Below are 72089 nucleotides of genomic sequence, written 5' to 3'. Positions count from 1 at the left end.
GTATTACTAGTCTTCATAATAACAGGAGGAGGTAATACTAGTCTTCATAATAACAGGAGGAGTTAATACTAGTCTTCATAATAACAGGAGGAGGTAATACTAGTCTTCATACTAACAGGAGGAGGTAATATTAGTTTTCATAATAACAGGAGGAGGTAATACTAGCCTTCATAATAACAGGAGGAGGTAATAGTAGTCTTCATAATAACAGGAGGTAATACTAGTCTTCATAATAACAGGAGGTAATACTAGTCTTCATGATAACAGGAGGAGGTAATACTGGTCTTCATAATAACAGGAGGAGGTAATACTAGTCTTCATAATAACAGGAGGAGGTAATACTAGTCTTCATAATAACAGGAGGTAATACTAGTCTTCTTAATAACAGGAGGAGGTAATACTAGTCTTCATAATAACAGGAGGAGGTTAGTCTTCATAATAACAGGAGGAGGTTAGTCTTCATAATAACAGGAGGTAATACTATTCTTCATAATAACAGGAGGTAATACTAGTCTTCATAATAACAGGAGGAGGTAATACTAGTCTTCATAATAACAGGAGGAGGTAAAACTAGCCTTCATAATAACAGGAGGAGGTAATAATAGTATTCATAATAACAGGAGGAGGTAATACTAGTCTTCATAATAACAGGAGGTTATACTAGTCTTCATAATAACAGGAGGTGGTAATACTAGTCTTCATAATAACAGGAGGAGGTAATACTAGTCTTCATAATAACAGGAGGAGTTAATACCAGTCTTCATAATAACAGGAGGAGGTAATACTAGTCTTCATAATAACAGGAGGTAATACTAGTCTTCATAATAACAGGAGGTATTACTAGTCTTCATAATAACAGGAGGAGGTAATACTAGTCTTCATAATAACAGGAGGAGTTAATACTAGTCTTCATAATAACAGGAGGAGGTAATACTAGTCTTCATAATAACAGGAGGAGGTAATATTAGTTTTCATAATAACAGGAGGAGGTAATACTAGCCTTCATAATAACAGGAGGAGGTAATAGTAGTCTTCATAATAACAGGAGGTAATACTAGTCTTCATAATAACAGGAGGTAATACTAGTCTTCATGATAACAGGAGGAGGTAATACTGGTCTTCATAATAACAGGAGGAGGTAATACTAGTCTTCATAATAACAGGAGGAGGTAATACTAGTCTTCATAATAACAGGAGGTAATACTAGTCTTCATAATAACAGGAGGAGGTAATACTAGTCTTCATAATAACAGGAGGAGGTTAGTCTTCATAATAACAGGAGGAGGTTAGTCTTCATAATAACAGGAGGTAATACTAGTCTTCATAATAACAGGAGGTAATACTAGTCTTCATAATAACAGGAGGTAATACTAGTCTTCATAATAACAGGAGGTATTACTAGTCTTCATAATAACAGGAGGAGGTAATACTAGTCTTCATAATAACACGAGGAGTTAATACTAGTCTTCATAATAACAGGAGGAGGTAATACTAGTCTTCATAATAACAGGAGGAGGTAATATTAGTTTTCATAATAACAGGAGGAGGTAATACTAGCCTTCATAATAACAGGAGGAGGTAATAGTAGTCTTCATAATAACAGGAGGTAATACTAGTCTTCATAATAACAGGAGGAGGTAATACTAGCCTTCATAATAACAGGAGGAGGTAATACTAGTCTTCATAATGACAGGAGGAGGTAATACTAGTCTTTATAATAACAGGAGGTAATACTAGTCTTCATAATAACAGGAGGAGGTAATACTAGTCTTCATAATAACAGGAGGAGGTAATACTAATCTTCATAATAACAGGAGGAGGTAATACTAGTCTTCATAATAACAGGAGGTAATACTAGTCTTCATAATAACATGAAGTAATACTAGTCTTCATAATAACAGAAGGTAATACTAGTCTTCACAATAACAGGAGGTAATACTAGTCTTCATAATAACAGGAGGTAATACTAGTCTTCATAATAACAGGAGGAGGTCATACTAGTCTTCATAATAACAGGAGGAGGTTAGTCTTCATAATAACAGGAGGTAATACTAGTCTTCATAATAACAGGAGGAGGTAATACTAGTCTTCATAATAACAGGAGGTAATACTAGTCTTCATAATAACAGGAGGAGGTAATACTAGTCTTCATAATAACAGGAGGGGGTAATATTAGTCTTCATAATAACAGGAGGAGGTAATACTAGTCTTCATAATAACAGGAGGAGGTAATACTAGTCTTCATAATAACAGGAGGTAATACTAGTCTTCATAATAACAGGAGGTAATACTAGTCTTCATAATAACAGGAGGTATTACTAGTCTTCATAATAACAGGAGGAGGTAATACTAGTCTTCATAATAACAGGAGGAGTTAATACTAGTCTTCATAATAACAGGAGGAGGTAATACTAGTCTTCATAATAACAGGAGGAGGTAATATTAGTTTTCATAATAACAGGAGGAGGTAATACTAGCCTTCATAATAACAGGAGGAGGTAATAGTAGTCTTCATAATAACAGGAGGTAATACTAGTCTTCATAATAACAGGAGGTAATACTAGTCTTCATGATAACAGGAGGAGGTAATACTGGTCTTCATAATAACAGGAGGAGGTAATACTAGTCTTCATAATAACAGGAGGAGGTAATACTAGTCTTCATAATAACAGGAGGTAATACTAGTCTTCTTAATAACAGGAGGAGGTAATACTAGTCTTCATAATAACAGGAGGAGGTTAGTCTTCATAATAACAGGAGGAGGTTAGTCTTCATAATAACAGGAGGTAATACTATTCTTCATAATAACAGGAGGTAATACTAGTCTTCATAATAACAGGAGGAGGTAATACTAGTCTTCATAATAACAGGAGGAGGTAAAACTAGCCTTCATAATAACAGGAGGAGGTAATAATAGTATTCATAATAACAGGAGGCGGTAATACTAGTCTTCATAATAACAGGAGGTTATACTAGTCTTCATAATAACAGGAGGTGGTAATACTAGTCTTCATAATAACAGGAGGAGGTAATACTAGTCTTCATAATAACAGGAGGAGTTAATACCAGTCTTCATAATAACAGGAGGAGGTAATACTAGTCTTCATAATAACAGGAGGTAATACTAGTCTTCATAATAATAGGAGGAGGTACTACTAGTCTTCATAATAACAGGATGAGGGAATACTAGTCTTCATAATGACAGGAGGTAATACTAGTCTTCAAAATAACAGGAGGTAATAATAGTCTTCATAATAACAGGAGGAGGTAATACTAGTCTTCATAATAACAGGAGGAGGTAATACTAGTCTTCATAATAACAGGAGGAGGTAATACTAGTCTTCATAATAACAGGAGGTAATACTAGTCTTCATCATAACAGGAGTTAATACTAGTCTTCATAATAACAGGAGGAGGTAATACTAGTCTTCATAAAAACAGGAGGAGGTAATACTAGTCTTCATAATAACAGGAGTAGGCAATACTAGTCTTTGTAATAACAGGAGGAGGTAATACTAGCCTTCATAATAACAGGAGGAGGTAATACTAGTCTTCATAATAACAGGAGTAGGTAATACTAGTCTTCATAATAACAGGAGGTAATACTAGTCTTCATAATAACATGAAGTAATACTAGTCTTCATAATAACAGGAGGTAATACTAGTCTTCACAATAACAGGAGGTAATACTAGTCTTCATAATAACAGGAGGAGGTAATACTAGTCTTCATAATAACAGGAGGAGGTACTACTAGTATTCATAATAACAGGAGGTAAAACTAGTCTTCATAATAACAGGAGGAGGTAATACTAGTCTTCATATTAACAGGAGGAGGTAATACTAGTCTTCATAATAACAGGAGGAGGTACTACTAGTCTTCATAATAACAGGAGGTAATACTAGTCTTCATAATAAAAGGAGTAGGTAATACTAGTCTTCATAATAACAGGAGGTAATACTAGTCTTCATAATAACATGAAGTAATACTAGTCTTCATAATAACAGGAGGTAATACTAGTCTTCACAATAACAGGAGGTAATACTAGTCTTCATAATAACAGGAGGAGGTAATACTAGTCTTCATAATAACAGGAGGAGGTACTACTAGTATTCATAATAACAGGAGGTAAAACTAGTCTTCATAATAACATGAAGTAATACTAGTCTTCATAATAACAGGAGGTAATACTATTCTTCACAATAACAGGAGGTAATACTAGTCTTCATAATAACAGGAGGAGGTAATACTAGTCTTCATAATAACAGGAGGTTATACTAGTCTTCATAATAACAGGAGGAGGTAATACTAGTCTTCATAATAACAGGAGGAGGTAATACTAGTCTTCATAATAACAGGAGGAGGTAATACTAGTCTTCATAATAACAGGAGGAGGTAATACTAGTCTTCATAATAACAGGAGGTAATACTAGTCTTCATAATAACAGGAGGTAATACTAGTCTTCATAATAACAGGAGGAGGTAATACTGGTCTTCATAATAACAGGACGAGGCAATACAAGTCTTCATAATAACAGGAGGAGGTAATACTAGTCTTCATAATAACAGGAGGAGGTAATACTAGTCTTCATAATAACAGGAGGAGGTAATACTAGTCTTCATAATAACAGGAGGAGGTAATACTAGTCTTCATAATAACAGGAGGAGGTAATACTAGTCTTCATAATAACAGGAGGAGGTAATACTAGTCTTCATAATAACAGGAGGTAATACTAGTCTTCATAATAACAGGAGGTATTACTAGTCTTCATAATAACAGGAGGAGGTAATACTAGTCTTCATAATAACAGGAGGAGTTAATACTAGTCTTCATAATAACAGGAGGAGGTAATACTAGTCTTCATAATAACAGGAGGAGGTAATATTAGTTTTCATAATAACAGGAGGAGGTAATACTAGCCTTCATAATAACAGGAGGAGGTAATAGTAGTCTTCATAATAACAGGAGGTAATACTAGTCTTCATAATAACAGGAGGAGGTTAGTCTTCATAATAACAGGAGGAGGTTAGTCTTCATAATAACAGGAGGTAATACTAGTCTTCATAATAACAGGAGGTAATACTAGTCTTCATAATAACAGGAGGAGGTAATACTAGTCTTCATAATAACAGGAGGAGGTAAAACTATCCTTCATAATAACAGGAGGAGGTAATAATAGTATTCATAATAACAGGAGGAGGTAATACTAGTCTTCATAATAACAGGAGGAGGTAATACTAGTCTTCATAATAACAGGAGGAGTTAATACCAGTCTTCATAATAACAGGAGGAGGTAATACTAGTCTTCATAATAACAGGAGGTAATACTAGTCTTCATAATAATAGGAGGAGGTACTACTAGTCTTCATAATAACAGGATGAGGGAATACTAGTCTTCATAATGACAGGAGGTAATACTAGTCTTCAAAATAACAGGAGGTAATAATAGTCTTCATAATAACAGGAGGAGGTAATACTAGTCTTCATAATAACAGGAGGAGGTAATACTAGTCTTCATAATAACAGGAGGAGGTAATACTAGTCTTCATAATAACAGGAGGTAATACTAGTCTTCATCATAACAGGAGTTAATACTAGTCTTCATAATAACAGGAGGAGGTAATACTAGCCTTCATAATAACAGGAGGAGGTAATACTAGTCTTCATAATAACAGGAGTAGGTAATACTAGTCTTCATAATAACAGGAGGTAATACTAGTTTTCATAATAACATGAAGTAATACTAGTCTTCATAATAACAGGAGGTAATACTAGTCTTCACAATAACAGGAGGTAATACTAGTCTTCATAATAACAGGAGGAGGTAATACTAGTCTTCATAATAACAGGAGGAGGTAATACTAGTCTTCATAATAACAGGAGGTAAAACTAGTCTTCATAATAACATGAAGTAATACTAGTCTTCATAATAACAGGAGGTAATACTATTCTTCACAATAACAGGAGGTAATACTAGTCTTCATAATAACAGGAGGAGGTAATACTAGTCTTCATAATAACAGGAGGTAATACTAGTCTTCATAATAACAGGAGGAGGTAATACTAGTCTTCATAATAACAGGAGGAGGTAATACTAGTCTTCATAATAACAGGAGGAGGTAATACTAGTCTTCATAATAACAGGAGGAGGTAATACTAGTCTTCATAATAACAGGAGGTAATACTAGTCTTCATAATAACAGGAGGTAATACTAGTCTTCATAATAACAGGAGGAGGTAATACTGGTCTTCATAATAACAGGACGAGGCAATACAAGTCTTCATAATAACAGGAGGAGGTAATACTAGTCTTCATAATAACAGGAGGAGGTAATACTAGTCTTCATAATAACAGGAGGAGGTAATACTAGCCTTCATAATAACAGGAGGAGGTAATACTAGTCTTCATAATAACAGGAGGAGGTAATACTAGTCTTCATAATAACAAGAGGAGGTAATACTAGTCTTCATAATAACAGGAGGAGGTAATACTAGTCTTCATAATAACAGGAGGAGGTAATACTAGTCTTCATAATAACAGGAGGAGGTAATACTAGTCTTCATAATAACAGGAGGAGGTAATACTAGTCTTCATAATAACAGGATGTAATACTAGTCTTCATAATAACATGAGGAGGTAATTCTAGTCTTCATAATAACAGGAGGAGGTAATACTAGTCTTCATAATAACAGGAGGAGGTAATACTAGTCTTCATAATAACAGGAGGAGGTAATACTAGTCTTCATAATAACAGGAGGTAATACTAGTCTTCATAATAACAGGAGGAGGTAATGCTAGTCTTCATAATAACAGGAGGAGGTAATACTAGTCTTCATAATAACAGGAGGAGGTAATACTAGTCTTCATAATAACAGGAGGTAATGCTAGTCTTCATAATAACAGGAGGTAATACTAGTCTTCATATTAACAGGAGGTAATTCTAGTCTTCATAATAACAGGAGGAGGTAATACTAGTCTTCATAATAACATGAGGAGGTAATACTAGTCTTCATAATAACAGGAGGAGGTAATACTAGTCTTCATAATAACAGGAGGTAATACTAGTCTTCATAATAACAGGAGGAGGTAATACTAGTCTTCATAATAACAGGAGGTAATACTAGTCTTCATAATAACAGGAGGATGTAATACTAGTCTTCATAATAACAGGAGGAGGTAATACTAGTCTTCATAATAACAGGAGGAGGTAATACTAGTCTTCATAATAACAGGAGGAGGTAATACTAGTCTTCATAATAACAGGAGGGGGTAATACTAGTATTCATAATAACAGGAGGAGGTAATACTATTCTTCATAATAACAGGAGGAGGTAATACTAGTCTTCATAATAACAGGAGGTAAAACTAGTCTTCATAATAACATGAAGTAATACTAGTCTTCATAATAACAGGAGGTAATACTATTCTTCACATTAACAGGAGGTAATACTAGTCTTCATAATAACAGGAGGAGGTAATACTAGTCTTCATAATAACAGGAGGTAATACTAGTCTTCATAATAACAGGAGGAGGTAATACTAGTCTTCATAATAACAGGAGGAGGTAATACTAGTCTTCATAATAACAGGAGGAGGTAATACTAGTCTTCATAATAACAGGAGGAGGTAATACTAGTCTTCATAATAACAGGAGGTAATACTAGTCTTCATAATAACAGGAGGAGGTAATACTGGTCTTCATAATAACAGGACGAGGCAATACAAGTCTTCATAATAACAGGAGGAGGTAATACTAGTCTTCATAATAACAGGAGGAGGTAATACTAGTCTTCATAATAACAGGAGGAGGTAATACTAGCCTTCATAATAACAGGAGGAGGTAATACTAGTCTTCATAATAACAGGAGGAGGTAATACTAGTCTTCATAATAACAGGAGGAGGTAATACTAGTCTTCATAATAACAGGAGGAGGTAATACTAGTCTTCATAATAACAGGAGGAGGTAATACTAGTCTTCATAATAACAGGATGTAATACTAGTCTTCATAATAACATGAGGAGGTAATTCTAGTCTTCATAATAACAGGAGGAGGTAATACTAGTCTTCATAATAACAGGAGGAGGTAATACTAGTCTTCATAATAACAGGATGTAATACTAGTCTTCATAATAACATGAGGAGGTAATTCTAGTCTTCATAATAACAGGAGGAGGTAATACTAGTCTTCATAATAACAGGAGGAGGTAATACTAGTCTTCATAATAACAGGAGGAGGTAATACTAGTCTTCATAATAACAGGAGGTAATACTAGTCTTCATAATAACAGGAGGAGGTAATGCTAGTCTTCATAATAACAGGAGGAGGTAATACTAGTCTTCATAATAACAGGAGGAGGTAATACTAGTCTTCATAATAACAGGAGGTAATGCTAGTCTTCATAATAACAGGAGGTAATACTAGTCTTCATATTAACAGGAGGTAATTCTAGTCTTCATAATAACAGGAGGAGGTAATACTAGTCTTCATAATAACAGGAGGTAATACTAGTCTTCATAATAACAGGAGGAGGTAATGCTAGTCTTCATAATAACAGGAGGAGGTAATACTAGTGTTCATAATAACAGGAGGAGGTAATACTAGTCTTCATAATAACAGGAGGTAATACTAGTCTTCATAATAACAGGAGGAGGTAATACTAGTCTTCATAATAACAGGAGGTAATACTAGTCTTCATAATAACAGGAGGAGGTAATGCTAGTCTTCATAATAACAGGAGGGGGTAATACTAGTCTTCATAATAACAGGAGGTAATACTAGTCTTCATAATAACAGGAGGTAATACTAGTCTTCATAATAACAGGAGGAGGTAATACTAGTCTTCATAATAACAGGAGGTAATACTAGTCTTCATAATAACAGGAGGTAATACTAGTCTTCATAATAACAGGAGGAGGTAATACTAGTCTTCATAATAACAGGAGGTATTACTAGTCTTCATAATAACAGGAGGAGGTAATACTAGTCTTCATAATAACAGGAGGTAATATTAGTCTTCATAATAACAGGAGGAGGTAATACTAGTCTTCATAATAACAGGAGGAGGTAATACTAGTCTTCATAATAACAGGAGGAGGTAATACTAGTCTTCATAATAACAGGAGGTAATACTAGTCTTCATAATAACAGGAGGAGGTAATACTAGTCTTCATAATAACAGGAGGTAATACTGGTCTTCATAATAACAGGAGGAGGTAATACTAGTCTTCATAATAACAGGAGGAGGTAATACTAGTCTTCATAATAACAGGAGGTAATACTAGTCTTCATAATAACAGGAGGAGGTAATACTAGTATTCATAATAACAGGAAGAGGTAATACTAGTCTTCATAATAACAGGAGGTAATACTAGTCTTCATAATAACAGGAGGTAATACTAGTCTTCATAATAACAGGAGGTAATACTAGTCTTCATAATAACAGGAGGTAATACTAGTCTTCATAATAACAGGAGGTAATACTAGTCTTCATAATAACAGGAGGAGGTAATACTAGTCTTCATAATAACAGGAGGAGGTAATACTAGTCTTCATAATAACAGGAGGAGGTAATACTAGTCTTCATAATAACAGGAGGAGGTAATACTAGTCTTCATAATAACAGGAGGAGGTAATACTAGTCTTCATAATAACAGGAGGAGGTAATACTAGTCTTCATAATAACAGGAGGTAATACTAGTCTTCATAATAACAGGAGGTAATACTAGTCTTCATATTAACAGGAGGTAATTCTAGTCTTCATAATAACAGGAGGAGGTAATACTAGTCTTCATAATAACAGGAGGTATTACTAGTCTTCACAATAACAGGAGGAGGTAATACTAGTCTTCATAATAACAGGAGGAGGTAATACTAGTCTTCATAATAACAGGAGGTAATACTAGTCTTCATAATAACATGAGGAGGTAATACTAGTCTTCATAATAACATGAGGAGGTAATACTAGTCTTCATAATAACAGGAGGAGGTAATACTAGTCTTCATAATAACAGGAGGTAATACTAGTCTTCATAATAACAGGAGGAGGTAATACTAGTCTTCATAATAACAGGAGGAGGTAATACTAGTCTTCATAATAACAGGAGGTAATACTAGTCTTCATAATAACAGGAGGAGGTAATACTAGTCTTCATAATAACAGGAGGAGGTAATACTAGTCTTCATAATAACAGGAGGTAATACTAGTCTTCATAATAACAGGAGGAGGTAATGCTAGTCTTCATAATAACAGGAGGGGGTAATACTAGTCTTCATAATAACAGGAGGTAATACTAGTCTTCATAATAACAGGAGGTAATACTAGTCTTCATAATAACAGGAGGAGGTAATACTAGTCTTCATAATAACAGGAGGTAATACTAGTCTTCATAATAACAGGAGGTAATACTAGTCTTCATAATAACAGGAGGAGGTAATACTAGTCTTCATAATAACAGGAGGTATTACTAGTCTTCATAATAACAGGAGGAGGTAATACTAGTCTTCATAATAACAGGAGGTAATATTAGTCTTCATAATAACAGGAGGAGGTAATACTAGTCTTCATAATAACAGGAGGAGGTAATACTAGTCTTCATAATAACAGGAGGAGGTAATACTAGTCTTCATAATAACAGGAGGTAATACTAGTCTTCATAATAACAGGAGGAGGTAATACTAGTCTTCATAATAACAGGAGGTAATACTGGTCTTCATAATAACAGGAGGAGGTAATACTAGTCTTCATAATAACAGGAGGAGGTAATACTAGTCTTCATAATAACAGGAGGTAATACTAGTCTTCATAATAACAGGAGGAGGTAATACTAGTATTCATAATAACAGGAGGAGGTAATACTAGTCTTCATAATAACAGGAGGTAATACTAGTCTTCATAATAACAGGAGGTAATACTAGTCTTCATAATAACAGGAGGTAATACTAGTCTTCATAATAACAGGAGGTAATACTAGTCTTCATAATAACAGGAGGTAATACTAGTCTTCATAATAACAGGAGGAGGTAATACTAGTCTTCATAATAACAGGAGGAGGTAATACTAGTCTTCATAATAACAGGAGGAGGTAATACTAGTCTTCATAATAACAGGAGGAGGTAATACTAGTCTTCATAATAACAGGAGGAGGTAATACTAGTGTTCATAATAACAGGAGGAGGTAATACTAGTCTTCATAATAACAGGAGGTAATACTAGTCTTCATAATAACAGGAGGTAATACTAGTCTTCATATTAACAGGAGGTAATTCTAGTCTTCATAATAACAGGAGGAGGTAATACTAGTCTTCATAATAACAGGAGGAGGTAATACTAGTCTTCATAATAACAGGAGGTAATACTAGTCTTCATAATAACATGAGGAGGTAATACTAGTCTTCATAATAACATGAGGAGGTAATACTAGTCTTCATAATAACAGGAGGAGGTAATACTAGTCTTCATAATAACAGGAGGTAATACTAGTCTTCATAATAACAGGAGGAGGTAATACTAGTCTTCATAATAACAGGAGGTAATACTAGTCTTCATAATAACAGGAGGAGGTAATACTAGCCTTCATAATAACAGGAGGAGGTAATACTAGTCTTCATAATAACAGGAGGAGGTAATGCTAGTCTTCATATTAACAGGAGGAGGTAATACTAGTCTTCATAATAACAGGAGGAGGTAATACTAGTCTTTATAATAACAGGAGGAGGTAATACTAGTCTTCATAATAACAGGAGGTAATACTAGTCTTCATAATAACAGGAGGAGGTAATACTAGTCTTCATAATAACAGGTGGTAATACTAGTCTTCATAATAACAGGAGGTAATACTAGTCTTCATAATAACAGGAGGAGGTAATACTAGTCTTCATAATAACAGGAGGAGGTAATACTAGTCTTCATATTAACAGGAGGTAATACTAGTCTTCATAATAACAGGAGGTAATACTAGTCTTCATAATAACAGGAGGAGGTAATTCTAGTCTTCATAATAACAGGAGGAGGTAATACTAGTCTTCATAATAACAGGAGGTAATGCTAGTCTTCATAATAACAGGAGGTAATACTAGTCTTCATATTAACAGGAGGTAATTCTAGTCTTCATAATAACAGGAGGAGGTAATACTAGTCTTCATAATAACAGGAGGAGGTAATACTAGTCTTCATAATAACAGGAGGTAATACTAGTCTTCATAATAACAGGAGGAGGTAATACTAGTCTTCATAATAACAGGAGGTAATACTAGTCTTCATAATAACAGGAGGAGGTAATACTAGTCTTCATAATAACAGGAGGAGGTAATACTAGTCTTCATAATAACAGGAGGAGGTAATACTAGTCTTCATAATAACAGGAGGAGGAAATACTAGTCTTCATAATAACAGGAGGAGGTAATACTAGTCTTCATAATAACAGGAGGAGGTAATACTAGTCTTCATAATAACAGGAGGAGGTAATACTAGTCTTCATAATAACAGGAGGAGGTAATACTAGTCTTCATAATAACAGGAGGTAATACTAGTCTTTATAATAACAGGAGGAGGTAATACTAGTCTTCATATTAACAGGAGGTAATACTAGTCTTCATAATAACAGGAGGTAATACTAGTCTTCATAATAACAGGAGGAGGTAATGCTAGTCTTCATAATAACAGGAGGAGGTAATACTAGTGTTCATAATAACAGGAGGAGGTAATACTAGTCTTCATAATAACAGGAGGTAATACTAGTCTTCATAATAACAGGAGGAGGTAATACTAGTCTTCATAATAACAGGAGGTAATACTAGTCTTCATAATAACAGGAGGAGGTAATGCTAGTCTTCATAATAACAGGAGGAGGTAATACTAGTCTTCATAATAACAGGAGGTAATACTAGTCTTCATAATAACAGGAGGAGGTAATACTAGTCTTCATAATAACAGGAGGTAATACTAGTCTTCATAATAACAGGAGGAGGTAATACTAGTCTTCATAATAACAGGAGGTAATACTAGTCTTCATAATAACAGGAGGTAATACTAGTCTTCATAATAACAGGAGGAGGTAATACTAGTCTTCATAATAACAGGAGGTATTACTAGTCTTCATAATAACAGGAGGAGGTAATACTAGTCTTCATAATAACAGGAGGTAATATTAGTCTTCATAATAACAGGAGGAGGTAATACTAGTCTTCATAATAACAGGAGGAGGTAATACTAGTCTTCATAATAACAGGAGGAGGTAATACTAGTCTTCATAATAACAGGAGGTAATACTAGTCTTCATAATAACAGGAGGAGGTAATACTAGTCTTCATAATAACAGGAGGTAATACTGGTCTTCATAATAACAGGAGGAGGTAATACTAGTCTTCATAATAACAGGAGGAGGTAATAGTAGTATTCATAATAACATGAAGTAATACTAGTCTTCATAACAACAGGAGGAGGTAATACTAGTCTTCATAATAACAGGAGGTAATACTAGTCTTCATAATAACAGGAGGAGGTAATACTAGTATTCATAATAACAGGAGGAGGTAATACTAGTATTCATAATAACATGAAGTAATACTAGTCTTCATAACAACAGGAGGAGGTAATACTAGTCTTCATAATAACAGGAGGTAATACTGGTCTTCATAATAACAGGAGGAGGTAATACTAGTCTTCATAATAACAGGAGGAGGTAATACTAGTATTCATAATAACATGAAGTAATACTAGTCTTCATAACAACAGGAGGAGGTAATACTAGTCTTCATAATAACAGGAGGTAATACTAGTCTTCATAATAACAGGAGAAGGTAATACTAGTCTTCATAATAACAGGAGGTAATACTAGTCTTCATAATAACAGGAGGAGGTAATACTAGTATTCATAATAACAGGAGGAGGTAATACTAGTCTTCATAATAACAGGAGGTAATACTAGTCTTCATAATAACAGGAGGTAATACTAGTCTTCATAATAACAGGAGGTAATACTAGTCTTCATAATAACAGGAGGTAATACTAGTCTTCATAATAACAGGAGGTAATACTAGTCTTCATAATAACAGGAGGAGGTAATACTAGTCTTCATAATAACAGGAGGAGGTAATACTAGTCTTCATAATAACAGGAGGAGGTAATACTAGTCTTCATAATAACAGGAGGAGGTAATACTAGTCTTCATAATAACAGGAGGAGGTAATACTAGTGTTCATAATAACAGGAGGAGGTAATACTAGTCTTCATAATAACAGGAGGTAATACTAGTCTTCATAATAACAGGAGGTAATACTAGTCTTCATATTAACAGGAGGTAATTCTAGTCTTCATAATAACAGGAGGAGGTAATACTAGTCTTCATAATAACAGGAGGTATTACTAGTCTTCACAATAACAGGAGGAGGTAATACTAGTCTTCATAATAACAGGAGGAGGTAATACTAGTCTTCATAATAACAGGAGGTAATACTAGTCTTCATAATAACATGAGGAGGTAATACTAGTCTTCATAATAACATGAGGAGGTAATACTAGTCTTCATAATAACAGGAGGAGGTAATACTAGTCTTCATAATAACAGGAGGAGGTAATACTAGTCTTCATAATAACAGGAGGAGGTAATACTAGTCTTCATAATAACAGGAGGAGGTAATACTAGTCTTCATAATAACAAGAGGAGGTAATACTAGTCTTCATAATAACAGGAGGAGGTAATACTAGTCTTCATAATAACAGGAGGAGGTAATATTAGTCTTCATAATAACAGGAGGTAATACTAGTCTTCATAATAACAGGAGGAGGTAATACTAGTCTTCATATTAACAGGAGGTAATTCTAGTCTTCATAATAACAGGAGGTAATACTAGTCTTCATAATAACAGGAGGAGGTAATGCTAGTCTTCATAATAACAGGAGGAGGTAATACTAGTGTTCATAATAACAGGAGGAGGTAATACTAGTCTTCATAATAACAGGAGGTAATACTAGTCTTCATAATAACAGGAGGAGGTAATACTAGTCTTCATAATAACAGGAGGTAATACTAGTCTTCATAATAACAGGAGGAGGTAATACTAGTCTTCATAATAACAGGAGGAGGTAATACTAGTCTTCATAATAACAGGAGGTAATACTAGTCTTCATAATAACAGGAGGAGGTAATACTAGTCTTCATAATAACAGGAGGTAATACTAGTCTTCATAATAACAGGAGGAGGTAATACTAGTCTTCATAATAACAGGAGGTAATACTAGTCTTCATAATAACAGGAGGTAATACTAGTCTTCATAATAACAGGAGGAGGTAATACTAGTCTTCATAATAACAGGAGGTATTACTAGTCTTCATAATAACAGGAGGAGGTAATACTAGTCTTCATAATAACAGGAGGTAATATTAGTCTTCATAATAACAGGAGGAGGTAATACTAGTCTTCATAATAACAGGAGGAGATAATACTAGTCTTCATAATAACAGGAGGAGGTAATACTAGTCTTCATAATAACAGGAGGTAATACTAGTCTTCATAATAACAGGAGGAGGTAATACTAGTCTTCATAATAACAGGAGGTAATACTGGTCTTCATAATAACAGGAGGAGGTAATACTAGTCTTCATAATAACAGGAGGAGGTAATACTAGTCTTCATAATAACAGGAGGTAATACTAGTCTTCATAATAACAGGAGGAGGTAATACTAGTATTCATAATAACAGGAGGAGGTAATACTAGTCTTCATAATAACATGAGGTAATACTAGTCTTCATAATAACAGGAGGTAATACTAGTCTTCATAATAACAGGAGGTAATACTAGTCTTCATAATAACAGGAGGTAATACTAGTCTTCATAATAACAGGAGGAGGTAATACTAGTCTTCATAATAACAGGAGGAGGTAATACTAGTCTTCATAATAACAGGAGGAGGTAATACTAGTCTTCATAATAACAGGAGGAGGTAATACTAGTCTTCATAATAACAGGAGGAGGTAATACTAGTGTTCATAATAACAGGAGGAGGTAATACTAGTCTTCATAATAACAGGAGGTAATACTAGTCTTCATAATAACATGAGGAGGTAATACTAGTCTTCATAATAACATGAGGAGGTAATACTAGTCTTCATAATAACATGAGGAGGTAATACTAGTCTTCATAATAACAGGAGGAGGTAATACTAGTCTTCATAATAACAGGAGGTAATACTAGTCTTCATAATAACAGGAGGAGGTAATACTAGTCTTCATAATAACAGGAGGTAATACTAGTCTTCATAATAACAGGAGGAGGTAATACTAGTCTTCATAATAACAGGAGGAGGTAATACTAGTCTTCATAATAACAGGAGGAGGTAATAATAGTCTTCATAATAACAGGAGGAGGTAATACTAGTCTTCATAATAACAGGAGGAGGTAATACTAGTCTTTATAATAACAGGAGGAGGTAATACTAGTCTTCATAATAACAGGAGGTAATACTAGTCTTCATAATAACAGGAGGAGGTAATACTAGTCTTCATAATAACAGGTGGTAATACTAGTCTTCATAATAACAGGAGGTAATACTAGTCTTCATAATAACAGGAGGAGGTAATACTAGTCTTCATAATAACAGGAGGAGGTAATACTAGTCTTCATAATAACAGGAGGTAATACTAGTCTTCATAATAACAGGAGGTAATACTAGTCTTCATAATAACAGGAGGAGGTAATTCTAGTCTTCATAATAACAGGAGGTAATACTAGTCTTCATAATAACAGGAGGAGGTAATGCTAGTCTTCATAATAACAGGAGGAGGTAATACTAGTGTTCATAATAACAGGAGGAGGTAATACTAGTCTTCATAATAACAGGAGGTAATACTAGTCTTCATAATAACAGGAGGAGGTAATACTAGTCTTCATAATAACAGGAGGTAATACTAGTCTTCATAATAACAGGAGGAGGTAATACTAGTCTTCATAATAACAGGAGGTAATACTAGTCTTCATAATAACAGGAGGTAATACTAGTCTTCATAATAACAGGAGGATGTAATACTAGTCTTCATAATAACAGGAGGTATTACTAGTCTTCATAATAACAGGAGGAGGTAATACTAGTCTTCATAATAACAGGAGGTAATATTAGTCTTCATAATAACAGGAGGAGGTAATACTAGTCTTCATAATAACAGGAGGAGATAATACTAGTCTTCATAATAACAGGAGGAGGTAATACTAGTCTTCATAATAACAGGAGGTAATACTAGTCTTCATAATAACAGGAGGAGGTAATACTAGTCTTCATAATAACAGGAGGTAATACTGGTCTTCATAATAACAGGAGGAGGTAATACTAGTCTTCATAATAACAGGAGGAGGTAATACTAGTCTTCATAATAACAGGAGGTAATACTAGTCTTCATAATAACAGGAGGAGGTAATACTAGTATTCATAATAACTGGAGGAGGTAATACTAGTCTTCATAATAACATGAGGTAATACTAGTCTTCATAATAACAGGAGGAGGTAATACTAGTCTTCATAATAACAGGAGGTAATACTAGTCTTCATAATAACAGGAGGTAATACTAGTCTTCATAATAACAGGAGGTAATACTAGTCTTCATAATAACAGGAGGAGGTAATACTAGTCTTCATAATAACAGGAGGAGGTAATACTAGTCTTCATAATAACAGGAGGAGGTAATACTAGTCTTCATAATAACAGGAGGAGGTAATACTAGTCTTCATAATAACAGGAGGAGGTAATACTAGTGTTCATAATAACAGGAGGAGGTAATACTAGTCTTCATAATAACAGGAGGTAATACTAGTCTTCATAATAACATGAGGAGGTAATACTAGTCTTCATAATAACATGAGGAGGTAATACTAGTCTTCATAATAACATGAGGAGGTAATACTAGTCTTCATAATAACAGGAGGAGGTAATACTAGTCTTCATAATAACAGGAGGTAATACTAGTCTTCATAATAACAGGAGGAGGTAATACTAGTCTTCATAATAACAGGAGGTAATACTAGTCTTCATAATAACAGGAGGAGGTAATACTAGTCTTCATAATAACAGGAGGAGGTAATACTAGTCTTCATAATAACAGGAGGAGGTAATGCTAGTCTTCATAATAACAGGAGGAGGTAATACTAGTCTTCATAATAACAGGAGGAGGTAATACTAGTCTTTATAATAACAGGAGGAGGTAATACTAGTCTTCATAATAACAGGAGGTAATACTAGTCTTCATAATAACAGGAGGAGGTAATACTAGTCTTCATAATAACAGGTGGTAATACTAGTCTTCATAATAACAGGAGGTAATACTAGTCTTCATAATAATAGGAGGAGGTAATACTAGTCTTCATAATAACAGGAGGAGGTAATACTAGTCTTCATAATAACAGGAGGTAATACTAGTCTTCATAATAACAGGAGGTAATATTAGTCTTCATAATAACAGGAGGAGGTAATTCTAGTCTTCATAATAACAGGAGGTAATACTAGTCTTCATAATAACAGGAGGAGGTAATGCTAGTCTTCATAATAACAGGAGGAGGTAATACTAGTGTTCATAATAACAGGAGGAGGTAATACTAGTCTTCATAATAACAGGAGGTAATACTAGTCTTCATAATAACAGGAGGAGGTAATAGTAGTCTTCATAATAACAGGAGGTAATACTAGTCTTCATAATAACAGGAGGAGGTAATACTAGTCTTCATAATAACAGGAGGAGGTAATACTAGTCTTCATAATAACAGGAGGTAATACTAGTCTTCATAATAACAGGAGGAGGTAATACTAGTCTTCATAATAACAGGAGGAGGTAATACTAGTCTTCATAATAACAGGAGGAGGTAATACTAGTGTTCATAATAACAGGAGGAGGTAATACTAGTCTTCATAATAACAGGAGGTAATACTAGTCTTCATAATAACATGAGGAGGTAATACTAGTCTTCATAATAACATGAGGAGGTAATACTAGTCTTCATAATAACATGAGGAGGTAATACTAGTCTTCATAATAACAGGAGGAGGTAATACTAGTCTTCATAATAACAGGAGGTAATACTAGTCTTCATAATAACAGGAGGAGGTAATACTAGTCTTCATAATAACAGGAGGTAATACTAGTCTTCATAATAACAGGAGGAGGTAATACTAGTCTTCATAATAACAGGAGGAGGTAATACTAGTCTTCATAATAACAGGAGGAGGTAATGCTAGTCTTCATAATAACAGGAGGAGGTAATACTAGTCTTCATAATAACAGGAGGAGGTAATACTAGTCTTTATAATAACAGGAGGAGGTAATACTAGTCTTCATAATAACAGGAGGTAATACTAGTCTTCATAATAACAGGAGGAGGTAATACTAGTCTTCATAATAACAGGTGGTAATACTAGTCTTCATAATAACAGGAGGTAATACTAGTCTTCATAATAATAGGAGGAGGTAATACTAGTCTTCATAATAACAGGAGGAGGTAATACTAGTCTTCATAATAACAGGAGGTAATACTAGTCTTCATAATAACAGGAGGTAATATTAGTCTTCATAATAACAGGAGGAGGTAATTCTAGTCTTCATAATAACAGGAGGTAATACTAGTCTTCATAATAACAGGAGGAGGTAATGCTAGTCTTCATAATAACAGGAGGAGGTAATACTAGTGTTCATAATAACAGGAGGAGGTAATACTAGTCTTCATAATAACAGGAGGTAATACTAGTCTTCATAATAACAGGAGGAGGTAATAGTAGTCTTCATAATAACAGGAGGTAATACTAGTCTTCATAATAACAGGAGGAGGTAATACTAGTCTTCATAATAACAGGAGGAGGTAATACTAGTCTTCATAATAACAGGAGGTAATACTAGTCTTCATAATAACAGGAGGAGGTAATACTAGTCTTCATAATAACAGGAGGTAATACTAGTCTTCATAATAACAGGAGGAGGTAATACTAGTCTTCATAATAACAGGAGGTAATACTAGTCTTCATAATAACAGGAGGTAATACTAGTCTTCATAATAACAGGAGGAGGTAATACTAGTCTTCATAATAACAGGAGGTATTACTAGTCTTCATAATAACAGGAGGAGGTAATACTAGTCTTCATAATAACAGGAGGTAATATTAGTCTTCATAATAACAGGAGGAGGTAATACTAGTCTTCATAATAACAGGAGGAGATAATACTAGTCTTCATAATAACAGGAGGAGGTAATACTAGTCTTCATAATAACAGGAGGTAATACTAGTCTTCATAATAACAGGAGGAGGTAATACTAGTCTTCATAATAACAGGAGGTAATACTGGTCTTCATAATAACAGGAGGAGGTAATACTAGTCTTCATAATAACAGGAGGAGGTAATACTAGTCTTCATAATAACAGGAGGTAATACTAGTCTTCATAATAACAGGAGGAGGTAATACTAGTATTCATAATAACAGGAGGAGGTAATACTAGTCTTCATAATAACATGAGGTAATAATAGTCTTCATAATAACAGGAGGTAATACTAGTCTTCATAATAACAGGAGGTAATACTAGTCTTCATAATAACAGGAGGTAATACTAGTCTTCATAATAACAGGAGGTAATACTAGTCTTCATAATAACAGGAGGAGGTAATACTAGTCTTCATAATAACAGGAGGAGGTAATACTAGTCTTCATAATAACAGGAGGAGGTAATACTAGTCTTCATAATAACAGGAGGAGGTAATACTAGTCTTCATAATAACAGGAGGAGGTAATACTAGTGTTCATAATAACAGGAGGAGGTAATACTAGTCTTCATAATAACAGGAGGTAATACTAGTCTTCATAATAACAGGAGGTAATACTAGTCTTCATATTAACAGGAGGTAATTCTAGTCTTCATAATAACAGGAGGAGGTAATACTAGTCTTCATAATAACAGGAGGTAATACTAGTCTTCATAATAACAGGAGGAGGTAATACTAGTCTTCATAATAACAGGAGGTAATACTAGTCTTCATAATAACAGGAGGAGGTAATACTAGTCTTCATAATAACAGGAGGTAATACTAGTCTTCATAATAAGAGGAGGAGGTAATACTAGTCTTCATAATAACAGGAGGTAATTCTAGTCTTCATAATAACATGAGGAGGTAATACTAGTCTTCATAATAACAGGAGGTAATACTAGTCTTCATAATAACAGGAGGAGGTAATACTAGTCTTCATAATAACAGGAGGAGGTAATACTAGTCTTCATAATAACAGGAGGTATTACTAGTCTTCACAATAACAGGAGGAGGTAATACTAGTCTTCATAATAACAGGAGGAGGTAATACTAGTCTTCATAATAACAGGAGCTAATACTAGTCTTCATAATAACATGAGGAGGTAATACTAGTCTTCATAATAACAGGAGGTAATACTAGTCTTCATAATAACAGGAGGAGGTAATACTAGTCTTCATAATAACAGGAGGTAATACTAGTCTTCATAATAACAGGAGGAGGTAATACTAGTCTTCATAATAACAGGAGGAGGTAATACTAGTCTTCATAATAACAGGAGGAGGTAATACTAGTCTTCATAATAACATGAGGAGGTAATACTAGTCTTCATAATAACAGGAGGAGGTAATACTAGTCTTCATAATAACAGGAGGTAATACTAGTCTTCATAATAACAGGAGGAGGTAATACTAGTCTTCATAATAACAGGAGGTAATACTAGTCTTCATAATAACAGGAGGAGGTAATACTAGTCTTCATAATAACAGGAGGAGGTAATACTAGTCTTCATAATAACAGGAGGAGGTAATGCTAGTCTTCATAATAACAGGAGGAGGTAATACTAGTCTTCATAATAACAGGAGGAGGTAATACTAGTCTTTATAATAACAGGAGGAGGTAATACTAGTCTTCATAATAACAGGAGGTAATACTAGTCTTCATAATAACAGGAGGAGGTAATACTAGTCTTCATAATAACAGGTGGTAATACTAGTCTTCATAATAACAGGAGGTAATACTAGTCTTCATAATAACAGGAGGAGGTAATACTAGTCTTCATAATAACAGGAGGAGGTAATACTAGTCTTCATAATATCAGGAGGTAATACTAGTCTTCATAATAACAGGAGGTAATACTAGTCTTCATAATAACAGGAGGAGGTAATTCTAGTCTTCATAATAACAGGAGGAGGTAATACTAGTCTTCATAATAACAGGAGGTAATACTAGTCTTCATAATAACAGGAGGAGGTAATACTAGTCTTCATAATAATAGGAGGTAATACTAGTCTTCATAATAACAGGAGGTAATACTAGTCTTCATAATAACAGGAGGTAATACTAGTCTTCATAATAACAGGAGGAGGTAATACTAGTCTTCATAATAACAGGAGGAGGTAATACTAGTCTTCATCATAACAGGAGGTATTACTAGTCTTCATAATAACAGGAGCTAATACTAGTCTTCATAATAACAGGAGGAGGTAATACTAGTCTTCATAATAACATGAGGAGGTAATACTAGTCTTCATAATAACAGGAGGAGGTAATACTAGTCTTCATAATAACAGGAGGAGGTGATACTAGTCTTCATAATAACAGGAGGAGGTAATACTAGTCTTCATAATAACCTGAGGTGGTAACAGAAGTCATCACCATGGCTACAATAAAACAGAGACATTGAGATAAAGACTCAAATGTAATTTCTGTCCTCCCCCCACCATCCCTCCTTCCCTCTCTCTCTCCCCACCCAACTGTCTTTCCTGGGGGTTAGAAGCAGCTACCTGGAACAGACACTGATGTCTCCACAACCTTTCCTTGTCACCATCCTGCTGCTGCCGTCTGTGTCCTGATGCAGCGCTGCAGATCAGCACTGTTAAAGACATGACAGGTCTATCAGGATAATCATGACCTATAAGGCTCTGATACGGACTAATCTAGCCTGGTCCCGAGATTGCCAGAGAGCACAAACAGATCTGGGACCAGTCTATGAGGGATATGCTTGGCAGAGTAAATTAACACTGAACAAAGACAGCAGAGAGCGAGAGAGATAGCGAGTCACTGTGCTGTAAAGATGGGTTAATAACTGCACATCATTTGTTCCCTGAGACACTCATGTGTGAGTCCAAAATGACACCGTTTTTCGCCAACATTGGTCACTTCGAGAGGGATTTATAGTCTGTCTTAGGGAATTCAGAAAACAATGCGAGATCTGGCTCGGGGGCTGGTGATACAGGTTAGAAAACAGCATCTCCCCATCTAGAGGATCTCTATCAGACACTGAGGCTTCGTCCCAAATGACACCCTATTCCCTACATAGTGCACTAGTTTAGACCAGAGCCCTGTGGACCCTATGGGCCCTGTTCAAAAGTAGTGCACTATTTAAGAGAATAGGGTTCCATTTGGAACGCATCCAGAGTGTAATCTATCTCTTCTAGCCAGTTCTTCACACAGATGGACGGAGCCGTCGGTCAGACACAAAGGGAAGGATGAGTCAGAGAACACATTCTATTCAGTCCAGTGGGTGTGAGGGTGTGTGTGTGTAGAGGTGTGCGTGTGTATGTGTGTAGAGGTGTGCGTGTGTATGTGTGTGTGTGTAGAGGTGTGTGTATGTGTGTGTGTAGAGGTGTGCGTATGTGTGTGTGTAGAGGTGTGTGTGTGTGTGTGTGTAGAGGTGTGCGTGTGTATGTGTGTAGAGGTGTGCGTATGTGTGTGTGTAGAGGAGTGTGTGTGTATGTGTGTAGAGGTGTGCGTGTGTATGTGTGTGTGTGTATGTATGTGTGTAGAGGTGTGCGTGTGTATCTGTGTAGAGGTGTGTGTGTGTAGAGGTGTGTGTATGTATGTGTGTGTATGTGTGTAGAGGTGTGTGTATGTGTGTGTGTGTATGTGTGTAGAGGTGTGCGTATGTGTGTGTGTAGAGGTGTGTGTGTGTATGTGTGTGTGTGTATGTGTGTAGAGGTGTGCGTATGTGTGTGTGTAGAGGTGTGCGTATGTGTGTGTGTAGAGGTGTGTGTGTGTAGAGGTGTGCGTGTGTATGTGTGTAGAGGTGTGCGTGTGTGTATGTGTGTGTGTGTATGTGTGTGTGTGTATGCGTGTAGAGGTGTGCGTGTGTATGTGTGTAGAGGTGTGTGTGTGTGTGTGTGTGTGTAGAGGTGTGCGTATGTGTGTGTGTAGAGGTGTGCGTGTGTATGTGTGTGTGTATGTGTGTAGAGGTGTGCGTATGTGTGTGTGTAGAGGTGTGTGTGTGTAGAGGTGTGCGTGTGTATGTGTGTAGAGGTGTGCGTGTGTGTATGTGTGTGTAGAGGTGTGCGTGTGTATGTGTGTAGAGGTGTGTATGTGTGTAGAGGTGTGCGTATGTGTGTGTGTAGAGGTGTGCGTGTGTATGTGTGTGTGTATGTGTGTAGAGGTGTGCGTATGTGTGTGTGTAGAGGTGTGTGTGTGTAGAGGTGTGCGTGTGTATGTGTGTAGAGGTGTGCGTGTGTGTATGTGTGTAGAGGTGTGTGTGTGTATGTGTGTAGAGGTGTGCGTGTGTGTATGTGTGTGTAGAGGTGTGTGTATGTGTGTGTGTAGAGGTGTGTGTGTGTATGTGTGTAGAGTTGTGTGTGTGTATGTGTGTAGAGGTGTGCGTGTGTGTGTGTGTAGAGGTGTGCGTGTGTGTGTGTGTAAAGGTGTGCGTGTGCGTGTGTGTGTGTGTAGAGGTGTGCGTGTGTGTGTGTGTAGAGGTGTGTGTGTGTATGTGTGTAGAGGTGTGCGTATGTGTGTGTGTAGAGGTGTGTGTGTGTGTGTATGTGTGTGTGTGTATGCGTGTAGAGGTGTGCGTATGTGTGTGTGTAGAGGTGTGTGTGTGTATGTGTGTGTGTATATGTATGTGTGTAGAGGTGTGCGTATGTGTGTGTGTAGAGGTGTGTGTGTGTATGTGTGTAGAGGTGTGTGTGTGTGTGTGTGTGTAGAGGTGTGTGTATGTATGTGTGTAGAGGTGTGTGTGTGTGTGTGTGTGTGTGTGTATGTGTGTAGAGGTGTGCGTATGTGTGTGTGTAGAGGTGTGCGTATGTGTGTGTGTAGAGGTGTGTGTGTGTATGTGTGTGTGTGTATGTGTGTAGAGGTGTGCGTATGTGTGTGTGTAGAGGTGTGCGTATGTATGTGTGTGTGTTACGAACGCCGTGGCTTTAAAAGTCTAGGGTGGATGGAATAGAGGCCCGTAACATGAAACAATAAAGTCAAAAACCCCTAAACTGATCTTGCCTGCCTCAAGAACCGCTAAGCTACTGCTAACCATACAAAGATACAGTGGGTGGTCCGCTCAGGACTAACTAGTGTTTTTAGACAAGGTTTTCCTACGGGTAGTGTATGCCCAAGGGCGACTTGCTAAATCACCCTTTTCCCAGGCACAAACAAACAATGGGCTCCCGAGTGGCGCAGCGGTCTAAGGCACCGCATTTCAGTGCTTGAGGCGTCACTACAGACCCCCCTGGTCAAAAGTTTGGACACACCTACTTCTTTCTTTTTACTATTTTCTACATTTTACAACAATAGTGAAGACATCAAAACGTTGAAATAACAAATATATTTTATATTTGAGATTCTTCAAAGCAGCCACCTTTTGCCTTGATGACAGCTTTGCACACTCTTGGCATTCTCTCAACCAGCTTCACCTGGAATGCTTTTCCAACAGTCTTGAAGGAGTTCCCACATATGCTGAGCACTTGTTGGCTGCTTTTCCTTCACTCTGCGGTCCGACTCATCCCAAACCATCTCAATGGATAAAACATTTTTTTGTACTAATAAATCTACACATAATACCACAATATCCCCAATACCCCACAATTTTAGCAAACATATTAAAAATTAAAATGGAAATACCACATTTACGTTAGTATTCAGACCCTTTACTCAGTACTTTGTTGAAGCACCTTTGACAGCGATTACAGCCTCGAGTCTTCTTGGGTATGACGCTACAAGCTTGGCACACCTGTATTTGGGGTGTTTCTCCCGTTCTTCTCTGCAGATCCTCTCAAGCTCTGTCAGGTTGGAGGGGAGCGTTGCTGCACAGCTATTATCAGGTCTCTCCAGAGATGTTCGATCGGGTTCAAGTCCAGGCTCTGGCTGGGCCACTCAAGGACATTCAGAGACTTGTCCAGAAGCCACTCCTGCGTTGTCTTGGCTGTGTGCTTAGGGTCGTTGTCCTTTTGGAAGGTGAACCTTCACCCCAGTCTGAGGTCCTGAGCACTCTGGAGCAGGTTTTCATCAATGATCTCTCTGTACTTTGCTCCATTCATCTATCCCTTGATCCTGACTAGTCTCCCAGTCCCTGCCGCTAAAAAACATCCCCACAGCATGATGCTGCCACCACCCTGCTTCACCGTAGGGATGGTGCCAGGTTTCCTCCAGACGTGAGGCTTGGCATTCAGGCCAAAAAGTTCAATCTTGGTTTCATCAGACCAGATAATCTTGTTTCTCATGGTCTGAGAGTCTTTTAGGTGCCTTTTGGCAAACTCCAAGTCTCTGAATGTCCTTGAGTGGCCCGGACTTGAACACGATCGAACATCTCTGGAGAGACCTGAAAATAGCTGTGCAGCAACACTCCCCATCCAACCTGACAGAGCTTGTGAGGATCTGCAGAGAAGAATGGGAGAAACTCCCCAAATACAGATGTGCCAAGCTTGTATCATCATATTCAGGAACACCAGAGGCTGTAATCGCAGCCAAAGGTGCTTCAACAAAGTACTGAGTAAAGGGTCTGAATACTTATGTAAATGTGATATTTCAGTTTTTTACTTTTCAATAAATTGCAAAAAATTCTAAAAACCTTTTTTCGATTTGTCATTAGATTGATGAGGGAAAATCAATTTTATCAATTTTAGAATAAGGTTGTAATGTAACAAAATGTGCTGTCTGAATACTTTCCAAAGGCACTGTATATACATATATATACATATATATATATATATATATATATATATATATATATATATATATATATATATATATAGTACCAGTCAAAAGTTTGGACACACCTACTCATTCCAGGGTTTTTCTTTATTTTTACTATTTTCTACATTGTAGAATAATAGTGAAGACATCAAAACTGTGAAATAACACGTATGGAATCATGTAGTAACCACAAAAGTGTTAAACCAATGAAAACATATTTTATATTTGAGATTCTTCAGAGTATCCACCCAATTGAGATTATTTGGGATGAGTTGGACTGCAGAGTGAAGGAAAAGCAGCCAACAAGTGCTCAGCATACATGGGAACTCCTTCAAGACTGTTGGGAAAGCATTCCTCATGAAGCTGGTTGACGACTGTCGTTTCTCTTTGCTTATTTGAGCTCTTCTTGTCATAATATGGACATGGTGTTTTACCAAATAGGGCTATCTTCTGTAAACACACCCCCTACCTTGTCACAACACAACTGATTGGCTCAATTGCATTAAGAAGGAAAGAAATTCCACAAATTAACTTTTAACAAGGCACACCTGATCATTGAAATGCATTCCAGGTGACTACCTCATGAAGCTGGTTGAGAGAATGCCAAGAGCGTGCAAAGCTGTCATCAAGGCAAAGGGTAGATACCTTGAAGAATCTCAAATATAAAAAAAATATTTTGATTTGTTTAACACTTTTTTGGTTACTACATGATTCCATATTTGTTATTTCATAGTTTCGATGTCTTCACTATTATTCTACACTGTAGGAAATAGTAAAAATAAAGAAAAACCCTTGAAGGAGTAGATATTCTAAAACTTTTGACCTGTAGTGTATATTACATACAGTACATTATATACAGTACATTACATACAGTATATTAAATACAGTACATTACATTACATACAGTACACTACATACATTACATTATATACATTACATTACATTACATTACATTGTGTACATTACATCACATACAGTACATTTCATTACCTACATTATATACAGTACACTATAATACACATCCCCACAGGCACGGTCTCTCACATTATACAGTGCCTTCGGAAAGTATTCAGACCCCTTGACTTATTCTAAAATTGATTAAATAAATACAAATCCTCATTCATCTACACACCATACCCCATAATGACTAATTGAAAACAGGTTTGTAGAAATTGTTGCAAATTTATAAATATTTAAAAAAAGAAATATCTTATTTACAGTGGCTTGCGAAAGTATTCACCCCCCTTGGCATTTTTCCTATTTTGTTGCCTTACAATCTGGAATTAAAATTGATTTTTTGGGGGTTTGTATCATTTGATTTACACAACATGCCTACCACTTTGACGATGCAAAATAAAATAAAAATTGTGAAACGAAAAAGAAATAAGACAAAAAAACTGAAAACTTGAGCGTGCATAACTATTCACCCCCCCATAGTCAATACTTTGTAGAGCCACCTTTTGCAGCAATTACAGCTGCAAGTCTCTTGGGGTATGTCTCTATAAGCTTGGCACATCTAGCCACTGGGATTTTTCATTTTTCAAGGTAAAACTGCTCCAGCTCCTTCAAGTTGGAAGGGTTCTGCTGGTGTACAGCAATCTTTAAGTCATACCACATATTCTCAATTGGATTGAGGTCTGGGCTTTGACTAGGCCATTCCAATACATTTAAATGTTTCCCCTTAAACCATTCAAGTGTTGCTTTAGCAGTATGCTTAGGGTCATTGTCCTGCTGGAAGGTGAACCGCCGTCCCAGTCTCAAATCTCTGGAAGACTGAAACAGGTTTCCCTCAAGAATTTTACCTGAATTTAGCGCCATCCATCATTCCTTCAATTCTGACCAGTTTCGCAGTCCCTGCCGATGAAAAACAGGTGTTGGGTTGATGGCCAAAAAGCTCAATTATAGTCTCATCAGACCAGAGTAACTTCTTCCATATGTTTGGGGAGTCTCCCACATCCCTTTTGGCAAACACCAAACGTGTTTGCTTATTTTTTTTCTTTAAGCAATGACTTTTTTCTGGCCACTCTTCCGTAAAGCCCAGCTCTGTGGAGTGTACTGCTTAAAGTTGTCCTATGGACAGATACTCCAATCTCCGCTGTGGAGCTTTGCAGCTCCTTCAGGGTTATCTTTGGTCTCTTTGTTGCCACTCTGATTAATGCCCTCCTTGCCTGGTCTGTGAGTTTTGGTGGGCGGCCCTCTCTTGACAGGTTTGTTGTGGTGCCATATTCTTTCCATTTTTTAATAATGGATATAATGGTGCTCCCCAATCAAAGGTGTTATTTGGGATCCGTGCTCCACTAAGGCATTTATTTATCTTATAACTTTACATTTTAGCTTTAGTTTTTCAATTAATTTGAATATTCGTAGCTACTACATTTACATTTTAGTCATTTAGCAGACGCTCTTATCGGGAGCGACTTACAGTTAGTGAGTGCATACATTTTTCATACTGGCCCCCCGTGGGAATCGAACCCACAACCCTGGGGTTGCAAGCGCCATGTTCTACCAACTGAGCTACAGTTGTCCTTGGGGTAAACATTATGTGGTTAAAAACAAAGTGTGAATTAAAAGTACGAATCTCGGCGCATCGTAGCACCATTAGGTGCAAAAACTCGACATACCCAGTTGCTGCCCACTTTTTGGAAGCGAACCACTAGATTTCGTCCCTACGTTATATCGGCATCGAACATGTCACCCTCCCTAGGAGAGGGGGTGACCTCGACAACTTATTGTTAAAACGAGAGGCTGCCTGGATCTTTAATTTAAAGACCCTTGCTCCCTTCGGTCTCAACGTAGACTTTGATATGAAGCAATTCTTGTGATTTTGCTATTCATTGTAAATGTTTGTGGGCCGATGTAGCCAAGTTGTATCTATGATCGTATGCTATCCATGTTTTTTGTATGTTCTGTTTATCTGTGAATTAACCAATGCTATCATGCCACACCCGGCCATGATTACAGACACCTGCGTGTGTCCTTTGACACTATATAAACTAGTGACCCGCAGTGTTTGTCATTATACCCTGATGAAGACAGCTTGTCTGTCGAAACGTTGGTTATTAGGATATTAAATTATTGCATCTGAGCTCCTAGAGCGTGAGGCTTTCCTTTTATTTTTCAAAGGTTTGTTGTGGTGCCATATTCTTTCAATGTTTTTTATAATGGATTTAATGGTGCTCCGTGGGATGTTCAAAGTTTCGGATATATTTTTATAACCCAACCCTGATCTGTACACAACTTTGTCCCTGACCTGTTTGGAGAGCTCCTTGGTCTTCATGGTGCCGTTGCTTGGTGGTGCTCCTTGCTTAGTGGCGTTGCAGACTCTGGGGCCTTTCAGAACAGGTGTATACATACTGAGATCATGTGACAGATCATGTGACACTTAGATTGCACACAGGTGGACTTTATTTAACTAATTATGTGACTTCTGAAGGTAATTGGGTTCACAATATATTTTTTAGGGGCTTCGTAGCAAAGGGGGTGAATACATATGCACGCACCACTTTTCCGTTATTTATTTTTTTGAATTTTTTGAAACAAGTAATTTTTTTCATTTCACTTCACCAATTTGGACTATTCTTTGTATGTCCATTATATGAAATCCAAATATAAATCCATTTAAATGACAGGTTGTAATGCATCAAAAAAGGGTGATTGACCGTTATCTTGAACTTCTTCCATTTTCGAATAATTGCGCCAACAGTTGTTGCCTTCTCACCAAGCTGCTTGCCTATTGTCCTGTAGCCCATCCCAGCCTTGTGCAGGTCTACAATTTATTCCTGATGTCCTTACACAGCTCTCTGGTCTTGGCCATTGTGGAGAGGTTGGAGTTTGTTTGATTGAGTGTGTGGACAGGTGTCTTTTATACAAGTTAGATTTTTTTGTTTTAGATTCCGTCTCTCACAGTTGAAGTGTACCTATGATAAAAATTACAGACCTCTACATGCTTTGTAAGTACGAAAACCTGCAAAATCGGCAGTGTCAAATACTTGTTCTCCCCATTGTATATACTGAGATCATGTGACAGATCGACAGCTCCTTGGTATTTTTTGGTATATTTGCATACGAGACGTGCATAAAGAATGCTTTATGATATTAAAGTCGTTACTGTAGAATATGTAGTTACTGTAAATTTCTGTATGTAGTTACTGTAAATTACTCTCTCACAGACTCCTGTCTGAACTGTAAAGATTATTTTAAAAAATCTTTACTCTAGCGGCGTTATAGTGGTTTTAAACCAGACTGAGACAACCTGGTTCAATTTGGGTCCAGAGGCAAAACCAGTTGAGAACCACTGATCTAATGTGTACACACCGTGCACGTCAAGAAGCCTTGATGACTGTAGAATATGTACAGTAGTTACTGTAAGTAGTTGAAATAATAGACGTAAACACAACAAAATTGCCGTAATGGAGATGATGGTGGACTACAGGAAAAAAAAAAAGAGGACTGAGCACGCCCCCATTCTCATCGACGGGGCTGTAGTGGAACAGGTTGAGAGCTTCAAGTTCTTTGGTGTCCACATCTCCAACGAACTATCATTGTCCAAACACACCAAGACAGTCGTGAAGAGGGCACGACAAAGCCTATTCCCCCTCAGGAGACTGAAAAGATTTGGCATGGGTCCTCAGATCCTCAAAAAGTTCTACAGCTGCATCATCGAGAGCATCCTGACTGGTTGCATCACCACCTGGTATGGCAACTGCTCGGCCTCCGACCACAAGGCACTACAGAGGGTAGTACGTACGGCCCAGTACATCACTGGGGCCAAGCTTCCTGCCATCCAGAGCCTCTATACCAAGACTCCAGCTACCCTAGTCATAGACTGTTCTCTCTGCTACCGCACGGCAAGCGGTACCGGAGCGCCAAGTCTAGGTCCAAAAGGATTCTCAACAGCTTCTACCCCCAAGCCATAAGACTCCTGAACAGCTAATCATGGCTACCCGGACTACTTGCACTGCCCCCCCACCACCACCCCATATTTTTACGCTGCTGCTACTCTGTTAATTATTTATGCATAGTCACTTTAACTCTACCCACATGTACATATTACCTCATCTACCTCAACTAGCCGGTGCCCCCACACATTGACTCTGCACCGGTACCCCCCTGTATATATAGCCTCCCTACTGTTATTTTATTTTACTTCTGCTCTTTTTTTCCCTCAACACTTTTTTGTTGTTGTTGTTTTATTTTACTTTTTTTTATAAAAAAAATGAATGCATTATTGGTTAAGGGCTGTAAGTAAGCATTTCACGGTAATGTCGACACCTGTTGTATTCGGCGCATGTGGCAAATAACATTTGATTTGATTTGATTTAATAAATGGCGTAGTCAGCGACTTTGGAATCACAATGTTTATCATATGCAGGTTCATACAACATGCTCAATAATAATTATAATAATCACAATAACAATAACAATAATACAAGGCTCAGATCTTCTGTTTAATGACCCTTTGCACACATGACAGAATAATGCTTTAAAGGCCCAGTGCAGTCAAAAATGTGATTTTCCTGTGTTTTATATATATTTCCGCACTATAAATTTTGGAATACTACTGTGATTTTTTTTTAAATGATGATAATGCCCTTTTAGCGTAAGAGCTGTTTGAGGAGACTGCCTGTTTTGGAAGGATGGAGTTTTGGCCTTACATGGTGACATCACCAGGCGGTAAATTAGTTAATAGACCAATAAGAAAGAGAGTTCCCAACCTCTAAGCCAATAACAGCTCATTTTCAGTTTTCCCACTCAGACCACTCCCAGACAGTCCCAGGAAAAATTCTTGCTTGAGAAATCGCTCTATGCTAAGAATCTATTTTTGTTTCTTTTAGATATTTTTTGATTGAAAACAATCACAGTAAGTAAGGTACTTAATTGTTACCAGAAATGATTTGATATTGAGATAAAAATGTCTGCATTGGACCTTTAACTCATGGATTGCGTCCCAAATGGCACCCTATTCCCCACTAAAGTAGTGTATAGAGTATATAGGGAAGTATATATATATTCCCTATATACATATATATATATATATAGTATAGTATATGTTCCAAATGGTACCCTATTCCCTATATAATGCACTACCGTGGGCCCTGGTCAAAAGTAGTGCACTACATATAAAATACGGTGCCATAAAGTAGTGCACTATATAGGGAATATAATGTCATTTGGAACTCTGTAGTAGTGTAGAAAGTACAACTCATATATATATATATATATATATATATATATATAGTATGTAGAGAATAGAGTGTCATGTGGAACTCCCTGGGCTGACAGTCACTCCGTAGGGGGAAAGTACAACTCATATAGTCATACAGGCCTTAGCTAATAAAGAGCAGCGCGCGCTCTACAGCCAGACATTTTCCCCAGATGTTTGCGGGGGCACGCGTTCATGGTAAACGCTGCAAATGACCTTTTAAAAATCTGTTATAGTGTGCTGCGCTATAACGTGCCTTGAATCCCGGGCCAACATAAATGACATCCAGTGTGTAATAATACTTAGAAAAAGGATGAATCACAGCATTAATCAATGAAACTACTAATTATGACAATAATAGCAAGAACACACAACATTCAAAAAGATGTACAGTATTTACAAAGACATTTAAAAGTTTGTTGACTGACAGTCACATATCAACAGGAAGAGAAAACTGTTTGAAGCCCTCAAGTCCTTTTAATTATGTCTTTCACTCATAGTGCTGTGTTCATCCACCTCACAGAGAGTCAGTCAGGTTCAGGAGTCTTTCTCCTGACATGGGAAGAAACACAGAGAGCGGCTCCATTGACGCCTGCCCCAAAACATGTATTGACGTCTGCCCCTTAATATGTACAACATATTTGTAATATTTGTAATAAAACACACACACACACACACACGTGGTTCTTGTGTGGCTCAGTCGGTAGAGCATGGAGCTTGCAATTCCTAAGGTCATGGGGTTTGATTCCTGCTGGAGGCCGCCCTTACGTAAAATGTATTCACGCTTTAACGTTTTGGGATAAAACCATCTGCTAAATGGCATACAAACTCACAAAACAACAAACACAAGGTCAATGGATCAGAAATGGATGAAACTTCAGAAATAACCATCAGTACACTTCCAGGCCTGTATTACATAATGCAGGTCATTCTTTTGAGAGTACTTTCACATTGTAAATACAGATCCACTTATTCAATAGTGCTCTCACATTGCACAGTACAAACATATATAATGCACTCTTCTCTTTGTAAGCCTGTACTATTTCTCCTGTAGGTATCCAGTCACATAGTTCGCATCTCACTAACCACCAACACAAAGATACCATTTCACACCCGATCACAGGAGAAGAACAGTCTTGAGGCAAAGATTTCAGTACCTTCTGTAGACGTTGAAATGAGCTCCCCCCCCCCCTTCATGTGCTGTACTTGGTATAGTCCTACATATTACACAGAGGGAGACTTCATCATACGGACCATAATATCCCCACCTGGACTCTCACAGCCCTTGTGTTTTTCTTCACAGCACAAAATGTGTCAAAAATGGACTTGTGAGGTTGAGGGTATGTTATCTTCTTATTGTACTGCAGTTTGGATGACTGTAGTCTGTAGGAGTAAATGAAATACAAAGACAGAAGAGAGGAGAGGAGAAGGAGAGGAGAAGGAGAGGAGAGGAGAGGAGAGGAGAAGGAGAAGGAGAAGGAGAAGGAGAAGGAGAAGGAGAAGGAGAAGGAGAAGGAGAAGGAGAAGGAGAAGGAGGAGAGGAGAGGAGAGGAGAGGAGAGGAGAGGAGAGGAGAGGAGAGGAGAGGAGAGGAGAGGAGAGGAGAGGAGACAGCAGGTGATTTGTACTCTGTCCCCCCCCCCCCCACAGGGCCAGTAAAGGGCAACATAGAAGCCATAGCTGGTCTGTTTGAATAATAGAGTAGATGTAAAGGTAACATCTCTTACTCATGTTTAAGATGGGCAGGTTAAAGAGACTTAGTGCGGCCTGATAATAATGGACGACCTGTGGCAGTAGGAACGCACACACACACACACACACACACACACACACACACACACACACACACACACACACACACACACACACACAGTACACTTATCTTAGACACACAACACATCAACACTAGCCCACATATCACAGCAGGAGAAAATGGTACCTCAACTGTAGTAAGATATTTCCAGGGAAGTTGTAACACTTCAGAGATAGATGTCTTACTGGTAATGTTAGCGTGTCTTACTGGTAATGTTAGCGTGTCTTACTGGTAATGTTAGCGTGTCTTCCTGGTAATGTTAGCGTGTCTTCCTGGTAATGTTAGCGTGTCTTACTGGTAATGTTAGCGTGTCTTACTGGTAATGTTAGCGTGTCTTACTGGTAATGTTAGCGTGTCTTCCTGGTAATGTTAGCGTGTCTTACTGGTAATGTTAGCGTGTCTTCCTGGTCATGTTAGCGTGTCTTCCTGGTAATGTTAGCGTGTCTTACTGGTAATGTTAGCGTGTCTTACTGGTAATGTTAGCGTGTCTTACTGGTAATGTTAGCGCTTCCTTGAACCTTTAAGAGCCTATACAGGTACTGTATTGACATACATTTTCAGGGAAATTGTAACACTCCAAAAATAGATGTCTTGAAGACTTCAGTCAGTGCCTCCCTGCGCCCTTAAGAGGCAGGTAGCTTAGTGGTTAAGAGCGTTGTGCCAGTAACCGAAAGGTCGCTGGTTCTAATCCCCGAGCCGACTAGGTGAAAAATCTGTCGATGTGCCCTTGAGCAAGGCACTTAACCCATAATTGCTCCTGTAAGTCGCTCTGGATAAGAGCGTCTGCTAAATGACTAAAAATGTAAATGTAAAAATGAGACGTAGGAACCACAGCAGGGTTTAGATGTTACACAGCCCATGTAAACCATAGACTAAGGACGGAATGGAAGAGAGGAGAATGGAAGACATCATTTCTATACCCCCCCTCAGAATAAGTCAGTCCAGGGTGCAAAGGTCAATCTCAATCTGGACACTGATTGCTTCAGTGTGAACTGTGAAAGAAGGGAATAGCTGACATCAACTTCTATATCCACCTCAGAATACATTAGTCCAGAGATTAACGTTCAATTCTGAGACCTTCACTGGACAATGAAGGGACAAATAGTACCACTCCAGGCCAGTAGGAGCATTGTCATTATCACAGGATATGAAGGTATTGTCAATATCACACTTGTACAGCCGGTCCATTGGGGGCGGTCAGGGGTACTTGGGATCCACAGTCGTAGTCTCGGTCAGCCATGTGGTGCCTGGTGATGGGCCTGCCGCTGTGAGGGTACCCCCGTCTGTCCACCTGTCTGTCCCTGAAACTAGAGATGTAACTCTGAGGAGGGAGAGGGAGAGAGGGGGGAGGGAGAGGGAGAGAGGGGGGAGGGAGAGAGGGGGGGGAGAGGGAGAGAGGGGGGAGGGAGAGAGGAGAGGGGGATTAGGGAGAGGGAGAGGGAGGGAGAGGGAGAGGGAGAGGGAGGAGGAGAGGGGGGGAGGGAGAGGGGAGAGGGAGGGAGGGGGATTAGGGAGAGGGAGAGAGGGGGGAGGGAGAGAGGAGAGGGAGAGGAGAGGGGGATTAGGGAGAGGGAGAGAGGGGGGAGGGAGAGAGGAGAGGGAGAGGAGAGGGGGATTAGGGAGAGGGAGAGAGGGGGGAGGGAGAGAGGAGAGGGGGAGGGAGAGAGAGAGAGGGAGAGGGGGAGGGAGAGAGAGAGGGGGGGGGGAGAGGGAGAGAGAGAATGATTACTCCTGGTATGACCAAATACTTACTTTCCACCATAATTTGCAAATAAATTCATTAAAAATCCTACAATGTGATTTTCTGGATTTTTTTTTCTCAATTTGTCTGTCATAGTTGAAAAAAGCAGACATTGAATATCCCTTTGAGCAGGGTGAAGTTATTAATTACACTTTGGATGGTGTATCAATACACCGAGTCACTACAAAGATACAGACGTCCCTCCTAACTCAGTTGCCGGAGAGGAAGGAAAGTGCTCAGGGATTTCACCATGAGGCCAATGGTGACTTTAAAACAGTTACAGTGTTTAATGGCTGCGATAAGAGAAAACTGAAAATGGATCAACAACATTGTAGTTACTCCACAATACTAAACTAAATAAAAGAGTGAAAAGAATGAAGCCTGTACATAATACAAATATTCCAAAACAAGCATCCTGTTTGCAAGAAGGCAAGTCCTGAATATGTCACAGAGTACCACTCTTCATATTTTTAAGCATGGTGGTGGCTGCATCATGTTATGGGTATGCTTGTCATCGGCAAGGACTAAATCAAATCACATTTATTTGTCACACAAATACAACAGGTGTAGACCTTACAGTGAAACGCTTACTTACAAGCCCTTAACCAACAATGCAGTTTTAAGAAAAATAACTGTTAAGTAAAAAATAGATAAGTAAAAAATAACAAATAAAAATAAATAACAAATAATTAAAGAGCAGCAGCAAAATAACAGTAGCGAGGCTATATACAGGGGGTACCGGTACAGAGTCAATGTGCGGGGGCACAGGTTAGTCGAGGTAATTTAGGTAATATGTACATGTAGGTAGAGTTAAAGTGACTATGCATAGATAATAAACAGAGACTGGCAGCAGAATAAAAGAGGGGGTGGGTGGGGGGGACAATGCAAATAGTCTGGGTAGCCATTTGATTATCTGTTCAACAGTCTTATGACTTGGGGGTAGCAGCTGTTTAGAAGCCTTTTGGACCTAGACTTGGCGCTCCGGTACCGCTTGCCGTGCGGTAGCAGAGAGAACAGTCTATGACTAGGGTGGCTGGAGTCTTTGAACATGTTTAGGGCCTTCCTCTGACACCACCCGGTATAGAGGTCCTGGATGGCAGGAAGCTTGGCCCCAGTGATGTACTGGGCCGTACGCACTACCCTCTGTAGTTCCTTGCGGTCGGAGGCCGAGCAGTTGCCATACCAGGCGGTGATGCAACCAGTCAGGATGCTCTTCGATGGTGCAGCTGTATAACTTTTTGAGGATCTGAGGACCCATGCCAAATCTTTTCAGTCTCCTGAGAGGGAATAGGCTTTGTCGTGCCCTCTTCACGACTGTCTTGGTGTGTTTGGACCATGATAGTTTGTTGGTGATGTGGACACCAAGGAACTTGAAGCTCTCAACCTGCTCCACTACAGCCCCGTCGATGAGAATGGGGGCGTGCTCGGTCCTCCTTTTCCTGTAGTCCACAATCATCTCCTTTGTCTTGATCACGTTGAGGGAGAGGTTGTTATCCTGGCACCACACGGCCAGGTCTCTGAACTCCTCCCTATAGGCTGTCTCATCATTGTTGGTGATCAGGCCTACCACTATTGTGTCGTCGGCAAACTTAATGATGGTGTTGGAGTCTTGCCTGGCCATGCAGTCATGGGTGAACAGGGAATACTGGCGCACACCCCTGAGGGGCCCCCTTGTTGAGGATCAGCGTGGCAGATGTGTTGTTACCTACCCTTACCACCTGGGGGCGGTCTGTCAGGAATTCCAGGATCCAGTTGCAGAGGGAGGTGTTTAGTCCCAGGGTCCTTAGCTTAGTGATGAGCTTTGAGGGCACTATGGTGTTGAACGCTGAGCTGTAGTCAATGAATTGCATTGTGTGGAGTGCAATAGAGATTGCATCATCTGTGGATCTGTTGGGGCGGTATGTAAAGTTGGTCAGGGCATGCTCGGAGTACACGTCCTGGTAATCCGTCTGGCCCTGTGGCCTAGTGAATGTTGACCTGTTTAAAGGTCTTACTCACATTGGCTACGGAGAGCGTGATCACACAGTCGTCCGGAACTCTCATGCATGTTTCAGTGTTGCTTGCCTCGAAGCGAGCATAGAAGTAATTTTGCTCGTCTGGTAGGCTTGTGTCACTGGGCAGCTTGTAGTCTGTAATAGTTTGCAAGCCCTGTCACATCCGACGAGCGTCGGAGCCGGTGTAGTACGATTAAATCTTAGTCCTGTATTGACTCTTTGCCTGTTTGATGGTTTGTCGGAGGGCATAGCGGGATTTCTTATAAGGGTCCGGGTTAGAGTCCCGCTCCTTGAAAGCGGCAGCTCTACCCTTTAGTTCAGTGAGGATGTTGCCTGTAATCCATGGCTTCTGGTTGGGGTATGTACGGTCACTCTGGGGACGACGTCATCGATGTACTTATTGATGAAACCAGTGACTGATGTGGTGTACTCCTCAATGCCATCAGAAGAATCCCAGAACATATTCCAGTCTGTGCTAGCAAAACAGTCCTGTATCTTAGCATCTGCGCCATCTGACCACTTCTTTATTGACCGAGTCACTGGTGCTTCCTGCTTGTAAGCAGGAATCAGGAGAATAGAATTATGGTCAGATTCGCCAAATGGAGGGCGAGGGAGAGCTTTGTACGCGTCTCTGTGTGTGGAGTAAAGGTGGTCTAGAGTTTTTTTTCCCTCTGGTTGCACATTTAACATGCTGGTAGAAATTAGGTAAAACGGATTTAAGTTTCCCTGCATTAAAATCCCCGGCCACTAGGAACGGCGCCTCTGGATGAGCGTTTTCCCATTTGCTTATGGCCTTATACAGGTCATTGAGTGCGGTCTTAGTGCCAGCATCGGTTTGTGGTGGCAAGGGACTAGGGAGTGTTATTAGAATGAAAAGAAACAGAATACAGCTATAAGCACAGGCAGAATCCTAGAGGAAAACCTGGTTCAGTCTGCTTTCTACAGACACTGGGAGACAAATTCACCTTTCAGCAGGACAATAACCTAAAACACAAGGCCAAATCTACACTGGAGTTGCTTACCAAGACGACATTGAATGTTCCTGAGTGGCCTAGTTACAGTTTGGACTTAAATCGGCTTGAAAATTGATGGCAAGACCTGAAAATGGCTGTCTAGCAATGATCAACAATCAACTTGACAGAGTTTGAATAATTATTTAAAGACTAAATGGGCAAATATTGTACAATCCAGGTACGGAAAGCTCTTCGAGACTTACCCAAAAAGACTCTCAGCTGTAAACGCCGCCAAAGGTGCTTCTACAAAGTATTGACTCAGGGGTGTGAATACTTATGTAAATTTGATATTTTTTGTATTTCATTTTCAATAAACTTGGATAAAAAATAAAACATGTTTTCACTTTGTCATTATGGGGTATTGTGTGTAGATGGGTGATATTTTATTTGATCCATTTTGAATTCAGGCTGTAACACAACAACATGTGGAATAAATCAAGGGGTATGAATACTTTCTGAATCCACTGTATCTGAGCTTGAAGTGACAAATCCGAACTGCCCACTTCGTTCAAATCCCGGTGAATGCGGTTTCCTTTTCCTATGATGAGACATACAAATTCATTTCAGCCTACGTTTAGTTTCAGGGCTGGGTTTTATTTGAATGTTGCCACCCACCAGCATGGCATTGTTTATTAGTCAGAGAAACAGCTGCAAAGTTATTCCTCTTGGTGACAGGAGATGAGCCAAACAGCCCTGTGTCCGCCTGGCCGCCTGAGACATGGAGGAAATTAAAATAGGGGGTGAAAATGTATGTGTTTGCACCTCTACTTATTGTTTTACTACACAATTATCATAATATATTGGAGAATTTGTCCATTTTCACTTGTCTTTTTAGCTAGTCTGTATTAAAAATATATCTGGCCATTTCATAAATGGTATAATTTCATGATATGATAGCATTTTGAAAACCCGCTCCCCCTGTCACGCAAAAGATGAATGTTTTTGACCACTAAAGTTTGGCTTCACTACAGTGCCTTGCAAAAGTATTCAGACCCCTTGGATTTCTTCACATTTTATTGTGTTACAAAGTGGAGATAACAATAGATGGTGAAGTCTTAGATAGGCCAGTGGTTTCCATCTGTGAAGTCTTAGATAGGTCCGTGGGACGCAGCCATATTCACTGACAGATAAGAAAATATGGTCTTACAGGCGACAGCACGTCCCCATCGAAGCGTCGGATGGGGTTTGGTTTCCTGTGGTAGGTGATAGGCTCAGGGAGGAGGGCCTTGTTGGTGGTGTTGGTGTTGGTGTTGGTGGTGGTGGTAGGAGGAGGGTAGGTAGGTGGAGGAGGGTGGTGGTACTGTTGCTGCTGGAGGTGCCCCGGCTGCTTCTGCTGCCGTTGTTGCTTCGGTCTCTTCTTCTTCCTCTTCTTCTTCACGTCTTTCTGCATCCTCTCTTCCTTCTGGTGGATCCTCATCAACTGGACCCTACGCTGCTGTCGACTGAGAACCACTGGAGAGGGAGAAGAGATGGAGGAGGTGAGGGGGAGAGGGTAGGAGAGGGAGGAGGTGAGGGGGAGGGAGAGGGAGGGAGGAGGTGAGGGGGAGAGAGGGAGGAGGGGGAGGGAGCAGAGATGGAGGAGGTGAGGGGGAGAGGGTAGGAGAGGGAGGAGGTGAGGGGGAGGGAGAGGGAGGAGGTAAGGGGGAGGGAGCAGAGAGGGAGGAGGTGAGGGGGAGGGAGAGGGAGAAGGTGAGGGGGAGGGAGCAGGTGAGGGGGAGGGAGCAGAGAGGGAGGAGGTGAGGGGGAGTGCGCAGAGGGGGAGGAGGTGAGGGGGAGGGAGCAGAGAGGGAGGAGGTGAGGGGGAAGGAGCAGAGAGGGAGGAGGTGAGGGGGAGGGAGCAGAGAGGGAGGAGGTGAGGGGGAGGGAGCAGAGAGGGAGGAGGTGAGGGGGAGGGAGCAGAGAGGGAGGAGGTGAGGGGAAGGGAGCAGAGAGGGAGGAGGTGAGGGGGAGGGAGCAGGAGAAGAAGAGAGAGGAAGAGGGGGAGGGAAAGAGAGAGAGAGAGTGGAGAGGGGGAGACAGCGTGAGGGAGAGATGTAGAGAAAGAGGGAGGGAGAGACAGTAGGATAGGATGAGAATGAGAGAAAGCGAGAGAGGCAGAGAAAAAATGAGGGAGAGGAGGAGGAGAGAGAAAGAGTCTGCTCAAAACATTGTCATCCAACAAAAAAAACATTGTCATCCAACAAAAAGCACAAAATCTCATTCATTCATACACTCACCCATGCAGGCAGCATAGGACTAATAATACTGTTCCCTGTTCATTAACAGCAGCAGGACTAATAATACTGTTCCCTGTTCATTATCAGCAGCAGGACTAATAATACTGTTCCCTGTTCATTATCAGCAGCAGGACTAATAATACTGTTCCCTGTTCATTATCAGCAGCAGGACTAATAATACTGTTCCCTGTTCATTATCAGCAGCAGGACTAATAATACTGTTCCCTGTTCATTATCAGCAGCAGGACTAATAATACTGTTCCCTGTTCATTATCAGCAGCAGGACTAATAATACTGTTCCCTGTTCATTATCAGCAGCAGGACTAATAATACTGTTCCCTGTTCTTTATCAGCAGCAGGACTAATAATACTGTTCCCTGTTCATTATCAGCAGCAGGACTAATAATACTGTTCCCTGTTCATTTTCAGCAGCAGGACTAATAATACTGTTCCCTGTTCATTATCAGCAGCAGGACTAATAATACTGTTCCCTGTTCATTATCAGCAGCAGGACTAATAATACTGTTCCCTGTTCATTATCAGCAGCAGGACTAATAATACTGTTCCCTGTTCATTATCAGCAGCAGGACTAATAATACTGTTCCCTGTTCATTATCAGCAGCAGGACTAATAATACTGTTCCCTGTTCATTATCAGCAGCAGGACTAATAATACTGTTCCCTTTTCATTATCAGCAGCAGGACTAATAATACTGTTCCTTGTTCATTATCAGCAGCAGGACTAATAATACTGTTCCCTTTTCATTATCAGCAGCAGGACTAATAATACTGTTCCTTGTTCATTATCAGCAGCAGGACTAATAATACTGTTCCCTGTTCATTATCAGCAGCAGGACTAATAATACTGTTCCTTGTTCATTATCAGCAGCAGGACTAATAATACTGTTCCCTTTTCATTATCAGCAGCAGGACTAATAATACTGTTCCTTGTTCATTATCAGCAGCAGGACTAATAATACTGTTCCCTGTTCATTATCAGCAGCAGGACTAATAATATTGTTCCCTGTTCATTAACAGCAGCAGGACTAATAATACTGTTCCCTGTTCATTAACAGCAGCAGGACTAATAATACTGTTCCCTGTTCATTTTCAGCAGCAGGACTAATAATACTGTTCCCTGTTCATTATCAGCAGCAGGACTAATAATACTGTTCCCTGTTCATTATCAGCAGCAGGACTAATAATACTGTTCCCTGTTCATTATCAGCAGCAGGACTAATAATACTGTTCCCTGTTCATTAACAACAGCAGGACTAATAATACTGTTCCCTGTTCATTATCAGGATTATTTGTGTCATTTCTAGACAGCACCTGGGCACAGCCAGAGAGGTAGAAGCACCATCTGGGCACAGCCAGAGAGGTAGAAGCACCACCTGGGCACAGCCAGAGAGGTAGAAGCACCATCTGGGCACAGCCAGCCAGAGAGGTAGAAGCACCACCTGGGCACAGCCAGAGAGGTAGAAGCACCATCTGGGCACAGCCAGCCAGAGAGGTAGAAGCACCACCTGGGCACAGCCAGCCAGAGAGGTAGAAGCACCACCTGGGCACAGCCGGAGAGGTAGAAGCACCATCTGGGCACAGCCAGCCAGAGAGGTAGAAGCACCATCTGGGCACAGCCAGCCAGAGAGGTAGAAGCACCACCTGGGCACAGCCAGCCAGAGAGGTAGAAGCACCATCTGGGCACAGCCAGCCAGAGAGGTAGAAGCACCATCTGGGCACAGCCAGCCAGAGAGGTAGAAGCACCACCTGGGCACAGCCAGAGAGGTAGAAGCACCATCTGGGCACAGCCAGCCAGAGAGGTAGAAGCACCATCTGGGCACAGCCAGCCAGAGAGGTAGAAGCACCATCTGGGCACAGCCAGAGAGGTAGAAGCACCATCTGGGCACAGCCAGCCAGAGAGGTAGAAGCACCACCTGGGCACAGCCAGAGAGGTAGAAGCACCGTCTGGGCACAGCCAGCCAGAGAGGTAGAAGCACCATCTGGGCACAGCCAGAGAGGTAGAAGCACCATCTGGGCACAGCCAGCCAGAGAGGTAGAAGCACCACCTGGGCACAGCCAGAGAGGTAGAAGCACCATCTGGGCACAGCCAGCCAGAGAGGTAGAAGCACCATCTGGGCACAGCCAGCCAGAGAGGTAGAAGCACCACCTGGGCACAGCCAGCCAGAGAGGTAGAAGCACCATCTGGGCACAGCCAGCCAGAGAGGTAGAAGCACCACCTGGGCACAGCCAGACAGAGAGGTAGAAGCACCACCTGGGCACAGCCAGCCAGAGAGGTAGAAGCACCACCTGGGCACAGCCAGACAGAGAGGTAGAAGCACCATCTGGGCACAGCCAGCCAGAGAGGTAGAAGCACCACCTGTCAGTATATCCACTTAATGGATGTCCCCTCTCGCCCTTCCTCGCCTCTCTCTCTGCCTCCCACCCCACTAACCCTCCTCTCTGCCCCCCCCACTAACCCTCCTCTCTGCCTCCCACCCCACTAACCCTCCTCTCTGCCTCCCACCCCACTAACCCTCCTCTCTGCCTCCCACCCCACTAACCCTCCTCTCTGCCTCCCCCCACTAACCCTCCTCTCTGCCTCCCACCCCACTAACCCTCCTCTCTGCCTCCCACCCCACTAACCCTCCTCTCTGCCTCCCACTCCACTAACCCTCCTCTCTGCCCCACCCCACTAACCCTCCTCTCTGCCTCCCACCCTACTAACCCTCCTCTCTGCCCCCCCCACTAACCCTCCTCTCTGCCTCCCACCCCACTAACCCTCCTCTCTGCCTCCCCCCACTAACCCTCCTCTCTGCCTCCCACCCCACTAACCCTCCTCTCTGCCTCCAACCCCACTAACCCTCCTCTCTGCCTCCCACCCCACTAACCCTCCTCTCTGCCCCCCCCACTAACCCTCCTCTCTGCCTCCCACCCCACTAACCCTCCTCTCTGCCTCCCACTCCACTAACCCTCCTCTCTGCCTCCCACCCCACTAACCCTCCTCTCTGCCCCCCCCACTAACCCTCCTCTGTGCCTCCCCCACTAACCCTCCTCTCTGCCTCCCACCCCACTAACCCTCCTCTCTGCCTCCCACCCCACTAACCCTCCTCTCTGCCTCTCACCCCACTAACCCTCCTCTCTGCCTCCCCCCCCACTAACCCTCCTCTCTGCCTCCCACCCCACTAACCCTCCTCTCTGCCTCCCACCCCACTAACCCTCCTCTCTGCCTCCCACCCCACTAACCCTCCTCTCTGCCTCCCCCCCCACTAACCCTCCTCTCTGCCCCCCCCCACTAACCCTCCTCTCTGCCCCCCCCACTAACCCTCCTCTCTGCCCCCCCCCACTAACCCTCCTCTCTGCCCACCCCACTAACCCTCCTCTCTGCCTCCCACCCCACTAACCCTCCTCTCTGCCCACCCCACTAACCCTCCTCTCTGCCCACCCCACTAACCCTCCTCTCTGCCTCCCCCCCCACTAACCCTCCTCTCTGCCCCCCCCCACTAACCCTCCTCTCTGCCTCCCACCCCACTAACCCTCCTCTCTGCCCCCCCCACTAACCCTCCTCTCTGCCTCCCCCCCACTAACCCTCCTCTCTGCCCCCCCCCACTAACCCTCCTCTCTGCCTCCCCCCCCACTAACCCTCCTCTCTGCCCCCCCCCACTAACCCTCCTCTCTGCCTCCCCCCCACTAACCCTCCTCTCTGCCCCCCCCCACTAACCCTCCTCTCTGCCTCCCACCCCACTAACCCTCCTCTCTGCCCACCCCACTAACCCTCCTCTCTGCCTCCCACCCCACTAACCCTCCTCTCTGCCCCACCCCACTAACCCTCCTCTCTGCCTCCCACCCCACTAACCCTCCTCTCTGCTCACCCCACTAACCCTCCTCTCTGCCCCACCCCACTAACCCTCCTCTCTGCCTCCCACCCCACTAACCCTCCTCCCTGCCCCCCCCACTAACCCTCCTCTCTGCCTCCCACCCCACTAACCCTCCTCTCTGCCTCCCACCCCACTAACCCTCCTCTCTGCCTCCCACCCCACTAACCCTCCTCTCTGCCTCCCCCCCACTAACCCTCCTCTCTGCCTCCCACCCCACTAACCCTCCTCTCTGCCCCCCCCCCCACTAACCCTCCTCTCTGCCTCCCCCCCACTAACCCTCCTCTCTGCCTCCCACCCCACTAACCCTCCTCTCTGCCTCCCCCCCAGTAACCCTCCTCTCTGCCTCCCCCCCACTAACCCTCCTCTCTGCCTCCCACCCCACTAACCCTCCTCTCTGCCTCCCCCCCACTAACCCTCCTCTCTGCCTCCCACCCCACTAACCCTCCTCTCTGCCTCCCCCCCACTAACCCTCCTCTCTGCCTCCCCCCCACTAACCCTCCTCTCTGCCTCCCACCCCACTAACCCTCCTCTCTGCCTCCCACCCCACTAACCCTCCTCTCTGCCCCCCCCCCACTAACCCTCCTCTCTGCCTCCCCCCCACTAACCCTCCTCTCTGCCTCCCACCCCACTAACCCTCCTCTCTGCCTCCCACCCCACTAACCCTCCTCTCTGCCTCCCACCCCACTAACCCTCCTCTCTGCCTCCCACCCCACTAACCCTCCTCTCTGCCTCCCCCACTAACCCTCCTCTCTGCCTCCCACTCCACTAACCCTCCTCTCTGCCTCCCCCCCACTAACCCTCCTCTCTGCCTCCCACCCCACTAACCCTCCTCTCTGCCCCCCCCCACTAACCCTCCTCTCTGCCTCTCGCCCTTCCTCGCCTCTCTCTCTGCCTCCCACCCCACTAACCCTCCTCTCTGCCTCCCCCCCCACTAACCCTCCTCTCTGCCTCCCCCCCACTAACCCTCCTCTCTGCCTCCCACCCCACTAACCCTCCTCTCTGCCCCCCCCACTAACCCTCCTCTCTGCCTCCCCCCCACTAACCCTCCTCTCTGCCTCCCACCCCACTAACCCTCCTCTCTGCCTCCCCCCCCACTAACCCTCCTCTCTGCCTCCCCCCCCACTAACCCTCCTCTCTGCCTCCCCCCCCACTAACCCTCCTCTCTGCCTCCCACCCCACTAACCCTCCTCTCTGCCCACCCCACTAACCCTCCTCTCTGCCTCCCACCCCACTAACCCTCCTCTCTGCCTCCCCCCCACTAACCCTCCTCTCTGCCTCCCACTCCACTAACCCTCCTCTCTGCCTCCCACCCCACTAACCCTCCTCTCTGCCTCCCACCCCACTAACCCTCCTCTCTGCCTCCCACCCCACTAACCCTCCTCTCTGCCTCCCCCCCACTAACCCTCCTCTCTGCCTCCCACCCCACTAACCCTCCTCTCTGCCTCCCACCCCACTAACCCTCCTCTCTGCCTCCCACCCCACTAACCCTCCTCTCTGCCTCCCCCCCAGTAACCCTCCTCTCTGCCTCCCCCCCACTAACCCTCCTCTCTGCCTCCCACCCCACTAACCCTCCTCTCTGCCTCCCACCCCACTAACCCTCCTCTCTGCCTCCCCCCCACTAACCCTCCTCTCTGCCTCCCACCCCACTAACCCTCCTCTCTGCCTCCCCCCCACTAACCCTCCTCTCTGCCTCCCCCCCACTAACCCTCCTCTCTGCCTCCCACCCCACTAACCCTCCTCTCTGCCTCCCACCCCACTAACCCTCCTCTCTGCCCCCCCCCACTAACCCTCCTCTCTGCCTCCCCCCCACTAACCCTCCTCTCTGCCTCCCACCCCACTAACCCTCCTCTCTGCCTCCCCCCCCACTAACCCTCCTCTCTGCCTCCCACCCCACTAACCCTCCTCTCTGCCTCCCACCCCACTAACCCTCCTCTCTGCCTCCCACCCCACTAACCCTCCTCTCTGCCCCCCCCCACTAACCCTCCTCTCTGCCTCTCGCCCTTCCTCGCCTCTCTCTCTGCCTCCCACCCCACTAACCCTCCTCTCTGCCTCCCCCCCCACTAACCCTCCTCTCTGCCTCCCCCCCACTAACCCTCCTCTCTGCCCACCCCACTAACCCTCCTCTCTGCCTCCCACCCCACTAACCCTCCTCTCTGCCCCCCCCCACTAACCCTCCTCTCTGCCTCCCCCCCACTAACCCTCCTCTCTGCCTCCCACCCCACTAACCCTCCTCTCTGCCTCCCACCCCACTAACCCTCCTCTCTGCCTCCCACCCCACTAACCCTCCTCTCTGCCTCCCCCCCACTAACCCTCCTCTCTGCCCCCCCCACTAACCCTCCTCTCTGCCTCTCGCCCTTCCTCGCCTCTCTCTCTGCCTCCCACTCCACTAACCCTCCTCTCTGCCTCCCCCCCACTAACCCTCCTCTCTGCCTCCCACCCCACTAACCCTCCTCTCTGCCCCCCCCCCACTAACCCTCCTCTCTGCCTCTCGCCCTTCCTCGCCTCTCTCTCTGCCTCCCACCCCACTAACCCTCCTCTCTGCCTCCCCCCCCACTAACCCTCCTCTCTGCCTCCCCCCCACTAACCCTCCTCTCTGCCTCCCACCCCACTAACCCTCCTCTCTGCCCCCCCCACTAACCCTCCTCTCTGCCTCTCGCCCTTCCTCGCCTCTCTCTCTGCCTCCCACCCCACTAACCCTCCTCTCTGCCTCCCCCCCACTAACCCTCCTCTCTGCCCCCCCCACTAACCCTCCTCTCTGCCTCTCGCCCTTCCTCGCCTCTCTCTCTGCCTCCCACCCCACTAACCCTCCTCTCTGCCTCCCACCCCACTAACCCTCCTCTCTGCCTCCCACCCCACTAACCCTCCTCTCTGCCTCCCACCCCACTAACCCTCCTCTCTGCCTCCCACCCCACTAACCCTCCTCTCTGCCTCCCCCCCACTAACCCTCCTCTCTGCCTCCCACCCCACTAACCCTCCTCTCTGCCTCCCACCCCACTAACCCTCCTCTCTGCCTCCCACCCCACTAACCCTCCTCTCTGCCTCCCCCCCACTAACCCTCCTCTCTGCCTCCCACCCCACTAACCCTCCTCTCTGCCTCCCACCCACCCACTCCCTGCCCCCCCCCTCACCCTCTCACCCCTCTTCCTTTCCCCTGACACCCTTCAAGCCCAGCAATCAAAAGCTTTTAACCCAGGGAGAGGGGGGAGCGGGGGGGACAGGAGGGGGTGGCACAATTACCACATTACCAGGCAGTTACTATGACAACCACAACACCACATCCAAAGCTTCTTCGCCTCCCTTGCTTTTGATCACAAGCCATCACATGTTCACAGATTTATCGCATTAGATGTGTGACTTCTTGTTAAAGCATATATATATATATATGTGTTTTTCTTTTTTTTTTTGGTCATTTAGCAGGCACTCTTATCCAGAGTGACTTACAGTTATTGAGTGCATACATTTTCATACTGGCCCCCCGTGGGAAACAAACCCACAACCCTGGCGTGGCAAGCGCAATGCTCTACCAACTGAGTTACAGGGAACTGGTAAAACATCTGATTCTGTGGTGGTGTACAGCCTACCTCCAACCTCTCACACAAACAGCACACTGTAGGCCAGTTAGACCCTGATTAAAGGGACATTTCAAAAAAAATGTTCTGTGCAGGCCAGTCAAGTTCTTCCACACCGATTTCAACAAACCATTTCTGTATGGAACACGCTTTGTGCACGGGGGCATTGTCATGCTGAAACAGGAAAGGGCCTTCCCCAAACTGTTGCCACAACGTTGGAAGCACAGAATCGCCTAGAATGTCATTATATGCTGTAGCGTTAAGATTTCCCTTCACTGGAACTAAGGGGCCTAGCACGAACCATGAAAAGCAGCCCCAGACCATTTTTCCTCCTCCACCAAACTTAACAGTTGACACTATGCATTGGGGCAGGTAGCGTTCTCCCGGCATCCGACAAACCCAGATTCGTCCGTCGGACTGCCAGATGGGGAAGCATGATTCATCACTCCAGAGAACGCGTTTCCACTGCTCCAGAGTCCAATAGCGGTGAGCTTTACACCACTCCAGCCGACTCTTGGCATTGCGCATGGTGATCTTAGGCTTGTGTGCGGCTGCTCGGCCATGGAAACCCATTTCATGAAGCTCCTGACGATAAGTTATTGTGCTGACATTGCTTCCAGGCGCAGTTTGGAACTCAGTAGTGAGTGTTGCAAACAAGGACAGACGATTTTTACGCGCTATGCACTTCAGGACTCGGCGGTCCCGTTCTGTGAGCTTGTGTGGCCTACCACTTCGCGGCTGAGCCGTTGTTGCTCCTAGACGTTTCCACTTCACAATAACAGCACTTACTGTTGACCGGGGCAGCTCTAACTGGGCAGAAATTTGACGAACTGACTTGTTGGAAAGGTGTCATCCTAAGACAGTGCCACGTTGAAAGTTACTGTGCTCTTCCGTAAGGCCATTGTACTGCCAATGTTTGTCTATGGAGATTGCATGGCTGTGTGCTCGATTGGCTAAAATAGCCGAATCCACTAATTTGAACGGGAGTCCACATACTTTTTTATATATATTGTATGTGAAAATGGGGCGTGTCTATGTTTTGTAGTAAAAAAGATAGAGGAAGATAAATGTTTCCAATGACATCATCAACCAATTAGTAGACAATTAGTAGACAATTAGCAGGCAATTAGAAGGCAATTAGCAGGCAATGCCTACTCATAATTGGTTAAAATCACACGATGAAACACTCATCTTCCTCTATCTTTTTTACTACCAAACCTAGAAAGGCTCCATTTTCACATATGTTGATGTTGAGGTGGTGCTGGAGACGACGAATATGAAGTAGAAAAATTGGGAAATTTCACTTTAAGCCTAGTCCTGGGCCCTTGGACTTCATCACTAGGACTTAATCACTAGGACTTAATCACTAGGACGTAATCACTAGGACTTAATCACTAGGACTTAATCCCTAGGACTTAATCACTACGTCTTAGTCTTGGACTTAATCACTAGGACTTAATCACTAGGACTTAATCACTAGGACGTAATCACTAGGACGTAATCACTAGGACTTAATCACTAGGACTTAATCACTAGGACGTAATCACTAGGACTTAATCACTAGGACTTAATCACTAGGACTTAATCACTACGTCTTAGTCTTGGACTTAATCACTAGGACTTAGTCACTAGGACTTAATCACTACGTCTTAGTCTTGGACTTAATCACTAGGACTAGACTTAAATCATGTTTTGGACTACGTATCACAATGACCACAGCAGCTGGCAAGACAGTCTGTTAGGGTTAGGGTTAAAGGTTAGGCTTCAGACTTACCCTCAGTGTGTGAGTATCCCTCCATTAGGGTTAGGGTTAAAGGTTAGGGTTCAGACTTACCCTCAGTGTGTGAGTATCCCTCCATTAGGGTTAGGGTTAAAGGTTAGGGTTCAGACTTACCCTCAGTGTGTGAGTATCCCTCCATTAGGGTTAGGGTTAAAGGTTAGGGTTCAGACTTACCCTCAGTGTGTGAGTATCCCTCGGCGGTGACCTTCCATTGGATGAGGACCCCCAGCAATGCCAGGACAGGCCACACCCCCATGATGACCCAGGTGAACCAGCAGACAGTACGGGGCGGAGCCACCTTGATCCTCTCGAATATGTATCTGTAAAATATAATATCATGTGTAATATATAATATGTACAGTATCTGTAATTTATAATATCATATGTTATATATAATGTGTATCTGTAATATATAATATGTATCTGTAATATATAATATTTATCTGTAATATATAATATAATATGTAATATATAATATATATCTGTAATATATAATATGTATCTGTAATATATAATATATATCTGTAATATATAATATGTATCTGTAATATATAATATCACATGTAATATATAATATCATATGTAATATATAATATCATATATTATACATAATATGTATCTGTAATATATAACATAATATGTAATATATAATATGTATCTATAATATACAGTGCATTCGGAAAGTATTCAGACCCCTTGACTTTTTCCACTTTTTGTTATGTTACAGCCTTATTCTAAAACAAATTAAATTTCCCCCCAACAATCTACACACGATACCCCATAATGACAAAGCGAAAACAGGTTTTTAGAAATGTTTGCAAATGTATTAAAAATAAAAAACAGAAATACCATATTTACATAAGTATTCAGACTCTTTGCTATGAGACTCGAAATTGAGTTCAGGTGCATCCTGTTTCCATTCAGACTCTTTGCTATGAGACTCGAAATTGAGTTCAGGTGCATCCTGTTTCCATTCAGACTCTTTGCTATGAGACTCGAAATTGAGCTCAGGTGCATCCTGTTTCCATTGATCATCCTTCAGATGTTTCTACAACTTGGAGTCCACCTGTGGTAAATTCTATTGATTGGACATGATTTTGAAAGGCACACACACCTGTCTATATAAGGTCCCCCAGTTGACAGTGCACGTCAGAGCAAAATCCAAGCCATTAGGTAGAAGGAATTGTCTGTAGAGCTCTGAGACAGGATTGTGTTGAGGCACAGCTCTGGGGAAGGGTACCAAAACATTTCTGCAGCATTCAAGGTCCCCAGGAACCCAGTGGCCTCCATCATTCCTAATTGGAAGAAGTTTGGAACCACCAAGACTCTTCCTAGAGCTGGCCGCCCGGCCAAACTGAGTAATCGGGGGAGAAGGGCCTTGGTCAGGGAGGTGAACAAGAACCCGATGGTCACTCTGACAGAGCTCCAGAGTTCCTCTGTGGAGATGGGAAAACCTTCCAGAAGGACAACCATCTCTGCAGCACTCCACCAATCAGGCCTTTATGGTAGACTGGCCAGATGGAAGCCATTCCTCAGTAAAAGGCACATGACAGCCTGCTTGGAGTTTGCCAAAAGGCACCTAAAGGACTCTCAGACCATGAGAAACAAGATTCTCTGGTCTGATGAAACCAAGATTGAATTACTTGGCCTGAATGCCAAGCGTCATGTCTGGAGGAAACCTGGCACCATCCCTACAGTGAAGCATGGTGGTGGCAGCATCATGCTGTGGGGATGATTTTCAGCGGCAGGGACTGAGAGACTAGTCAGGATCGAGGGAAAGATGAACGGAGCAAAGTACAGAGATCCTTGATGAAAACCTGCTCCAGAGCGCTCAGGACCTCAGACTGGGACGAAGGTTCACCTTCCAACAGGACAACGACCCTAAGCACACAGCCAAGACAAAGCAAGAGTGGCTTCAGGACAAGTCTCTGAATGTCCTTGAGTGGCCCAGCCAGAGCCCGGACTTGAACCTGATCTAACATCTCTGGAGAGACCTGAAAATAGCTGTGCAGCGACGATCCCCATTCAACCTGAAAGAGCTTGAGAGGATCTGCAGAGAAGAATGGGAAAAATCTCCCCAAATACAGGTGTGCCAAGCTTGTAAAGTCATACCCAAGAAAACTTGAGGCTGTAATCGCTGCCAAAGATGCTTCAACAAAGTACTGAGTAAAGGGTCTGAATACTTATGTAAATATGATATTTCCAAAAACAAAACAAAATGCATTATGGGGTATTGTGTGTAGATTGATGAGGGGAAAAAAACAATTTCATCAGTTTTATAATAAAGCTGTAACGTAGCAAAATTTGGAAAAAGTCAAGGGATCTGAATACTTTCCGAATGCACTGTATAATATCATCTGTAATATATAATATGTATCTGTAATATATAATATCATATGTAATATATATATATATATATATTCATATGTAATATATAATATCTTCTGAAATCTTGATTAGAGCACCAGCACACCACAGATGCTCCTATCCAAAGCCACTTACAGTAGTGTGTGTATACATTTGCATACATTTTCATATGGGTGGCCCCAAGAGCCTGCTTTGGAAGCACCACGCTCTGTCAACTGAACCACAGCGGAGAGGAGAGGAGAGGAGAGGAGAGGAGAGGAGAGGAGAGGAGAGGAGAGGAGAGGAGAGGAGAGGAGAGGAGAGGAGAGAGCAGTAATAACATACCTGACAAGGGCGAACAGTTCGATGAAGTAGTCCACAGTGACGGTGATGACAGCCGAGCCAAACACAGCGGTGGAGAGGGTGGTGAAGAAGCGCTGCCATTGGAGGGTGAGGACGGCGAACAGCATGCCTGACCCCAACAACACCCCCAGGGGCACCCAAACCGTCCGGGGGTGGTGGAACTCCTCCATTACCACCTGAATGGAGATATGTTAAGTTTAGTTTATTCAGATAGCCAATAGTACACCAGGACACATGTTCTCAGCTACTATCTAATCAACGTAACCTTGACATTATCCCACCCCTGGATAGCCACTATTGGCTTAAAATGACATTATCCCACCCCTGGATAGCCACTATTGGCTTAAAATGCCAAACCTATCACAATACATGCCAATTCATTTCCAGCAATATAGCCCTTGTCTATCACTCCGTCTGTAGCCAGTTTATGTATTTGTATTTATTAAGGATCCCCATTAGTTCCTGCCAAGGCAGCAGCTACTCTTCCTGGGGTTTATTATGGATCCCCATTAGTTCCTGCCAAGGCAGCAGCTACTCTTCCTGGGGTCCTGCAACATTAAGGCAGTTATTTACAATTAAAAAATATTACATGACATTATATTTCATAACACTTCACCCAATACATTAAGTGTGTTCCCTCAGGCCACTACTCCACTATCACATATTTACAATACAACATCCATGTCTACGTGTGTGTAGAGTGAGTATCTATATGTATGTGTGTATGTACCTGTGTGTGTGTGTCTCTTCACAGTCCCCGCTGTTCCACAAGGTGTATTTTTACCTGTTTTTTTAAAATCTGATTCTACTGCTTGCATCGTTACCTGATGTGGAATAGAGTTCCATGTAGTCATGGCTCTATGTAGTACTGTGCGCCTCCCATAGTCCGTTCTGGACTTGGGGACTGTGAAGAGACCTCTGGTGGCATGTCTTTTGGGGTATGCATGGGTGTCCGAGCAGTGTGCCAGTATTCTAGACAGACAGCTCGGTACATTCAGCTTGTCGACACCTCTCACAAAAACAAGCAGTGAATAAGTCAATCTCTCTTCCACTCTGATCCAGGAGAGACTGACATGCATGTCATCAATGTTAGCTCTCCGTGTACTTTTAAGGGCCAAACGTGCTGCCCTGTTCTGAGCCAACTGCAATTTTCCCAAGTCCCTCTTTGTGGCACCTGACCACACTACTGAACAGTAGTTCAGGTGTGACAAAACTAGGGCCTGTAGGACCTGCCTTGTTGATAGTGCTGTTAAGAAGGCAGAGCAGCACTTAATTATGGACAGACTTTTCCCCATCTTAGCTACTGTTGTATCAATATGCTTTGACCATGACAGTCTACAATCCAGGATTACGCCATGCAGTTTAGTCACCTCAACGTGCTCAATTTCCACATTATTCATTACGAGATGTAGTTGAGGTTTAGGGTTTAGTGAATGATTTGACCCAAATACAATGCTTTTAGTTTTGGAAATATTCAGGACTAACTTATTCCTTGCCACCCATTCCGAAACTAACTGCAAATCTTTGTTAAGTGTTGCAGTTATTTCAGTTGCTGTAGTAGCTGACGTGTATAGTGTTGAGTCATCCGCATACATAGACACACTGGCTTTACTCAAAGCCAGTGGCATGTCGTTAGTAAAGATGGAAAAAAGTAAGGGGCCTAGACAGCTGCCCTGGGGAATTCCTGATTCTACCTGGATTATGTTTGAGAGCCTTCCATTAAAGAACACCCTCTGTGTTCTGTTAGACAGGTAACTCTTTATCCACATTATAGCAGGGGGTGTAAAGCCATAACACATACATTTTTCCAGCAGCAGACTATGATTGATAATGTCAAAAGCCGCACTGAAGTCTAACAAAACAGCCCCCACCATATTTTTATCATCAATTTCTCTCAGCCAATCATCAGTCATTTGTGTAAGTGCTGTGCTTGTTGAATGTCCTTTTCTATAAGCATGCTGAAAGTGTGTTGTCAATTTGTTTACAGTAAAATAGCATTGTATCTGGTCAAACACAGTTTTTTCCAATAGTTTAGGTTGGTAACAGGCTGATTGGTCAGCTATTTGAGCCAGTAAAGGGGGCTTTACTATTCTTAGGTAGCAAAATGACTTTTGCTTCCCTCCAAGCCTGGGGGCACACACATTCTAGTAGGCTTAAAATGAAAATATGGCAAATAGGAGTGGCAATATTGTCCGCTATTATCCTCAGCAATTTTCCATCCAAGTTGTCAGACCCCGGTGGCTTGTCATTGTTAATAGACAACAATCATTTGTTCAACTCTTCCACACTCACTTTACGGAATTCAAAATTATAATTTGGTCAGATATACTTGGATGTGTAGTGTCAGCAATTGTTGCTGGCATGTCATGCCTAAGTTAGCTAATCTTGCCAATGAAAAAATTATGAAAGTAGTTGGCAATATCAGTTGGTTTTGTGATGAATGAGCCATCTGATTCAATGAATGATGGAGCTGAGTTTGCCTTTTTGCCCAAAATCTCATTTAATGTGCTCTAAAGCTTTTTAATATCATTCTTTATGTCATTTATTCTTGTTTCATAGTGTTGTTTCTTCTTCTTTTTATTCAGTTTAGTCACATGATTTCTCAATTTGCAATACGTTTGCCAATCGGTTGTGCAGCCAGACTTATTTGCCATTCCTTTTGCCTCATCCCTCTCAAGCATACAATTTTTCAATTCCTCATCAATCCACAGGGATTTAACCGTTTTTACAGTCATGTCCTTAATGGGTGCATGCTTATTAGTAACTGGAATAAGCAATTTCATAAATGTGTCAAGTGCAGCGTCTGGTTGCTCTTCATTACACACCACGGACCAACACATATTCTTTACATCAACAACATAGGAATCACTACAACACTTATTGTATGACCTCTTATACACTATATTAGGCCCAGCCTTTGGAACTTTGGTTTTCCTAGATATGGCTACTATATTGTGATCACAACATCCAATGGATTTGGATACTGCTTTCAAACAAATCTCTGCAGCATTATTAAAGATATGATCAATACATGTTGATGACTTCATTCCTGTACTGTTTGTAACCACCCTGGTAGGTTAACTGATAACCTGAACCAGGTTGCAGGCACTGGTTACAGTTTGAAGCTTTCTCTTGAGTGGGCAGCCTGATGACAGCCAGTCAATATTTAAATCACCCAGAAAGTATACCTCTCTATTCATATCACATACATTATCAAGCATTTCACACATGTTATCCAGATACTAACTGTTAACACTTGGTGGTCTATAGCAGCTTCCCACCAGAATGGGCTTTAGGTGAGGCAGGTGAACCTGTAGCCATATTACTTCAACAGTATTTAACATGAGATCCTCTCTAATCTTCACAGGAATGTGGTTCTGTATATAAACAGCAAAACCTCCACCATTGGCATTTCTATCTTTTCTGTAAATGTTATAACCTTGTATTGCTACCACATCAAAGGTATTATCTATGTGAGTTTCAGAGAGTCAGAATATGAATGTCATCTGTTACTAGCAAATTATTAATTTCATGAACCTTGTTTGTTAAGGTACATAGGTTAACGTGGGCTATTTTGAGCACTTTTCTTCTGGGATGCTTACTTGTTTTTATTGCTTTACTTGGGAAGCTTAGCAGCAGTAGATGTGCTCATGTTCTTTATGTTAGTGCAGGGTGAGCTGCACACAGTGGACTTCCTCCTCGGGCACACCGGCTCAGTGCTAACAGTATAAATCTGGTTCTTAGGCACATGATTACTGCACACAATAGCTGTAGGATCAGCAGAGGCATTCAGGGCAGTTAGAGGGACATTCATTAGGTTACTTATATTGTGTCTACCGACGACCCCTGAAGCATTTTGACAACTCTGATAACCATCTCGTGGGTTGACAGAAATACTTTCCCCAAAACCTTCTCAATTAAAGGTTAACTGCAAAGTAGGGTTACCTGGCAGAAGTATATCATGAGTAAGTATATCATTTGTATCTACGATTTGTTATTTGCTAACTTAACCATGAAATGAGCAGCAACAGTACAGAACCATAGACCAGCACAGTAGACTGCACATTACTCACTCGCCAGATGCGCAACTAAAAGGGACTTACATTCAAAAATAAATGTGTTTGTTTTCTTCCAGACCTAAACAAATTGGTCTTCTGGTGTGATTTCATCATTGACATGGAGCCTAGCAGTAGGCAGAGGAGCAGTGCCACCAACACACACACACACACACACACACAACCCCCCCCCCCCACACACACACACACAATCCCCCCCCCCACCCCCCCCCCCCCCCCCACACACACACAACCCCCAGCTTGAAGCCTGCTTGACAGAGACGCTAAGCTGCTAGCCATCAAGCTAACGAAGTTGGTACCAGATGAGTTTTCCAATGGAGTCTGGAGAACTAAATGAACGGTTCCAGCGCTGTAGGAGCTGTATCTATTACGCTTTGTTTCGGGACAAACCGGATCACTCGGAGTTCCAATGCGCCAATTGTTTCTTGCCGAGGATTATAGGCTTGAGGTGGCTTCCTTGATCACGCAGGTCGCCAGCCTACGTAAGAAACTGTGGAAAACGCAGAGTGAAATGTTTAGATTTTCTACGCCGGTGGCTGGACGGCGTTCACGCTTGTTGGATGCATCTCCGCCTCGTCCTTCTCGCCAGTCGTGATTTTGGGCAGCTCCCATGGTAAGAAATGTGACCGTTCCTGGTGCAAAAACAATGTCCTATCCCGGAGCTCGAGTAAATTACATTACTAAGCTGCAACCGAATGTACTACGTCAGGACATGGAAATGGATTCCACCGTAGTCCATGTGGGTTTTAATGACATTATGAAGGGCAGCTCTGAACAGTTTTAACTCGATTTTAAAAGAGCTGATTGACTTTCTGCTAGACACTAACAAATAACCCATCATATCTGTCCCTGTGCCCTCTCTGAATCGTGGAATTGAACGCTTTAGCAGGATTCTTGCTCTTCACAATTGGCTACGTGATTATTGCAGCTCAATGGGTGTAACTTTTGTTGACAATTTCGATACCTTTTGGAAACAAAACACGTTTTATAAGAAGGATGGGATCCACCCAAATCATTTGGGTTCCTGGATCCTTTCACAGCATTATAAGGCTGCATTGAGACAATGACTTAGCAATGACCCAAGCCCAGCTCAGCTAATCCCTACCACTGTGACGCAGAGTTGTCAAAATGCTTCAGCAAATGTACATTACATCAGGGGCGTCGGTAGACACAATATAAGTAACCTAATGTATGGTGCTATTAAACATTTTGTATTGTAGATAGGTAGTGGTGTAATAATGTCATATGATGTACTGTTTTATATTTTGTTTTATATGTAATTTAAGTGCTTTAATATGTTTGGACCACAGAAAGAGTAGCTGCTGCCTTGGCATTATTAGGGATCCCTAATAAATACACCCCCCCCCCCCACACCCCACACACACACACACAAACACACACACACACACACAGATAAAGACTGAATTCTCTTATTTACCAGTGAGGCGATGCCCAGCAGTAGTCCCAGCAGCAGCCCCACCATGTATAGTCCCACCGAGCGTACCAGCATGGTGACCAGGCCACAGAGGGTACCGATACCCAGGCCGATGCCCACCGAGGCCTCCACACTCAGCTGGGTGTCCAAGACACGCTCCTTATAACACAGCAGGAAGATGACGACGGAGCCAAACATCAAGCCTGTTAGGAACATCACCGCCTTGAAGCAACGGTAGCCTGAGGGGAGGAGAGGAGAGAGACAGGTTAAAGCCGGAGGAGAGGAGAGGAGAGAGAGAGACAGGTTAAAGCCTGATGAGAGGAGAGGAGAGAGAGAGACAGGTTAAAGCCTGAGGGGAGGAGAGGAGAGAGACAGGTTAAAGCCTGAGGAGAGGGGAGGAGAGGAGAGAGACAGGTTAAAGCCTGAGGAGAGGAGAGGAGAGAGAGAGACAGGTTAAAGCCTGAGGGGAGGAGAGGAGAGAGACAGGTTAAAGCCTGAGGGGTGAGAGGAGAGAGAGACAGGTTAAAGCCTGAGAGAAGGAGAGAGAGAGAGACAGGTTAAAGCCTGAGAGAAGGAGAGAGAGAGAGACAGGTTAAAGCCTGAGAGAAGGAGAGAGAGAGAGACAGGTTAAAGCCTGAGGAGAGGAGAGAGAGAGACAGGTTAAAGCCTGAGGGGGGGAGAGAGAGAGACAGGTTAAAGCCTGAGGGGGGGAGAGAGAGAGACAGGTTAAAGCCTGAGGAGAGGAGAGGAGAGAGAGAGACAGGTTAAAGCCTGAGGGGTGGAGAGGAGAGAGACAGGTTAAAGCCTGAGGGGAGGAGAGGAGAGAGAGACAGGTTAAAGCCTGAGAGGAGGAGAGAGAGAGACAGGTTAAAGCCTGAGGGGAGGAGAGGAGAGAGAGAGACAGGTTAAAGCCTGAGGAGAGGAGAGAGACAGGTTAAAGCCTGAGAGAAGGAGAGAGAGAGACAGGTTAAAGCCTGAGGGGAGGAGAGAGAGAGACAGGTTAAAGCCTGAGGGGAGGAAAGAGAGAGACAGGTTAAAGCCTGAGGGGAGGAGAGAGACAGGTTAAAGCCTGAGAGGAGGAGAGAGAGAGACAGGTTAAAGCCTGAGGGGAGGAGAGAGACAGGTTAAAGCCTGAGAGGAGGAGAGGAGAGAGAGGTTAAAGCCTGAGGAGAGGAGAGAGAGACAGGTTAAAGCCTGAGAGAAGGAGAGAGAGAGAGACAGGTTAAAGCCTGAGGGGAGGAGAGAGAGAGACAGGTTAAAGCCTGAGGGGAGGAGAGAGACAGACAGGTTAAAGCCTGAGGGGAGGAGAGAGACAGGTTAAAGCCTGAGAGGAGGAGAGGAGAGAGAGGTTAAAGCCTGAGGAGAGGAGAGAGAGACAGGTTAAAGCCTGAGAGAAGGAGAGAGAGAGTGACAGGTTAAAGCCTGAGGGGAGGAGAGAGAGAGACAGGTTAAAGCCTGAGGGGAGGAGAGAGAGAGACAGGTTAAAGCCTGAGGGGAGGAGAGAGACAGGTTAAAGCCTGAGGGGTGGAGAGGAGAGAGACAGGTTAAAGCCTGAGGGGATGAGAGGAGAGAGAGACAGGTTAAAGCCTGAGAGGAGGAGAGAGAGAGACAGGTTAAAGCCTGAGGAGAGGAGAGAGAGACAGGTTAAAGCCTGAGAGAAGGAGAGAGAGAGACAGGTTAAAGCCTGAGAGGAGGAGAGGAGAGAGACAGGTTAAAGCCTGAGAGAAGGAGAGAGAGAGACAGGTTAAAGCCTGAGGGGAGGAGAGAGACAGGTTAAAGCCTGAGAGGAGGAGAGGAGAGAGAGGTTAAAGCCTGAGGAGAGGAGAGAGAGACAGGTTAAAGCCTGAGAGAAGGAGAGAGAGAGACAGGTTAAAGCCTGAGGGGAGGAGAGAGAGAGACAGGTTAAAGCCTGAGGGGAGGAGAGAGACAGACAGGTTAAAGCCTGAGGGGAGGAGAGAGACAGGTTAAAGCCTGAGAGGAGGAGAGGAGAGAGACAGGTTAAAGCCTGAGAGAAGGAGAGAGAGAGACAGGTTAAAGCCTGAGGGGAGGAGAGAGACAGGTTAAAGCCTGAGAGGAGGAGAGGAGAGAGAGAGGTTAAAGCCTGAGAGAAGGAGAGGAGAGAGAGAGAGACAGGTTAAAGCCTGAGAGAAGGAGAAGAGAGAGACAGGTTAAAGCCTGAGAGGAGGAGAGGAGAGAGAGAGAGACAGGTTAAAGCCTGAGAGAAGGAGAGGAGAGAGAGAGAGACAGGTTAAAGCCTGAGAGAAGGAGAGGAGAGAGACAGGTTAAAGCCTGAGGAGAGGAGAGAGAGACAGGTTAAAGCCTGAGGGGAGGAGAGAGAGACAGGTTAAAGCCTGAGGGGAGGAGAGAGATAGGTTGAAGCCTGAGGGGAGGAGAGAGAGACAGGTTAAAGCCTGAGGGGAGGAGAGAGACAGGTTGAAGCCTGAGGGGAGGAGAGAGAGACAGGTTAAAGCCTGAGGGGAGGAGAGAGACAGGTTAAAGCCTGAGGAGAGGAGAGAGACAGATAAGAGCCTGGAGGATAGACAGACAGAGATGAGACAGGTTAGAGTCTGAAGGACAGACAGACAGGTTAGAGCCTGATGGAGAGACAGACAGACAGGTAAGAGCCTGAAGGACAGACAGGAGACAGAAAGACTGGTTAGAGCCTGAAGGATAGACAGGAGAAAGACAGACAGGTTAGAGCCTGCAATACAGACAGACAGGAGACAGGTTAGAGCCGGAAGGACAGACAGGAGAAAGACAGACAGGTTAGAGCCTGAAAGTCAGACAGGCAGGAGACAGGTTATACCCGAAGGACAGACAGGAGACAGCTTAGAGCCTGAAGGACAGACAGACAGGCAGGAGACAGACAGGTTAGAGTCTGCAGGACAGACCGACAGGAGACAGGTTAGAAGGACAGACAGACAGGTTAGAGCCTGAAGGACAGACAGGAGAAAGACAGACAGGTATGAGCCTGCAGGGCAGACAGACAGCATGAAGATGATAACCAAACATCAGGCCTGTCAGGAACATCACCGGTAACCTGAGAGGAGCGAGAGAGAGACAGGTTAGGGCTGGGATGGCAACTCGTGGCCCGCATGCCTTCTGAAGGACCTCGGATCAACTTCCACCACATATTTTAGGAACTCAGTCGGGATCTCAACCAATGATTAATATATACACTAGATGACTGGCAGGTGGTGCTGTTTTGGAGCCACCGCCTCCATCTTGGCACTCCCCCACCGTTGTAAAAAAAGATTTTGGAAGCTATAAAAATGCAGATACTAATGGCTACATGTGTTTTTAACATGTTTATTCTATTACAGACACATTAATGTATACTTTTAAATGACATTATGTGAGCTAAACTTAAAAAATAATATATATACAGTACCAGTCAAAAGTTTGGATACACCTACTCATTCAAGGTTTTTTCTTTATTTTTACTATTTTCTACATTGTAGAATAATAGTGAAGACATCAGAACTATGAAATAACACATGTTGAATCATGTAGTAACCAAAAAAGTGTAAATAATAATGTATATTTGAGATTCTTCAAAGTAGCCACCCTTTGCCTTGATAACAGCTTGCACACTCTTGGCATTCTCTCAACCAGCTTCATGAGGAATGCTTTTCCGACAGTCTTGAAGGAGTTCCCACATATGCTGAGCACTTGTTGACTGCTTTTCCTTCACTCTGCGGTCCAACTCATCCCAAACCATCTCAATTGGGTTGAGGACGGGTGATTGTGGAGGCCAGTTCATTTGATGCAGCACTCCATCACTCTCCTTCTTGGTCAAATAGCCCTTACACAGCCTGGAGGTGTGCTTTGGGTCATTGTCCTGTTAAAAAACAAATGATAGTCCCACTAAGCGCAAACCAGATGGGATGGTGTATCGCTGCAGAATGCTGTGGTAGCCATGCTGGTTAAATGTGCCATGAATTCTAAATAAATCACTGACAGTGTCACCAGCAAAGCACCCCCACACCATAACACCTCCTCCTCCATGCTTCACGGTTGGAATCACACATGCGGAGATCATCCGTTCACCTATTCTGCGTCTCACAAAGACGGCGGTTGGAACCAAAAATCTCCAATTTGGACTCCAGACTAAAGGACAGATTTCCACCGGTCTAATGTCCATTGCTCGTGTTTCTTGGTCCAAGCAGGTCTCTTCTTATTATTGGTGTCCTTTAGTAGTGGTTTCTTTGCAGCAATTCAACCATGAAAGCCTGATTCACGCAGTCTCCTCTGAACAGTTGATGTTGAAATGTGTCTGTTACTTGAACTATGTGAAGCATTTATTTGGGCTGCAATCTAAGGTTCAGTTAACTCTAATGAACTTATCCTCTGCAGCAGAGGTAACGCTGGGTCTTCCTTTCCTGTGGCGGTGAGAGCAAGTTTCATCATAGCGCTTGATGGTTTTTGCGACTGCACTTGAAGAAACTTTCAAAGTTCCTGAAATGTTTAGGTTTGACTGACCTTCATGTCTTAAAGTAATGATGGACTGTCGTTTCTCTTTGCTCATTTGAGCTGAGGCCCTATGACAACTATCTGTCTGAAATCCTGCAAGACTACAGCTGAGGCCCTATGAAACAACGTCCTCTTCATCTCCTCTGAGTAAACCAGGTTATTTATCTTGTGCATTAAGTGAAGGAGGATAAAATCATTGTATTTTTCTTGCTCTAACAAAGAGGACTAACAAACTCTAACATATAGTATTTTCCCCTTCTCTTGGTTTGTCTCGATCATGGAACAGATTGGGAAGTGACAACCATGGTGAGATGACAGCTGTTATGTTAGTTATAAACCAACAGCAATTAACTGAGATTGCTCGCTCAGATTTGAAACGATGTGACAGTGTTTTATCCACATTAAAACTTATGCAGTTATGGTTATTCATGTAAATAAGAATGGACAAGGTCAACATGTTGTTGTGGATTGGTTGGTTGCTGCTGATGATGAGTTAAGATGAACTCAATGTAATTCTGATGGAAAATGGACAATACACATTACATTCTACATTACATATCTCTATGGTCTTACCAAAGAAGCAGGTTGTGTTAACTTCCCACTGGGCACAGACGTCAGTTCAACGTACAGTTTTGATTTATATTTGGTTGAGTTGTCAACTAACCTGAATTCAACGTGAAATCAACAAAAAATGTCACCATGTCATTGGATATAGGTTCAAAAGTGAGGTGGAAAAAAAATACAAAATTCCCTTATGTTGATGAGTTTTTTCAAATCCAAACAGTTTTCTATGTTGATTCAACGTCATCACATATCATGTTTTTTTTTTTTTTGTAGAAATGACGTGGAAACAATGTTGATTCAACCGGTTTTTGCCCAGTGCGATAGCTCTGTTGTAAATCTATAACAGGATTATCATCTTACCAAAGAAACAGTATATGATGCCGAAGAGGCAGCACATGGAGCAGACCACAGAGGGAACGATCTCGTAGCGACGCTCTATGGCCTCGTCACAGCTGACGACCCTCTCAGGGCTCCCCGGGTCATGTGGTGGAGGGGCCAGTTTGAAGGCCAGCAGCTGAGGCCAGGATGTAGATGATGTCATGGTGACTAGGGTATTAAGGGAGGGAGGATCAGGGGTTAGGGGTTAAATAGGTGGGCCGGGACAGGGAGGATCAGGGAGTGATGTTACCCATCCAAAACGATCCACCTGAGAGAAAGAGAGAGAGCGAGTCTGAGTTTGAACACAACTATACAAATCCTTTAGATACAGATAAAACTAATAACACAAAATAATCTTATTTCAGTTGTTTCTGAGAGAAAAGAGAGAGAGAGAGAGAGAGAGAGAGAGAGAGAGAGAGAGAGAGAGAGAGAGAGAGAGAGAGAGAGAGAGAGAGAGAAAGAGAGAGAAAGAGCGAGAGAGAGAGACATAGCATTATTGATTGGATGTTTATGCATTAGTGAGGGCTGAGCGAGGCAGCATACGTTTCATCCTCCTCCCATACTCTCTGAGAAGCCATACATTCACAACACATCAGGCCCATAATGCACTGCATGTACTGTAAGTACAAACCATTTACTCCTCCTAACTACTCATTTCCATTCTCTACACACAATTAATATCTCTATATCTACCAGCGTGTCCTGGGTGTGCCCCAAATGGCACCATATTCCCTATCTAGTGCACTACCTTTGACCAGAGCCCTGTTAAAAAATAGTGCACTACATAGGGGATAGGGTGACATTTGGGACAAAGCGCTTGTCCATTTTCTCCTCTCTGATTCAAACCTGCAGGTCAGTGCACCTGCCATGTAGGACCATGTGACTCACCACTCAGCCTGTCATAGACATCTACAGACAGCTGTTATGATGATGATCCCCCCCAGGCACCTCCTCCTCCCCTCCACCTGCCATGTAGGACCCTGTGTGATACCACTCACCACTCAGCCTGTCACAGACATCTACAGACAGCTGTTATGATGATGATCCCCCCCAGGCACCTCCTCCTCCCCTCCTCCTCCATCTCCATCTCCCCTCCATCTCCTCCTCCCCTCCACCTCCCCTCCATCTCCTCCTCCCCTCCACCTCCTCCTCCCCTCCTCCTCCATCTCCCCTCCATCTCCTCCTCCATCTCCTCCTCCCCTCCACCTCCTCCTCCCCTCCACCTCCTCCCCTCCTCCACCTCCTCCCCTCCACCTCCACCTCCATCTCCATCTCCCCTCCATCTCCTCCTCCCCTCCACCTCCTCCTCCCCTCCTCCTCCATCTCTATCTCCCCTCCATCTCCTCCTCCATCTCCATCTCCTCCTCCCCTCCACCTCCTCCTCCCCTCCACCTCCATCTCCTCCTCCCCTCCACCTCCGCCTCCTCCCCTCCTCCTCCATCTCCCCTCCATCTCCTCCTCCACTCCACCTCCTCCTCCCCTCCACCTCCCCTCCACCTCCACTCCATCATCTCCTCCATCTCCTCCTCCTCCTCCCCTCCATCATCTCCTCCTCTCCCCTCCACCTCCTCCTCCCCTCCATATCCTCCTCCCCTCCATCTCCCCTCCATCTCCTCCTCCTCCTCCTCCTCCTCCCCTCCATCCCTTCCTTCCTACCTTCCTTACTTCCTTCCTTCCTTTGCCTCTTCCTTCCTCCACTTCTCATAGCCCGTTAGACAAACGGAGCTGGCTGAACATGGCCATGCCTGGCTGCACAGAGAGGTCAAAGCCATGTTGCTCTTATCACCACCTGGCCTGCTGTAAGCTGCAGTCTCACAGAAACATCACCACCTTGCCTGGCCTGGTTCTCTTTTAAAGTTGTGAATACGTAAACTTATTTTGTCTTTTTGACACTAAATTGCGTTATGTACTCTGAACTATGACAATTGAAGTTACTTGAACATTAATCTTTGTTGTAGTGAACATAAAAATGTAGGGCCTCTTCTACTTAAATTATTAACATTCATTGTTGTTTTTTTCAAGTGTAAGTAGTAAGTAGTTCTGATTAGTAATGTTCAGTGGTCGTGTCTTAATGTTTAACATTGTTTTTGACGATTTGTCATTTGAACCCACTTTAGCAGGCGTTGTTGAGCAGTAACATGGAGGTAGAGCTGTAATCAGTCATGGTTGAGGACATTGCTCATTCCTCTAACAGTAACTAGCGGTAAAGCTGTCCTCCTTACAAGACTGATTAAGCAGGTAGCTTAGTGGTTAAGAGCGTTGTGCCACTAACCGAAAGGTCGCTGGTTCTAATCCCCGAGCCGACCAGGTGAAAAATCAGTTGATGTGCCCTTGAGCAAGGCACTTAACCCTAATTGCTCCTGTAAGTCGCTCTGGATAAGAGTGTCTGCTAAACGACAAAAAAAAATATATATATTTTTTTAAATAATGCATTAGCCTCATTAAGAGTGGTGAACATGACCTTGTTGACGGTGGGAATGGCTTGTCACATTATTGAATGTCAACTTGCTTGACGGTTTTAATATCCGTTCATCACGATCAATTACACCTCATAGCACAACAAACTGCTTAACACTATTTTAGAACTATACTTTTCTTTCTTCAAACATCCATACAACATTGTGTATAAGTATCATAAAGAAACAAAAAAAATGTTACCCACAATCCTCTAAAAACAGAGGCACATGGTCCATTTAAAGACATGCTCCGGAACTTTGTCAACTAATAAGTATTTTTTCAACCTCCCGTTTTGGGCTGGATGTGTCATTGTGTAGTTCATACATGCATTATCTCTGACCAGAATTACTGTCTTACCTCAATTAGCCACGAAATCCCTAGTTTGAAAGCAACTGTTTTGTTAGACTTACATTTCAAAAACTAAACGCATTGCATTTGGGACAAATCATTCACTAAACCCTAAGCCTCAACTAAATCTTGTAATAAATAATTTGGAAATTGACCCTTGTTGAGGTGACTAAACTGTTTGGAGTAACCCTGGATTGTAAACTGTCATGGTCAAAACATATTGATACAACAGTAGCTAAGATGGGGAGAAGTCTGTCCATAATAAAGCGCTGCTCTACCTTCTTAACAGCACTATCAACAAGGCAGGTCCTACAGGCCCTAGTTTTGTTGCACCTGGACTTCTGTTCAGTCGTGTGGTCATTGCCACAAAGAGGGACTTAGGAAAATTGCAACTGGCTCAGAACACGGCAGCACGGCTGGCCCTTGGATGTACACAGAGAGCTAACATTAATAATATGCATGTCAATCTCTCCTGGCTCAAAGTGGAGGAGCGATTGACTTCATCACTACTTGTATTTGTGAGAGGTACTGACATGTTGAAAGCACCGAGCTGTCTGTTTAAACGACTAGCACACAGCTCAGACACCCATGCATACCCCACAAGACATGCCACCAGAGGTCTCTTCACAGTCCCCAAGTCCAGAACAGACTATGGGAGGCGCACAGTACTACATAGAGCCATGACTACATGGAACTCTATTCCACATCAGGTAACGATGCAAGCAGTAGAATCATATTTAAAAAACAGATAAAAATACACCTTATGGAACAGCGGGGACAGTGAAGCAACACAAACATAGGCACATGCATACACACACACACACACACACACACACACACATTATAACATACGCACTATACACACATGTACACATGGATTTTGAGTTATAGATATGTGGTAGTAGAGTAGAGGCCTGAGGGCACACACTTAGTGTGTTGTGAAATCTGTTATGAATGTATTGTAATGTTTTTTTAAAATGTATAAGTGCCTTCATTTTGCATTCCTCTAGCAGTAACTGCAGGTAGAGCTGTACTCAGTCATGGTTGAGGACATTGCTCATTCCTCTAACAGTAACTAGCGGTAAAGCTGTACTCCATACAAGACTGATTAAGCAGGTAGCTTAGTGGTTAAGAGCGTTGTGCCAGTAACCGAAAGGTTGCTGGTTCTAATCCCTGAGCCGACTAGGTGAAAAATCAGGAAGAGTAGCTGATTCCTTGGCAGCAGCCAATGGGGATCCATAATAAATACAAACAAACACGAACTGTTTTTCTGGAAGCTGTGCTGCACCCTCTTCACTAAATATCCCCCTATGTGGGCCAGCCTCCTAGCAATTCCAGCTCTAACCAATGAGCTTCAGCCATTTGAGTGACAGCTAGAAAGAGACCATGCACACACAGCAGAGAGAGAGAGAGAGCAATGACGTTGTGCACAAATCTGCACATATGTGATGTAGTATGCAATTTTCGGGGCACACTTTTGGCTCATATGCACTACTTTCAGAACTACTGGCTAAAGCTATACAAAAGTACCGGAGAATCTCTTTAAAAGGTCAATTGCCCCCCCTTAGAACCAACTTCTCCTTGAGCGGTAGTGTTCTGTCCTCTTAAACCGACCGTTGGTCTGGAGTAGGACTAGACAGGGTTAAATAGTGGAATGGGGGGTGGTGCGTTTGTTAGAGAGGGCTAATAGTTGGCAGCGCAATTTTGTATTACTGTATCAAGAATTTAATGTACACGTCTGCACACACCATTGCAGTAGGTGGAGGTGTATGCACCAAAAAACGGATGCGATCCGCGACCCAATCCCAAAGAAGAAGAAGAAGAACCAAACTTCTATGCTTTTAAACGTCCTATGTGCCAATCGATATGAGTCAGAAACATTAATTCTAGTGGCAAATGTACTACAAAGTGTAAATAGTATAATTGTATCATTTTGGTCATGGGGTCAGTCTCGTTCCAAAATGTAGTTTTGTGAGTGAGTTCATCCCAACTTACTGAGAGGGTTGGCTATACATTCCCACTACATGGATTACTTACGTGCCCACTCTTACCAATGATGTTCAATTGTCCAGAGACAACACGTTGTGGTACGCCTCCAGCTGCCATGTGGACATCTGTTGTCAAGCGTATGGGTGCAACTCACGCACATTTCGCTCGGGAAATAGGAGTGAAAATGGGCTTCCATAAAGTTGGTGTAAACTTTCTATGCATTTCAACAATATTGCCAGATGGCCAAGAATGGATTACATCCGACACAGTCACTACTTTTACCTGTCAACCGTCAAACCACTGTCACTTCTCAAACCAAAGATATGACAACTAACACGGATTTGCAAGTTAGGTTGCCAGCTAGCATTCGGGGGCTCTGCTAACCCAAAACAACATGGCCTGTTCTCATAAAAGTTTATAGTGTATTTTCTAGAGCAAAAATAAAAAGGATGGTACTTGTCTACTACAAATATAGCTATGGCTCTGGCAGCAAATACAATAACGTCTCAGCGAGCACTTAGTAACGTACACAGGTTGCATAGTAACGGTGTCAGCGTCGCCGGCCTGAATCTATTCCGGAGAACACAGTCCCTCTCTTAGCATATACATTACTTCCAAACTAAAAAAAGTGATACGTTTATTGAGTAATTATATTTTAATTCATTCACAGGCTACGTACATAACCTGGTGGATGTGTTGTTCAGCAGCGTCTTGGGAACCCCCCAAGAACCATATTGGGAACCATACCAGGAGCTGTTCAAGAAGGCCGAGGCAGTGGCCAGACACCAGTCCCGTTTCAGAGTAATGGAGGACACTTCAATCAGGTTGGTCACATTTGATCTCATCAATGGTCAACATACTTCCTGTCCTGGAATTCACCCAGCCACCATTGATAATGTAATCAGTGCTGTGTGTATGTGTGTGTTGTATGTTGTAAGGAGGTGCCACCTTCCACTGTGCCAATGGACTACTCCTGGGCCCGAGTGAGTAATGTCCACCAGTCAGTGCCATTATGATACGTGTCCCTTGTAAATTAGCTGTGAATCATAATCTCTGATTGGCTATGTTCAACCGTGTATTTACTATTGGCTTCCATGACACTCTCTCTCTCTCTCTCGTTCTCTCTATTTACTATTGGCTTCCATGACTCTCTCTCTCTCTCTCTCTTTCTCTCTATTTACTATTGGCTTCCATGACTCTCTCTCTCTCTCTCTTTCTCTCTATTTACTATTGGCTTCCATGACACTCTCTCTCTCTCGTTTTCTCTATTTACTATTGGCTTCCATGACTCTCTCTCTCTCTCTTTCTCTCTATTTACTATTGGCTTCCATGACTCTCTCTCTCTCTCTCTTTCTCTCTATTTACTATTGGCTTCCATGACACTCTCTCTCTCTCTCGTTTTCTCTATTTACTATTGGCTTCCATGACTCTCTCTCTCTCTCTTTCTCTCTATTTACTATTGGCTTCCATGACACTCTCTCTCTCGTTCTCTCTATTTACTATTGGCTTCCATGACACTCTCTCTCTCTCTCCCTCTTTCTCTCTATTTACTATTGGCTTCCATGACACTCTCTCTCTCTCTTTCTCTCTATTTACTGTTGGCTTCCATGACTCTCTCTCTCTCTCTCTCTTTCTCTCTATTTACTGTTGGCTTCCATGACACTCTCTCTCTCTCTCTCTCTCTCTCTCTCTCTCTCTCTCTCTATTTACTGTTGGCTTCCATGACTGTATAATGACAGTCTTTCTCTCTCTCCCTCTGTGATATAGGAGCTGGGTCAGAAATAGGAGCCGAAGACAGGCTCCTTGCTGACCAGTATCTGTGACTAGAGGCCTGGAGCTTATCTACGCTGCCATGACCAGTATCTGTGACGAGAGGCCTGGATCTGATCTACGCTGCCATGACCAGTATCTGTGACGAGAGGCCTGGATCTGATCTACGCTGCCATGACCAGTATCTGTGACGAGAGGCCTGGATCTGATCTACACAGGTTCTTGTATAATTGAATGCTGAGTGCAAGGTCTCTCCCAATTTAGACATCACTATCAACCTGTCTTTCAGTCAGATTACTCATTTCCTTCTGCCCATCTGTAGAAAAACAAGGAAGAGTTGATGAGTGACACATGTATTGGAAGGGTGATATTACTAAACATTTGTGATGTACTGTCTTATTAGGAACACCTGTAAGGATATTTAGTTCTGGGATTATGTCCACATGTAGCCTACACCTGTAAGGATATTTAGTTCTGTGATTATGTCCACATGTAGCCTACACCTGTAAGGATATTTCGTTCTGGGATTATGTCCACATGTAGCCTACACCTGTAAGGATATTTAGTTCTGGGATTATGTCCACATGTAGCCTACACCTGTAAGGATATTTAGTTCTGGGATTATGTCCACATGTAGCCTACACCTGTAAGGATATTAGTAGTTCTGGGATTATGTCCACATGTAGCCTACACCTGTAAGGATATTAGTTCTGGGATTATGTCCACATGTAGCCTACACCTGTAAGGATATTAGTTCTG

General features: G+C 42.6%; 1 protein-coding gene across 1 annotated transcript; it reads right to left on the bottom strand.

The window, feature by feature from the left end:
* Positions 1-36109: 36109 nt before the first annotated feature.
* Positions 36110-64929, bottom strand: LOC311124937 (transmembrane protein 198-like; the record flags this gene model as incomplete). The annotated part of the gene is made up of 6 exons (XM_084199032.1): positions 36110-36265; positions 40840-41144; positions 51306-51451; positions 53823-54016; positions 59355-59590; positions 64749-64929. The coding sequence occupies 6 exons, from the start codon at positions 64927-64929 to the stop codon at positions 36110-36112; spliced, it is 1218 nt and encodes a 405-aa protein (XP_084055158.1).
* Between the last annotated feature and the right edge of the window lie 7160 nt (positions 64930-72089).

This window comes from Coregonus lavaretus (genome assembly GCF_964263955.1).
Source record: "Coregonus lavaretus genome assembly, contig: HAP1_SCAFFOLD_415, whole genome shotgun sequence".
Lineage (NCBI taxonomy): Eukaryota > Metazoa > Chordata > Actinopteri > Salmoniformes > Salmonidae > Coregonus > Coregonus lavaretus.
The sequence above is the reverse complement of the archived record's forward strand: the minus strand, read 5'-3'. Positions and strand labels throughout refer to the sequence as shown.